We start from the raw sequence: 72,089 nt of genomic DNA on the forward strand, positions 1-72,089 counted from the left end.
CTACAATCAACATTGTGCGATGATCAGGATGAAGTGTCTTGGCAATCAAGAAGTATGTAGCTGATTCACAGTACACACGTGTGCGTGCTGATAAGGGCAAATTGAGGACTCTTTCCTACAGGCAATTACGTCGGGTTAAAAGAGCAGCGGCAAGAAAGTCTTGTCATAGCAGCAGACAAGTTTTTGAAGCTGCTGGTGCCTCCAACGTCCCCCGAACAACAAGATGCAGGGTCCTTCAGAGGTTTGCAGCTGTGCATACGCCATCCTGTCGACCTCCTCTATCCACTTCACACAAGCAGAAACGGCTCCAGTGGGCCAAACATTACATGAAGACTGATTTCAAAACTATTTTGTTCACGGATGAGTGCCGTGCAGCGCTCGATGGTCCAGATGGATGGAGTGGAGGATGGCTGGTTGATGGACACCCCACGCAAACACGGCTACAGCGCCAACAAGGAGGAGGTGGAGTAATGTTTTGGGCTGGAATCATGGGGAGAGAGATTGTCGGCCCCTTTAGGATCCCTGAAGGCGCTAAAGATGAACTCCATAATGTATGTGGATTTTCTCAAACAGCACTTCCTGCCATGGTTCAAGAAGAAGAACCGTGTATTTCACAGCAAGATCATTTTTCTGCATGATAATGCACCATCTCATGCTGCACATAAAACATCTGCATCTCTGGCTGATATGGGCATAAAAGGGGACAAACTTATGGTGTGACCCCCATGCTCACCTGACCTCTACCCCATTCAGAACCTTTGGAGCATCATTAAAAGGAGTGTCTATGATGGCGGGAGGCAGTTCACATCTAAGCAACAGCTCTGGGAGGGTATTCTGTCCTCATGCAAAACAATTGAAGCAGAAACCATCCAAAACCTGACAAATTCAATGGACGAGAGAGTTCAGAAGCTCCTTTCGAACAAGGGGTCCTATGTGAAAATATAACATCACCTACAATAAAGTTTTGAGTTGAAAACTGTTTGATTTCAGTTTCTAACAACCTGCTAATGCTTATAATTTAAAAAATGACCATTTTTTTGGTCTTTATTAAAATGAAAAGGTTGATCGAAAAGTTTGGGGGATCTAAGAGTGTGGCAACCCAGTAGTCATGATTACTTCGAATTCTGACAATATGAGGGTCATGCTGCAGGTAGTGCAGCAAGAAGGCACTTATGTGTCTTGCGCATCTTGGAGCCCCAAAATTATTTTCCGGGCTAGATGCAGCTAAAAATTATTTTTAATTTTAAATCTGGTGGAGCTTATTATAGATGGCCTAATAGGATCAGTGCTGCACACTGGTACAAAGCCCAAATTATTTTCCAGTCAAGATACAGATAAACATGATTAGTAATTTGAAAGCTTAAAACGGTTGGTAGGGTGATTTTAACCAATCATCAAGCTTTTACTCTCCCCAGGATGACACAGGGGTAGAAAAGTCGTTTCGGATCCATGATTTGTTCATCTTTATGAACGTGAGTCTGTCTACATTATCAGTGGAGAGCCGCGTGCGCTTATCTGTCAGCACACCACCAGCAGCGCTGAACACACGTTCAGACAGAACGCTGGCTGCGGGGCATGACAAGATCTCCAAGGCGTAAGTGGCTAGCTCCGGCCATTTATCCAGATTGGAAGCCCAAAAAGAGCAAGGGTCCAGTGACACAGTCGTGGCTTCAATGTTTACTTGGAGATACTCCTGTACCATCGTCTCTAGGCGTTGACTATGTGTCAGACTTCTTGTCTCCTGTGGCCTTGCAAAGGATGGGCTAAAAAAGTGGTGAAATGATTCCGCAAAATTGATGTTACCAGCAGATACTGTGGTTCTGTTACGGTTTGAGTGCTGAACACTTGACGGTCCCACGGTTGGCAAGTTGGAACTGTGAGATTCACTACGTGCACCACTGGTATTTTGTGGAAAAGCACATGTAAGATTCTGCAACAGTCTCTGCTGATACTCCTGCATGCGTGCATCCCTTTCTATGGCAGGAATAATTTCTGCAAATTTACTTTTGTACCGGGGATCTAACAGTGTGGCAACCCAGTAGTCAGGATTATTTCTAATTCTCACAATTCGAGGGTCATGTTGCAGGTAGTGCAGCAAGAAGGCACTCATGTGTGTTGCGCATCCAGGAGCACCAAGTCCCTGTTGTGTTGGTGGCGAGGTAACAATCATGCTTCCTTCCTCTGTCCTCTCCCCCCAACCTCGCACAACAGAAATGTGATCAAGGTCTCCCTCATCTGATGAGTCTTCCATCAGTTCGTCCTCCACTTCTTCCTGGGCTCCTGCACCTTCCTCACTAGTTTGGCTGCTACCATGCGCCCTGGTAAAACCATCTCCCCCACCCTCACATGCCTGCCAACTTGGTGCTGCCGACCGTCTGGACCTTGCAGATGTTAGCCCTTCCGCATACAACTCCTCCTCCTCTACTTCCTCCACCTCCTCTTGTGCCACCACCTGACTCCGAATTCTGTTTAACATGTGCTCCAGCATGTAAATCACCGGAATAGTCATGCTGATAATGGCATCGTCAGCACTAAACATCTTCGTCGCCATTTCAAAACTGTGCAGAAGGGTGCATAGGTACCTGATCTGAGACCACTCCTCCAGCGTGATTTGCCCCACCTCTGAATCTCGTTGGCCCAGGCTATACGTCAGAACGTATTGCACCAGGGCTTGTCGGTGCTGCCACAGTCGCTGCAACATGTGCAGAGTTGAATTCCACCGGGTAGGCACATCGCATTTTAGCCGGTGAAGTGGCAGGCCCAACGACTTCTGTAGAGATGTAAGTCGCTGAGCTGCGGGATGTGAACGGCGGAAGTGAGCACACAGCGACCGTGCCCTCTGCAGAAGGCCATCTAGTCTGGGATAGTGGGCTAAAAATTTGCTGGACAACCAGGTTCAACACGTGAGCCATACAAGGCACGTGTGTGACATTGCCCCGGCGAAGGGCCGCACCCAGGTTTGCAGCATTGTCGCACACGGCCTTCCCTGGTTTCAGGTCCAGTGGAGACAACCATTCATGAAATTGGTTCTCCAGAGCTGACCACAACTCCTCAGCTGTGTGACTCACATTTCCCAGAAATTTCAATGTAAAAACCGCCTGATGACGTTGAGCCCTACTGCCAGCATAGTAAGGAGGTGTGCAGGATCCCTTCTGCGCAGTTAGAAAGCTTGTGGCATGACCAGACAGGCTTTGGGTGCAGGTGGAAGACCGAGAGGAGGTTGAGGAGGCAGAAGCAGTGGAGGAACTTTGACATAAAGAGGATTGACGCACAACTCGTGGGGACGGCAAGACTTGGACAGCAGCCCCTTGTCCTGCTGTCACCATAGTTACCCAGTGCCCAGTCAGCGACATGTAACGCCCCTGTCCATGCCTACTCATCCAAGTGTCTGTGGTGAAATGCACCCTGTCACACACAGAGTTTCTCAAAGAAGCGGTGATGTTGTGTGCGACATGCTGGTGGAGCGCAGACACACCTTTCTTTGAGAAGTAGTGCCGACTGGGCATCTGGTACTGGGGCACTGCGACGGACATAAGGTCTCGAAAATCCTCTGTGTCCACCAGGCGGAAAGGCAGCATTTCTGTAGCCAAGAGCTTGCAGATGGTGAAATTCAACCTCTTAGCTTTCTCATGGCTAGGAGGAAATGGTCTTTTACTTGTCCACATCTGAGGGACCGAGGGCTGGCTATTGTGCTTAGACGGGGTTGATAAGGGTGTCCCCGGCAAACTGCCGGTCTGTGAGGAAGATGCAGGCGGACATGTTAGGTTGCCTTGATCCAAAGGTGGTGCTATCGATGTCGGACAGCGCTCAACACCAGCTGGTGTTACCACCTATAAAGAAAATGATGACCTGCCAATCACGCTGGCTGTTGCGGGTAAAGAGGTGGCAGGTCTGCGCCCCAAAACAGGTGTGACTGCTGTCCCCCCAGTCACAGAGGATGAAGAGGCCGCGGATGCACAAGATATGGCAAACGGTGGTTGGCCCGGCCGGCTAGGCCGCATTGTAGCACACTGAGCTTCCCACTGCAACTTATGCTTCATGTCCATGTGCCGGTTCATGCATGAAGTACTCAAACTATATATTTTTTGGCCTCTACTTAGCTTTTGCTGACAAATGTTACAGATAACACGAGTTGGGTCATCTTTATCGATCTGAAAAAATGCCCAGGCTATGCAAGGCTTAGCACCCATGCGACCTGAAGAGCCACCACGACTTGTGGTGAGAGGCAGAGTTGTGTTTGAGGATGCAGTTGTTGACGTGCTTCCAGTACTACGTCTCTGTCCAGGAAGGCGCAACCTGACCTCGTCGTCACTAGCATCTTCCTCCACCTCCTCTGCTGACCTCATCTCTTGGCTGACTGTGGGTTGACAGTAAGTGGGATCTCCAACCTCATCATCATCACCCTGTGTGTTATCACACCCGTCGTCCTCAGAGCCAACCTGTTCCTGCCCTGACAAAAAACTAAAGTTGTCGCTCCAATCAGGTATTTGTGTCTTATCATCGTCTTCCTCATTGTCTCCACCAACAGGAGTTACAGTTTGGGAATGAGGGTCTACATTATGGTCAGAACCTTCTGCGTCTGGTCCTGGATCCGACTCATAAAGATTCTGGGCATCAGTGCAGATCATTTCCTCGTCTGGATTCACAGAAGCGCTGGAGTCGACCTCTGATTCCCAGGCTATAGTATGAGTAAACAGCTCTGCAGACTCAACCATCTGTTCTACCTCATACTCAGACGGGCAGCTGGAGATTTGGGAGCTGTGAGGAAGCAAGTGCGATTTGGGTGACACCTTTGAGGACTGGAGTATTTGTGATGTTGAAGTTGATGTGGAGGAGAGCCCACTTAAAGGAGCACTTGATATCCGTTGAAGCACCTGCTGTTTTTGTGCCTCATCTGGAATTTGTAGTGATTGGCGTGGCCGTAAGAAAGGGATCTTATCACATTGTCCGCTAAAAGAAGTAGACATTTTAGTTTGGCTGGAAGATGGTCTTTCTTCTGCAGATGTTACTGTTGCTTTAACACCTACCCCACGGACACAACCTTTTTTCCCCTTCCCAACACGCCTATTCCCCTTTCCACCAGCAGCAGGCCTTTTTCCACTCATTTTGGTGGTTAACTAATTCACAACTCTGGAGTTGTTTGCACAAAAAAACAATGGATGGTAACCGAGCAGAGCTGAGTAGCCAAACTGTGGTATTAGGCCCAAACTATTGGCTGGGTTAGATGCAGAAAAAAATTATATTCAATTTGCAACCTGATGGAGGTCAGTATAGATGGACTAATACAACAAGTCCCACACACAGCTAGAAGCCCAATATTTTTTCAGAGGTAGATGCAGAAAAAAATATATTCAGTTTGCAACCTGATGGAGGTCAGTATAGATGGACTAATACAACAAGTCCCACACACAGCTAGAAGCCCAATATTTTTTCAGAGGTAGATGCAGAAAAAAATATATTCAGTTTGCAACCTGATGGAGGTCAATATAGATGGACTAATACAACAAGTCCCACACACAGCTAGAAGCCCAATATTTTTTCAGAGGTAGATGCAGAAAAAAATATATTCAGTTTGCAACCTGATGGAGGTCAGTATAGATGGACTAATACAACAAGTCCCACACACAGCTAGAAGCCCAAATATTTTTTCAGAGGTACTGTAGATGCAGATAAAAATTATTTTGAATTTGCAACCTTATGGAGGTCAGTATAGATGGACTAATAGAGAAAGTCCGACACACTGCTAGAAGGCCAAATATTTTTTCAGAGCTAGATGCAGAAAAAAATTATATTCAGTTTGCAACCTGATGGGGGTCAGTATAGATGGACTAATACAACAAGTCCCACACACAGCTAGAAGCCCAATATATTTTCAGAGGTAGATGCAGAAAAAAATATATTCAGTTTGCAACCTGATGGAGGTCAGTATAGATGGATTAATAGAACAAGACCCACACACAGCTAGAAGCCCAATATTTTTTCAGAGGTAGATGCAGAAAAAAATATATTCAGTTTGCAACCTGATGGAGGTCAGTATAGATGGACTAATACAACAAGTCCCACACACAGCTAGAAGGCCAAATATTTTTTCAGCGATACTGTAGATGCAGATAAAAATTATTTTGAATTTGCAACCTGATGGAGGTCAGTATAGATGGACTAATAGAGAAAGTCCGACACACTGCTAGAAGGCCAAATATTTTTTCAGAGGTACTGTAGATGCAGGTAAAAATTATTTTTAATTTGCAACCTGAAGGAGGTCAGTATAGATGGACTAATAGAGAAAGTCCGACACACTACTAGAAGGCCAAATATTTTTTCAGAGCTAGATGCAGAAAAAAATTATATTCAGTTTGCAACCTGATGGAGGTCAGTATAGATGGACTAATACAACAAGTCCCACACACAGCTAGAAGCCCAATATTTTTTCAGAGGTAGATGCAGAAAAAAATATATTCAGTTTGCAACCTGATGGAGGTCAGTATAGATGGACTAATACAACAAGTCCCACACACAGCTAGAAGCCCAAATATTTTTTCAGAGGTACTGTAGATGCAGATAAATATTATTTTGAATTTGCAACCTGATGGAGGTCAGTATAGATGGACTAATAGAGAAAGTCCGACACACTGCTAGAAGGCCAAATATTTTTTCAGAGCTAGATGCAAAAAAAAATTAGATTCAGTTTGCAACCTGATGGAGGTCAGTATAGATGGACTAATAGAATGATGCTATGCCCAAAAGATTTTACTTCACTAGGTGCAGTAAAAAAATTGGTATTCTATACACAGGTGGTATATCTTGCAACACAGATAGGCTACTCCACTGACTAACACACTCTGCAATAGGCCAAAAAGGATTAGCTTTGCTAGATTCAGCCAAATGCTGTGAAAAAAACTTGCACAGCACTGGCACAGACCTGCCTGGCAAAAACTGATAGGAACTGATGTAACCTAGTCCTGAAAAGGACTCCAATTACAATTAGTCTTTACTCCCACAACCTATCTATTTAAGAGCACAGACCTGCCTGATAAAAGTCGTAGGAAATGCTGTAACCTAGTCCTTAAAAGGACTGCAATCACAACTATTCCCTACTCCCAAGCTATCTGTATATTTGTGCGAAAATTGGCTTGAAATTAACAAGGTATAGCGCACACAGCAACAGCGGTGCCGTCTAACACGCAGCTGCAGCAGTGAGAAAATGGTGGCGACGGGGAAAATGGCTTGGTCTTATAGGGCAAGGACATGTGACATACACTGCCAATGACACATGCCCTTGCTTGTGTGAAAAAAAGCACTTCGCTCCGTGTGTGTGCGCTGCTGATAGGCTGACAGATTGCACCTCCCCCTGTAAATGCGGGAAAGAGAAAAAAAAATGGAGATCTTCATTGTTCCTGCAGAGATCCATCCCCTGCCCCTCCCCCCACCCCGCTGTACACTCAAACTGCGTATTAACATTAATTTTCATCATTACTGAGAAAAAATCCAGTTATGATTTTGGTGCACGAACAGTTATCGAACATAACCTCGAACAGCCGAATTTTTCTCAAATTGTTCGTGTTCGCCGAACGGCTCGAACACCGCCCAAAACAGCTCGAATTTGAGAATGGCGAACAGTTTGAGTAGAACAACGCTCATCTCTATTAGCTGCAGAAAAAAATTATATTCAATTTGCAACCTGATGGAGGTCAGTATAGATGGACTAATAGAACAAGTCCCACACACAGCTAGAAGCCCAAATATTTTTTCAGAGGTAGATGCAGAAAAAAAATATATTCAGTTTGCAACCTGATGGAGGTCAGTATAGATGGACTAATAGAACAAGTCCCACACACAGCTTGAAGCCTAAATATTTTTTCAGAGGTGGATGCATAAAAAATATATATTCAGTTTGCAACCTGATGGAGGTCAGTACAGATGGGCTAATAGAGAAAGTCCCACACACTGCTAGAAGGCCAAATATTTTTTCAGAGCTAGATGCAGGCAAAAAATGATTTTTAATTTGCAACCTGATGGAGGTCAGTATAGATAGACTAATAGAGAAAGTCCCACACACTGCTAGAAGGCCAAATATTTTTTCAGAGCTAGATGCAGATAAAAATTATTTTTAATTTGCAACCTGATGGAGGTCAGTATAGATGGACTAATAGAGAAAGTCCCACACACTGCTAGAAGGCCAAATATTTTTTCAGAGCTAGATGCAGAAAAAAATTATATTCAGTTTGCAACCTGATGGAGGTCAGTATAGATGGACTAATAGAACAAGTCCCACACACAGCTAGAAGCCCAAATATTTTTTCAGATGTAGATGCAGATAAAAATTATTTTTAATTTGCAACCTGATGGAGGTCAGTATAGATGGAATAATAGAGAAAGTCCCACACACTGCTAGAAGGCCAAATATTTTTTCAGAGCTAGATGCAGACAAAAAATTATTTTTAATTTGCAACTTGATGGAGGTCAGTATAGATGGACTAATAGAATAAGTCCCACACACTGCTAGTAGGCCAAATATTTTTTCAGAGCTAGATGCAGATAAAAATTATTTTTAATTTGCAACCTGATGGAGGTCAGTATAGATGGACTAATAGAGAAAGTCCCACACACTGCTAGAAGGCCAAATATTTTTTCAGAGCTAGATGCAGAAAAAAATTATATTCAGTTTGAAACCTGATGGAGGTCAGTATAGATGGACTAATAGAACAAGGACCACACACAGCTAGAAGCCCAAATATTTTTTCAGAGGTAGATGCTGAAAAAAAATATATTCAGTTTGCAACCTGATGGAGGTCAGTATAGATGGACTAATAGAGAAAGTCCCACACACTGCTAGAAGGCCAAATATTTTTTCAGAGCTAGATGCAGACAAAAAATTATTTTTAATTTGCAACCTGATGGAGGTCAGTATAGATGGACTAATAGAGAAAGTCCCACACATTGCTAGAAGGCCAAATATTTTTTCAGAGCTAGATGCAGAAAAAAATGATATTCAGTTTGCAACCTGATGGAGGTCAGTATAGATGGACTAATAGAACAAGTCCCACACACTGCTAGAAGCCCAAATATTTTTTCAGAGCTAGGTGCAGAAAATAATTATATTCAGTTTGCAACCTGATGGAGGTCAGTATACATGGACTAATAGAACAAGTCCCACACACAGCTAGGAGCCCAAATATTTTTTCAGAGGTATATGCAGATAAAAATTATTTTGAATTTGCAACGTGATGGAGGTCAGTATAGATGGACTAATAGAACAAGTCCCACACACTGCTAGAAGGCCAAATATTTTTTTAGAGCTAGATGCAGAAAAAAATTATATTCAGTTTGCAACCTGATGGAGGTCAGTATAGATGGACTAATAGAACAAGTCCCACACACAGCTTGAAGCCCAAACATTTTTTCAGAGGCAGATGCAGAAAAAAATTATATTCAGTTTGCCACCTGATGGAGGTCAGTATAGATGGACTAACAGAACAAGTCCCACACAGAGCTAGAAGCCCAAATATTTTTTCAGAGGTAGATGCAGAAAAAAAATATATTCAGTTTGCAACCTGATGGAGGTCAGTATAGATCGACTAATAGAGAAAGTCCCACACACTGCTAGAAGGCCAAATATTTTTTCAGAGCTAGATGCAGAAAAAAATTATATTCAGTTTGAAACCTGATGGAGGTCAGTATAGATGGACTAATAGAACAAGGACCACACACAGCTAGAAGCCCAAATATTTTTTCAGAGGTAGATGCTGAAAAAAAATATATTCAGTTTGCAACCTGATGGAGGTCAGTATAGATGGACTAATAGAGAAAGTCCCACACACTGCTAGAAGGCCAAATATTTTTTCAGAGCTAGATGCAGACAAAAAATTATTTTTAATTTGCAACCTGATGGAGGTCAGTATAGATGGACTAATAGAGAAAGTCCCACACATTGCTAGAAGGCCAAATATTTTTTCAGAGCTAGATGCAGAAAAAAATGATATTCAGTTTGCAACCTGATGGAGGTCAGTATAGATGGACTAATAGAACAAGTCCCACACACTGCTAGAAGCCCAAATATTTTTTCAGAGCTAGGTGCAGAAAATAATTATATTCAGTTTGCAACCTGATGGAGGTCAGTATAGATGGAATAATAGAACAAGTCCCACACACAGCTAGAAGTCCAAATATTTTTTCAGAGATAGATGCAGATAAAAAATATTTTTAATTTGCAACCTGATGGAGGTCAGTATAGATGGACTAATAGAGAAAGTCCCACACACTGCTAGAAGGCCAAATCTTTTTTCAGAGCTAGATGCAGAGAAAAAAATATTTTTAATTTGCAACTTGATGGCGGTCAGTATAGATGGACTAATAGAATAAGTCCCACACACTGCTGGTAGGCCAAATATTTTTTCAGAGCTAGATGCAGAAAAAAATTATTTTTAATTTGCAACCTGATGGAGGTCAGTATAGATGGACTAATAGAGAAAGTCCAACACACTGCTAGAAGGCCAAATATTTTTTCAGAGCTAGATGCAGAAAAAAATTATATTCAGTTTGCAACCTGATGGAGGTCAGTATAGATGGACTAATAGAACAAGTACCACACACAGCTAGAAGCCCAAATATTTTTTCCGAGGTAGATGCAGAAAAAAAATATATTCAGTTTGCAACCTGATGGAGGTCAGTATAGATGGACTAATAGAGAAAGTCCCACACACAGCTAGAAGCCCAAATATTTTTTCAGAGGTAGAGGCAGATAAAAATTATTTTTAATTTGCAACCTGATGGAGGTCAGTATAGATGGACTAATAGAACAAGTCCCACACACTGCTAGAAGGCCAAATATTTTTTCAGAGCTAGATGCAGACAAAAAATTATTTTGAATTTGCAACGTGATGGAGGTCAGTGTAGATGGACTAATAGAACAAGTCCCACACACTGCTAGAAGGCCAAATATTTTTTCAGAGCTAGATGCAGAAAAAAATTATATTCAGTTTGCAACCTGATGGAGGTCAGTATAGATGGACTAATAGAACAAGTCCCACACACAGCTAGAAGCCCAAATATTTTTTCAGAGGTAGATGCAGAAAAAAATTATATTTAGTTTGCCACCTGATGGAGGTCAGCATAGATGGACTAATAGAACAAGTCCCACACACAGCTAGAAGCCCAAATATTTTTTCAGAGGTAGATGCAGAAAAAAAATATATTCAGATTGCAACCTGATGGAGGTCAGTATAGATGGACTAATAGAGAAAGTCCCACACACTGCTAGAAGGCCAAATATTTTTTCAGAGCTAGATGCAGACCAAAAAATATTTTTAATTTGCAACCTGATGGAGGTCAGTATAGATGGACTAATAGAGAAAGTCCCACACACTGCTAGAAGGCCAAATATTTTTTCAGAGCTAGATGCAGATAAAAATTATTTTTAATTTGCAACCTGATGGAGGTCAGTATAGATGGACTAATAGAGAAAGTCCCAAACACTGCTAGAAGGTCAAATATTTTTTCAGAGCTAGATGCAGATAAAAATAATTTTTAATTTACAACCTGATGGAGGTCAGTATAGATGGACTAATAGAGAAAGTCACACACACTGCTAGAAGGCCAAATATTTTTTCAGAGCTAGATGCAGAAAAAAATTATATTCAGTTTGCAACCTGATGGAGGTCAGTATAGATGGACTAATAGAACAAGTCCCACACACTGCTAGAAGGCCAAATATTTTTTCAGAGCTAGATGCAGACAAAAAATTATTTTGAATTTGCAACCTGATGGAGGTCAGTATAGATGGACTAATAGAACAAGTCCCACACACTGCTAGAAGCCCAAATATTTTTTCAGAGCTAGATGCAGAAAAAAATTATATTTAATTTGCAACCTGATGGAGGTCAGTATAGATGGACTAATAGAATGGTGCTATGCCCAAAGGATTTTACTTCACTAGGTGCAGTAAAAAATTGGTATTCTATACACAGGTGGTATATCTTGCAACACAGATAGGCTACTCCACTGATTAACACACTCTGCAATAGGCCAAAAAGGATTAGCTTTGCTAGATTCAGCCAAATGCTGTGAAAAAAACTTGCACAGCACTGGCACAGACCTGCCTGGCAAAAACTGATAGGAACTGATGTAACCTAGTCCAGAAAAGGACTGCAATTACAATAAGTCTTTACTCCCACAACCTATCTATTTAAGAGCACAGACCTGCCTGATAAAAGTCATAGGAAATGCTGTAACCTAGTCCTTAAAAGGACTGCAATCACAACTATTCCCTACTCCCAAGCTATCTGTAGATTTGTGCGAATATTGGCTTGAAATTAACAAGGTATAGCGCACACAGCAACAGCGGTGCCGTCTAACACGCTGCTGCAGCAGTGAGAAAATGGTGGCGACGGAGAAAATGGCTTGGTCTTATAGGGCAAGGACATGTGACATACACTGCCAATGACACATGCCCTTGCTTGTGTGAAAAAAAGCACTTCGCTCCGTTTGTGCGCTGCTGATAGGCTGACAGATTGCACCTCCCCACTGTAAATGCGGGAAAGAGAAAAAAAAATGGAGATCTTCATTATTCCTGCAGAGATCCATCCCCTGCCCCTCCCCCCGCCCCGCTGTACACTCAAACTGCGTATTAACATTAATTTTCATCATGACTGAGAAAAAATCCAGTTATGATTTTGGTGCACGAACAGTTATCGAACATAACCTCGAACAGCCAAATTTTTCTCAAATCGTTCGTGTTCGCCGAACAGCTCGAACACCGCCCAAAACAGCTCGAATTTGAGATTGGCGAACAGTTCGAGTCGAACAACGCTCATCTCTAATCAGCGATTCACAGTGAAGCACAGTTTGTACGACAGAGTCGTTTTCCATCTACTGAGTCACTGGATAAGTCTCACTATTCTATAGAGTATAAGCTCTTATCATCAGCAATCTTCTCTTTCTCACATTTATTTTCCGAGCAATCACAAACTGTCCAGAACGACAAAAAATAAAAAGAAATGAAAAAGAAAAATTAAAAATATTGTCCGCACACCTTTACTATTAAATTAATGTACAGGTTCACAAATACGCTATGTGGTTAATATACAAACTTCTACACACACAATGCGTCAGCACATTACAGATTAATGAATGAAGCTTTCCAGTATTTAATTTCGCTTCAATTTATTAGCTGCAAATTACATTTTTGGGGGGAAATTAGGCAAAGCCAATGAATTTGAATTTCAAAAGATTGGCTTATCTGTATTGAGTGTAATTAAATGAATTAAAATGTAAGGGTCAATGTTACTCATTTTAATGCCCTTGGGTAGGTATGGAAGGTAATAGATCTATGCATTGCTTAATGTTTCTCTGCAGCATGTGTATTATACACACATAGCTTTATAGCATGCACATTACGTACACTTTCTGCAGTGCACACATCTTCACTAGACTGGTACATGCACAGAACATGGACACTCCGTGCTGTTGTATATACACACAGCTTTGCTACATATACATACAGCTCTAATACACACAAATAGCTCTGCTACACACAAATAGCTCAGCTACATGCTCGCCCACATACAGCTCTGCGATGCACAAATAGCACTGATACATGCTCGCACACATACAGCAAAAACAACATGCTCACTTTGCGGCACACTGCAAGTTAGGGCCTGTAGATTTCATGCAGCTTCAGTAATGTACAGTTCCTGGTGGCATTCTCTTCTTCCCAACACTGATCAGACTGATCAGTGTCATTAAGGAGGAGCGAGACCTGCATGCTTCTCTCAATGATCTGGAAGTACAATATGTGATCATAGGATGCTGCTTTCACACTACAAGATGCACACACATTGAATGGTAAAATGAATAGCGTCGTTCAAACCTACAACCAAGTCATCATATAGCCACGTGGATGAAAAACTAAAAAAGTTATGGCTCTTAGAAGGCGATGAAAAATAAAGCATAAAAAATTTGGCTGCAGGGGAAAAAGGGTTAAAGAGAACATATTAGGACATACTTTATGTAGGAATAAAAGAAGAAATAGAAGACCAAAATGAGAATAATAAAGTGCAACTAAATATTTGACATACATTTTTAATAGTTTTTTTTCATCTTCTTAATTTTAAGCAGATTGGTGGAGGGTGGGAGTTCTGAGACCCTCCAACGATCGCTCCAAAGACCCATGCGAAAACAGTAGCTTGGGAGACAAGTGAGCACAGCTCCTGCCTGAGCTCTCTTGTCTCCCACAGAATATGGATACAATAGAAAACATAGACTACAAAGCTTTTCTATTGAATCACTACTATGCTTTGTGTGTGTGCTCAGGCAGAAGCTGTGCGCTCTTTTACAAGTTATATGAGAGATCGGTGGGGGTCCCAGGACCCAGACTCCCTTACAATTAAGGATGGAAAAAAAATTGTATTTAAAGGTTTTGTTACCGTTTAAAATATGTAACTATTTCCGCTCTATTTTAGTCCTAAAAGCTCTTGCCCTTTAAGACCTTCAGCTCTTCACATACAGCAGTGATTAGTTTGACTCCTACTGGATTGTGGCTGCTCTATGAGACTAGCTGCTCCTGAGCCAGGAGAGCCCACTGTATAGGAGGAGGTTGTCAGTATGAAGCCTGTGCACAATGGGCTGATATTTGCTGCTAGGTGTATTTTTGGCTGCAATGTTAGATGTCCCTCCTGTGCATCATGGAGCAACAAGAGGTGGCAGTCTGTAGTTATACGGAAGATCATGCAGTCAGAAGCCACAGAGAGAAGGAAGGCGAATTCTACCACTCACATCTTGTTATTACTCCAGGGTGTGGCTGCTTGTGGCTCTCAGTGAATGTAGTCCGAGACGTAGATTAACTTTTTACAAGCAGCTGTCTCCACCTCTAGCTGGGGTGCATAATGCATTGGGAACTCTTATTTCAAGGCAGATAAATCGACAGTTTTCCTTCTAAAGTAAATTTCGAGCTACTTACTAGAGGTGAGACATTTTTTTTTTTGCTTCATTCACATTTTACTCACTCAACACCCAGAATACAGTAGGGAATTGACTTCTCAAGTTTTTGATTTGCGCACAGAATTCTTTGGAGAATTGATTTAACAAGTTTCAGATTCACCATCCAGAATGTATTAGGGAATTGATTTACAAAGTTTCAGATTTGCTTTCGGTGAATTTGTGAGAAAAATAGTTCAACTGATTCTTTCATGCACTCTCCATCCCTCAAGATTAGTAGAACTCTGTCTCTTAGTATTGGGAGAAATTCTGTGTTATGGTATTGATATACTGTACCTGTTGGGATACAACTGTTCATGCAATGGTTTTCCTTATTCTTATTGGAATGTACACATTGTAACTTCAAACTGTAGTCAGCAAAACTGCAAAGGAACACACATGGAAACAATGAGTAAATTGGGAACTCTATCCAGACTTTTAGAAAGCCATTCCAAGTGACTACCTGATGAAAGGTTTAACACATATTCTAGTTTGTTTCACATGTGTTTCTTTACCCTTTGTTTCCATATGTGTTTTGCTGCTTTCAGTCTGAATATACATATGTGCACATTCCAATAAGAGATAGAAAAGCCATTGCATGAATAGGTGTGTTCAAACTTTTGACTGTTACTGTATATTTGAAATAATTCTAAGAATTTAATCTACTATCAATTGCTGAGTTTTTCACACAATCTATAGGTACTATTTACAGTAAAAAAGTATTAAAACCCTGTGAACTTTTTCACATATTTTTCATGTTACACCTACAAACTTACATATTTTTTATTAGGATTTTATGTGATATACAAACGCAAAAAGCAAGTATGTGTTAAATCTAAGAGAAATGGTAAATTTTTTTTAAATAATTCAAAACATATTTAAAAATATAAACCTTAAAATTGTGATGTGCATTTATATTTAGCCCCACTCAGTCAAAACTTATTAGGACCACTTTTCACTGAAATGACTGCTACATGTCTTTACGAGTATGTCTCTACCAGCTTTGCACATATAGAGGCTGAAATTCTTGCCCACTCTTGTTTGCAAACTAGCTCTAGGTCAGTGAGATTGGAAGGAGAGCATCTGTGAACACAACTTTTCAAGTCTCGCCACAGATTCTCAATTGGATTTAGTGTAGGTCTGAACTTTGACTGGGCCATTCAAACACATGAATATGCTTTTATCTAAATCATTCCATTATAGTTCTGGTAGTATGTTTATGGTCGTTGTCCTGCAGGAAGGTTCCAAGTCAGCCTCAAACACGTTTTCCTCCAGGATTGCCCTGCATTTAACTCCATCCATCTTCATATCAAATCTGAAAAGCTTCCCTGTCCCTGCTGAAGAAAAGCATTTCCACATCATGATCCTGCCACCACCTTGTTTGACTGTGGGGATGGTGGTATCAGGGTGATGTGCAGTGTAATTTTTCCGCCACACATAGCATTTTGTATTTAGCCCAAACAGTTCTACTTTGGTTTCATCTGACCAGAGTACCTTTTTCCAAATACTAGCTGTGTCCCCTATATGGCTTTTTGCTATCTGCAAATGGAAATTCTTAGAATTCTTATGGCTTGCTCTCTTCTTACCAGAATTGCTCTCTTCTTACAACTCTTCCATAAAGGCCAGATTGGTGGAGCATTTGACTAATAGTTGTCCTGTGGACAGATTCTCCCACCTGAACTGTGGCTCTCTGAAACTCCTTCAGAACGACCATGGGCCTCTTGGCTGCTTCTCTAATTAGTGCTCTTCTTGCTTGAGATGTCAGTTTAAGTAGACGGACATTTCTTGGTAGGTTTGCAATTGTGCCACACTCCTTCCATTTCAAACAATGAATTGAACAGTGCTCCGTGAGAGGTTCAAAGTTTGGTTTATTTTTTATATCTGAATTAGATTCAGCATACCCTAGGAGATATCTTGGATATGTTCAGAGCCCAGAAACGCCACGTCAAGGCATGGAACAATCATGATTAAAGGTTGATGTCACATTCCATCTAGCTGTACTGCTGATCTTGTCCTCTGCTATTCTCTCTATGTGAATAAAAGCCTATTCATGGCTCATTGACCTGGAATATCATCATTCACTATTTTTTATAACCTAACCCTGCTTTACTCCATACTTTATCCCTGACATGTCTGATGTGTTCCTTGGTTTTCATGATGCTGTTTGATACTTAATGTTCTGAAACAAACCTCTGAGGCCTTCAACAGCTGTACTTACATTGAGAATAAATTGCACACAGATAGACTCAATTTACTAATGTGTGACTTCTGGAGGCAATTAGTCACTCAGAATTATATTTAGTGGTGTCATTCTACAGGATGTGGAACACAAATGTACAACACAGTTTTCAAATTTATATTTTTAAAATAATTAGGAAACCATTTGTCATTTCCTTTACACTTCACAAATACTTGCTACTTTGTGTTGCTATATTACATAAAGTCCCATTAAAACACAATTAAGTTTGTGATTGTAGTGTGAAAGATATGTGGAAAAGTTCACGGGGTGTGAATACTTTTTTAATCCACTGCAGAAGTATTACAGAGGGATGGCAAAACTCATTCATCCATTATGCAGGCTAAAGTGTGACACTGACTAAGGGTATGTGCCCACGTAGCGTTTTACAAGCTTATATGCTGCAGAATTTCCGCAGCGCAAACGCTTGTGAAATGCTTGTTAATCCGTCCCCCATGGTCCCAAATGAGAATCCGCAATTTCAATGCCCATGCTGCGGATTTTTCTGCAGCGTTTATGCTGCGCTCAAAAATCCGCAGCATGTCCATTAATTTTGCGTTTATGCATGCGGAATTGCCTTGTCAATGCAATAAAAAAGCAAGGCAATTCAGCATGTCCCAAACGCATCATAAACTCGCGAAAAACGCTTGACAAATTCCGCAAGCATTTTTCCAGGAGAGGACATGCGGAAATGAAGCAGAAACTTTCTGCTTCATTTCTACAACGTGGGCACATAGCCTTACAATTAACTTATCTTTTTTTTTTTTTATTTCTAATCACTTTCTAACATTCCCTTCAGATCGATGAGGCTTTCTGCGCTGACATAGGAGCAAGTAATTTTACTATTAGAATTTTAATCTTAAGAATAATTTCTAAAGACATACAAATGGTTCCTTTACAATCTATTGAGACTTTTAAGAAAACCAACATAAACTGGCATATTGTTGTAATCCAAGTGTGGCTTTACCTCCAATGTTCCATGAAAATAAGCAATTATTATATATTCCACATTCAGAAAAGCAGGTTTATGCAGAGATATCACACAACATTTCCAGGTTCTCCCAATAGACCAAATCCTGTATAAACTAGACATAACGATACCTTCTGAAAATCAATATAAAGTACATCACAACAATTTTTAAAGTTTTTGCCAGTTTCTACTACTGTGACACAACTGAATGCTAATGTAGTGAAAAATAGAAAGAAGTCTTAATGTTACTTATTGAGAAATGTACTTTTCTATTTGCTGCATTATTGTTCTCTTTATATATCTGTATTCAGTAAAGGGGAGATGTGTTAAGCAGGTGTGAAAAAAATTCTGCAATTAGGAATACTTTAAAAATAGAAGAGTTAATAGTTTATTTTTATCAATTACCAAAATGCAAAGTGATTGATGCAGAGAAATCTAAATGAAATCAATATTTAGTGTGACCACTCTTTGCCTTCAGAACAGCAACAATTCTCCTAGGTACACTTGCACACAGTTTTTGATGAAACCTGGTGGGGAGGTTGTTACAGACACCTCGGAGACCTAACCACAAATCTTCGGTAGGTGTACGCTTGTGCAAATCCTTCTGTCTCTTCATGTAATCCCTGGCAGACTCGATGATGTTGAGATCAGGGCCGTATCATTACTTCTAGTACCCCTTGTTCTTTATACTGAACAAAGTTCTTCATAACATTGGCTACAAATTTGGGGTCATTTTCCCACTGCAGAATAAATTTAAAGACAATCAGATGTCTTCTTGAAAGTATTGCTTGATAGACAAATCTGTCTGTATCTATCAGTATTGAGGACACCATTAATCCTGATCCAATCCCCAACTGAATTTACTGAAATGCAAGTATCCTCCACTATGCTTCACTGGTACCTTTAGACACTTATTATTGTACCCCTCTCCAGCAGTTTGAGGAATGAACTGCCTTCTGTTACAGCCAGATGTTTCAAATTTGATTAATCAGTATAGAGCACTTGCTGCAATTTTTATGCACTCCAATTCCTATTGTTTCATGCATAGTTGAGTTGCTCGGCCTTGTTTCTATGTCATAGGTATGGCTAGAGACTTAATATTACATTAGATGGTTGTAGCTTGATACAATTTGCTGCTGCCAGTTCTAAGTTGATGACACTACTTGGCATCTTTAGATTTTGAAAGGGAAGTAAGCATGATGTGGTTTTAGCTGTTGCCCTCAGTTTCCTTGGCCGAGTACTGTGTGTTTGGTCTTTAATGTCTCCCATTTTTGGGTGCTTCTTCAAAAGAACATGAACAGCACATAGAAGAATTGATAATGAAGTGAATAGTGTGCTCACACCAAATATTGATTTGATTTAGATTTCTCTTTTGTTCATTCACTTCGCATTTTAATTGATAAAAATGAACTATTAACAGTTCTATTTTTTAAGGATTTCTTACTTTGCCGAATTTTTCCACATCTATCTAAAACATTTGCCCACTTTGACTGTCTCGTGGTGGAATATATAAAATCATATTTTGAAATATTTGAGATTTAATTGGATGTGCTTTTTTATTACTTGTGTGCTCGTTCTTTTTGATATTTAAATGTAGTAAACATTGGTTGAAATGCACCCCATAATTCATATATAACTCTTCTTGGTGCCTGCCTATGTATTATTTTTGTGAAAAATGTCGGCGATTCGCCAAAGAGCTGGGTTTAATTATAATTCTTCTAACTTATATTATACCACTAAAACGAAATAAATGAAAACACAGTTTATGTAAAAAAAAGTATATTTTACTTTTAATTTGGCTGCAAATTTTTAAGCACCTAAAAAATGCTCAAAAATGCAGAAAAAAAATCTGTGAACAATATGACTAAACAATATGTATAAAACATACTAAAAATGTGACAGATAAGACAGTCTTCATTTTTCACTTTTTCAGAAAATGGACCTATACTAACCCTATATAGGTACATACAAGCTTTGAGCCACTCCCGAAGTGTTTGGGTTCGGTTCGGTTCGTCGAACACTGGGATGTTCGTGGAACTGTTCGTCGGACACCTTAGAACACTGTCAAACACCGTCGAACACCATAAAAACCAATGGCAGGCAAACAAAAACACATAGAAAACACCTTCAAATGAGTCCAAAAGCTGACAAACTGCTCAGAAGACACTCTGTTTAAAAAGCCGTCCGGGAATTCAGCATCGGTACCCGACAATTTAGAACAGAAAGAATAGAGCATCACACATAGATTAGATAGATAGAAACATGTCAGTCATATATATAAGAAATACAGTGACAGTGTTGATTGCTGTACTTGTCATTTAGTGTTAAAATAAAGGATTTATTAAAAAAAAATTGGCGTGGGGTTCCCCGTAATTTTAGTCTCTAGCGGAGGTTAAGACAGCTGGGGGCTGATATTAATAGCCCCGGAAGGGTGCCATGAATATTGGCCCCCTGCCAGGCTAGAAACACCAGCCGTCAACTGCCCCAGAAATGGCGCATCCATAGGATGCACCAATTCTGGCACTTAGCCTCGCTCTTCCCACTAGCCTGTAGCGGTGGCAGTGGGGTAATAGGGCTAGGGTTGATGTCAGCTTATAATGCCAGCTGACATCAAGCCCAGGTTAGTAATGGAGAGGCGTCTATAAGACACTGCCATTACTAACCCCATAGTCAAAGTAAAAAAAAAAAAAAACACCCAGAATAAAGTCCTTTAATTGAAATAAACACACAGTTCTTTAATGTTCTAAATTAAACCATACTTACCATCACACCCATTCCAGCTGAAGCCAACGATCTCCTGCAAAGAAAGTAAAATAATAAACCAACCTCATCCTTACTTTTCCATGGTTCCCAGTACGGCTCCAGCTCTGCTTCATTCACATGACAGGCTGGATCGCAGCAGAAAGCTGCCATCCAGCTTGCCATGCTGCAGACACTGAGAAGTGCAGGCATGCTTGCGCTCCTCAGTGTCTCGCTGAGACGGCATCCAGATGAGCCGAGTTCATGTCCAATGAACTCAGCTCACCTCATGCACGTCACTGACAGCGTGGGAGAATTTTCCTGCTCATGCGGTGAGCATGAGAGGATTCTCCTGCGCTCACTGCAATCGCAGGAGAATTTTCACTCCCTGTCAGTGACGTGCATGAGGTGAGCTGAGTTCATTGGACATGTCCAATGAACTCAGCTCACCTCATGCACATCACTGACAGCGTGGGAAAATTCTCCTGTGCTTGCAGTGAGCGCAGGAGAATTTTCCCACGCTGTCAGTGACGTGCATGAGGTGAGCTGAGTTCATTGGACATGAACTCGGCTCATCTGGATGCCGTCTCAGCGAGACACTGAGGAGCGCAAGCATGCCTGCACTTCTCAGTGTCTGAGGCATGGCAAGCTGGATGGCAGCTTTCTACTTCAATCCAACCTGTCATGTCAATGTAGCAGAGGTGAAGCGGTCCTGGGAACCATGGAAAGGTAAGGATGAGGTTGGTTTATTATTTTACTTTTATTGCAGAAGACATTGGCTTCAGCTGGAATGGGCGTGATGGTAAGTATGGTTTAATTAAGAACATTAAAGAATGGTGTGTTTATTTCAATTAAAGGACTTTATTCTGGGTGTTGTTTTTTTTTAAATACTTTACTAGAAATTCATGGTGGTCATGTCTAATATTGGCGTGACCCCATGAATTTCGGGCTTAAGGCCAGCTGATAATACCAAGCTGGCCCTAACCCCTTTATTAGCCAGTGAACCACCACACCAGGACCCTGGATGAGATGGGTACAGCGCCAAAAGATGGCGCTTCTACAAACGTGCCATTTTCTGGGGTGGCTGCGGACTGCAATTTGCACCGGGGCCCAGAAAGCGTGGGTCTCCCTGTGCTGCGGATTCCAGCCCCCAGCTGCTTAGTTGTACCTGTCTGGACACAAAAATAGGGCGAAGCCCCACATCAATTTTTTTTTAAATTATTTCATGAAATACATGAAATAATTAAAAAAAGGGCTTCCCTGTATTTTTGTTTCCAGCCAGGTACAAATAGGCATCTAGCGGTTGGGGGCAGCCCGTTTCTGCCTGCTGCACCTGGCTGGACACAAAAATAGGGCGAAGCCCCACGTCAATTTTTTTTTAATTATTTCATGAAATTCATGAAATAATTAAAAAAAGAGCTTCCCTGTATTTCTGTTTCCAGCCAGGTACAAATAGGCATCTGGGGTTTGGGGGCAGCCCATTCCTGCCTGCTGTACCTGGCTGGACACAAAAATAGGGCGAAGCCCCACGTCAATTTTTTTTAATTATTTCATGAAATTCATGAAATAATTAAAAAAAGGGCTTCCCTGTATTTTTGTTTCCAGCCAGGTACAAATAGGCATCCTGCGCTTGATGTGAGCGTGATAGAATTCTCCTGCGCTCACGGCCAGCGCAGGAGAATTTTCCCACGCTGTCAGTGACATGCATGAGGTGAGCTGAGTTCATTGGACATGAACTCGGCTCATCTGGATGCCGTCACAGCGAGACACTGAGGAGCGCTAGCATGCCTGCACGTCTCAGTGTCTGCGGCATGGCAATCTGGATGCCAGCTTTCTTCTGCGATCCAGCCTGTCATGTGAATGTAGCAGAGCTGGAGCCGTCCTGGGAACCATGGAAAAGTAAGGATGAGGTTGGTTTATTATTTTACTTTTATTGCAGGAGATCGTTGACTTTAGCTGAAATGGACGTGACGGTAAGTATGGTTTAATTTAGAACATTAAAGAATTGTGTGTTTATTTCAATTAAAGGACTTTATTCTGGGTGCTTGTGGTTTTTTTAACTTTGACTATGGGGTTTGTAATGGGGGTGTCTTATAGACGCCTCTCCATTACTAACCTGGGCTTGATGTCAGCTGGCATTATAAGCTGACATCAACCCCAGCCCTATTACCCCACTGCCACCGCTACAGGGCAGTGGGAAGAGCGAGGCTAAGTGCCAGAATTGGTACATCCTATGGATGCGCCATTTCTGTGGCGGCTGACGGCTGGTGTTTCTAGCCTGGGAGGGGGCCAATATTCATGGCACCCTTCCTGGGCTATTAATATCAGCCCCCAGCTGTCTGCCTAGCCTTTGCTAGCTATTAAAATAGGGGGGACCCCACATCATTTTTTTTTGGGGTCCCCCATTTTAATAGCTAGTAAAGGCTTGGTATTCAGCTGGGGGCTGATATTAGTAGCCTGGGAAGCTCCGTGGGTATTACCCCCTTCCCAGGCTTAAAACATCTGCCCCAACTGTCTGCTTAACCTCCGCTAGAGACTAAAATTACGGGGAACCCCACGCCAATTTTTTTTTAATAAATCCTTTATTTTAACACTAAATGACAAGTACAGTAATCAACACTATCACTTATTATATATGTGACTGATATGTTTCTATCTATCTAAACTATGTGTGATGCTCTATTCTTTCTGTTCTAAATTGTCGGGTACCGATGCTGAATTGACGGCCGGCTTTTTTAAAGAGACGGTGCATGAAAACACTATTATTTTTTTAATAAATCCTTTAACACTAAATGACAAGTACAGTAACCAACATTGTCACTGCACTTCTTATATATGTGACTGACATGTTTCTATCTATCTAATCTATGTGTGATGCTCTATTCTTTCTGTTCTGAATTGTCGGGTACCGTTGTATGCCGCTGCTGAATTGCCGGCTTTTCATGTTTCACTGTGAGCACTGTTCCCATCGATTTGGGCCACCACTGTAATGCCACAACCACCATGGCTGTGGCATTACAGTGAGTGGCAGACAATCCCTGCATGATGTGAAAAAATCCAGTTACGCTTTTGTGCACGAACAGTTATCGAACATAACCTCGAACAGCCAAATTTTTTGCAAATCACTCGCGTTCGTCGAACACCACCCAAAAAAGCTCGAATTTGAGATTGGCGAACAGTTCTAGTCGAACACCGCTCATCTCTAGTGCATACACAGTGTGGACATTTCTGTATTGCAGAGCCAAGGCACATTTGTATGGCTACTCCATACAGGTTAAATGACATGGTAAAATGGAATGGAAGTGAACCTTTCATAATGTTCTTCTCTATGAAATTTATGCTATATTTTTGAGCATATGTAGTAGTATGGATACATACCATGTGCATATGCTAAAATTTAGTATTATCCTATATATAGGGCCGATAAGCTATAAAATATAATTTATATGCTGACCACAAATAGCAAGTAGGTTGCAAAGCCAAAAATGTAGCTGATCAAATTGGATTTTTAAAATGACTAGCAGCACAAATCAATAAGAGCATGTTTCCTGGTAGTTATTGGCCAAATGTACGAATTTATTTATGATCCTATATAACTTCCCACTAGTATAGGCTAAATACTGTAGTATACTTTTTCATTCCAAACTGGTTAATAATCAGAATTTTCACATTATTGTATGTTCATACACATATTGACAAATTCAGATAGAAAAGTAATTGAACTTGTTTTTAGAAAAGATTTCAAAAATAAATAATGAAAGCAGTGGCCTAATGTGACCACAATATTAAGGCGAAGAATCTTAAAGTAGTAAGATGCTTTTATCTTTGGGGAGAAAAAAGCTTAAAATGTATTACAGGTTGATGCAATTTGACAACATCACTTTACAGCTTCTTGCAATTATACTAATCAAGAAACACGATCTTAAAAATCATCTTTCATCATCAGTCCCCAGTTTTCTCAGAATTATAACATTTAACTTGTATATCAACAGAGGTAACATGAATCTTTTACAAACATTCATTTGCAAATTCCCTGTCATTTCTAGCATTCTGCTTGCTTCAATCCCTGAGATTAAAGAGTTTTGGCTGCCAAAAATTAAAAAGACTTAAAAATACATAGAGCCACTTCATTCATCTTCTGGAAGAAAAATGACAACGGTAAAACCAAATGCATAAATTTTGCACATTTCATTGTCATTAAATGTAGATTATGTTATGTAGAACATTCTGTGGTTGCGCTAGAAAAAAATAACCTTTGTCATCCGAACTTCAGCTTTAGTCAATCACACATTCATTGGGGTTCGTTTTGATTCTATTTAGTCTTAATTGCTTTCTTGTAGCAGAAAACTTTTAACATGTTGTATTTTCTATATCAAAATGTGTTCTCCCTTCTGTTGGACAGGATTCATTAAAGTACACTAAGCTTTCTATACTTTGACTAAGCTAAGCAAAGGCTTAGCATTCTTTAATGAATCCTGGCCACTGCGGGTAATTATGCTCACTCTGTCAACGTCAAGGTTCAGTTAACAACCAGTATTTTCAATTAAGCATCTTCATAGCAGCAAAGGTACTGAAAACTATTAGAGGATTTTAGGATGTTTTCATACATGTTGTCTTCATGCAGTTTGTTTTATGCTGCTTTTGGCTTTAAAGTGGATCTATCATCAGATGTCACAATACAAACTGCATATATTATTAAAATGATGGCTTAGACCTAATGATTTTGGTGTACGTAGTTTGTAAATCGCTGTCAGAATGGTTGTATAATCCTAAAATTAAAATTGACATTTTATTATTCCAGCCAGAGTTATACTCATAAAATGCACATTTTAATACTAGAACAACCTACATAAATATGAGGAAAGAGTAAACAAAATACAAAAACCTGAAAAAGTCTTTTTTAAGGGAATCTGTTAGTAAGGTAAGCCCCACAAACTGTATGTATGGGCATGTGGATCTTTGAAAGCTAGATCCATCAACAACATATCTTCTACCTGTTGCTTTATTCCTGGGAAATCATTATTTTAATCCACATGCAAATGAGGTGTTAAGTGCTCTGGGAATGACAAAGCACTTCCTAAGCTTCCGCCTTCCAAGGCTTTTTCATTGCCCAGCACCAGCCTCTTTAGCTCGATTCACTATTTACTGGTTCACTATATGTTTAACCTCAGATGCCAGGCATGGAAATCAGATAGTGAGATATTAATCTGGCTAAAGAGGCATGTGCTAGGTAGAAAAAATGCCCATAGAGGCAGAAGCTTGGTAATGTCACGCCCGGTGTGGGAAAGACTTAGTGCAACACAAAGGGAAGAGGGAAATGGAGCCCAGACACTAAAGAAAGGGGGTAGTGGAGACCTCCTAGTCTGGTCTAGTGTCACCCTGTCTCAACAACTGTCCCTATATGGGCTCTTCACCAATCGCAGCACGCATGCCTCGCCCTGACTTTTCCTGGCATATGGCTAAGGCTAGAGAAGGAAGGAGATGAGCACTAGTCGATCTCCACTAAACTCTATAGACAACAAGGGTAGACAAACAGGGGGGATTGCTTAGCTTTAGATGACTCCAAACAAATGCGCACACGTCCTCAAGCTTCAGAGAGGACTAAGTACTGCTCTTGTTAAAAGCCTCACAAGTAGTAATGAATATCGCCAGCACCTCCCTCTCAGACACACCAGGTATTTATGCACCCAGGCCAGGGAGCTAATTAGCCAGAGGGAGGAAGCCGCTGGTTCCTAGAGACAGCCAGCCTCTAAGAAGATGTCTGTAATGCCAAACGTAGAGATTGCAGGACAACTGTCTGTCACCTCTGACATATAAATTTAATGCTAATTACTGAGGAATGCTGGCTAACATGCTGCTTAATTAAGACCTAATAACAATGGCTATCAAAAAGTGCATACATACCCGTAATGCTTGTCCCTCTGGAATGGTGTTAAATATGATCAGCATTGATGTCAGGGTCTGGCATCTGGTATTGGCAAAGTCAGAGCAGCATTATGGGTACATGTGCCCTTTTCTATGGCTTTTGTTACCATGTATTACTTAGCATCTTAACCAGAATTATGGATTTGTTATGCTCTAACATCAACTGATATATCTTTATTAGTGATGAGCGAGCATGCTTGCCACTGCTCGGTACTCGCCCGAGCATCTCAGTTCTCGAGATGCTCGGAGCTCGCCGAGTACTTTCGAGATGCTCGGGCGGGAGCTCGGGGCCTCGTCCTGCATGTTTGGCGCTATTTAGAGCACCAATCATGCAGGAATTGTCTGCCACTCACTGTACTGTCACAGCCATGGTGGTTGTGGCATTAAAGTGATTGCCCAAATCGATGGGAACAGCGCTCACAGTGAAACATAAAAAGCCGGCAATTCAGCAGCGGCATACACTGGTACCCGACAATTTAGAACAGAAAGAATAGACCATCACACATAGATTAGATGGATAGAAACATGTCAGTCACATATATAATAAGTATAGCGACAGTGTTGGTTACTGTACTTGTTATTTAGTGTTAAAATAAAGTGTTTATTAAAAAAAAAAATAATAGTGTTTTTGTCTCTTTAAAAAAGCCAGCAGGCAATTCATCAGCGGCAGATATCGGTACCCGACAATTTAAAACAGAAGGAAAGAGCATCACACATAGATTAGATCGATAGAAACATGTCAGTCACATATATAATAAGTACAGTGACAGTGTTGGTTACTGTACTTGTCATTTAGTGTTAAAATAAAGGATTTATTAAAAAAAAATTGGAGTGGGGTTCCCCGTAATTTTTGTCTCTAGCGGAGGTTAAGCAGACGGCTGGGGCAGATGTTTGAAGCCTGGGAAGGGGGTAATACCCACGGAGCTTCCCAGGCTACTAATATCAGCCCCCAGCTGAATACCAAGCCTTTACTAGCTATTAAAATGGGGGACCCAAAAAAAAATGACGTGGGGTCCCCCCTATTTTAATAGCTAGCAAAGGCTAGGCAGACAGCTGGGGGCTGATATTAATAGCCCAGGAAGGGTGCCGTGAATATTGGCCCCCTTCCAGGCTAGAAACATGAGCCGTCAGCCGCCCCAGAAATGGCGCATCCATAGGATGCGCCAATTCTGGCACTTAGCCTCGCTCTTCCCACTGCCCTGTAGCGGTGGCAGTGGGGTAATAGGGTTGGGGTTGATGTCAGCTTATAATGCCAGCTGACATCAAGCCCAGGTTAGTAATGGAGAGGCGTCTATAAGACACCCCCATTACTAACCCCATAGTCAAAGTTAAAAAAAAACCACAAACACCCAGAATAAAGTCCTTTAATTGAAATAAACACACAATTATTTATTGTTCTCAATTAAACCATACTTACCATCACGCCCATTTCAGCTGAAGCCAACGATCTCCTGCAATAAAAGAAAAATAATAATGCAACATCATCCTTACCTTTCGATGGTTCCCAGGATAGCTCCAGCTCTGCTACATCGAGATGACAGGCTGGACCGCAGCAGAACGCTGCCATCCAGCCTGTCATCCCGCAAACACTGAGAAGCACTGGCATGCTTGCGCTCCTCAGTGTCTGGCTGTGACGGCATCCAGATGAGCCGACAATGAACTCAGCTCACCTCATGCACGTCACGGATAGCGTGGGAGAATTCTCCTGCCCAAGCGGTGCTGGCAAATGATGTCATCGCTTGAGCAGGAAAATTCTCCCACGCTGGGACGGCATTGAGATGGCAGGCTGGATGGGAGCAGAACGCTGCCATCCAGCATGCCATCCTTCAGAGACACTGCGGAGCGCAGGCAATGTCTCTGAAGGATAACAAGCTGGATGGCAGCATTCTGCTACCATCCAGCCTGCCATCTCAATGCTGTCCCAGCGTGGGAGAATTCTCCTGCTCAAGCGGTGATGTCATTTGCCGGCACCGCATGCGCAAGGGAATTCTCCCACGCTGTCAGTGACGTGCATGAGGTGAGCTGAGTTCATTGGACATGAACTCGGCTCATCTGGATGCTGTCACAGCCAGACACTGAGGAGCTTCACTGAGGAGTAGTGTTGAGCCACCCCCGTAGTGTTCGAGTTCGGTTCGGTTCGTCGAACACCCGTGTGTTCGCCGAACTGTTCGTCGAACTGTTCGTCGAACACCTTCGAACACCGTTAAAACCAATGGCAGGCAAACAAAAACACATAGAAACACATAGAAAACACCTTCAAAGGTGTCCAAAAGCTGACAAACTGCTCAGAAGACATAACTAACACATGGAAAAGTGACAAGTACATATAGTCATGCGAAAATAAAAGAGGTGGAGGAGTAAAAGGAGGGGGAGACACAGATATAGGCATGTCATGCCCTTCTAAAATCCAAAAAGTGAGAAGCCGACACGGCCAGTCCGCTCCTGCCCGTGCCACCTCCGTGTCGCCGGGTTTGTGCCAGAGCCGCGGTGAACCCTGACGGCCAGCCCCCCTCTCCCAATACTGGTGCCTGTCCGCTGGTGGGTCGAGCGAGCCCCCCTGTGGTGGAGGCAGCTCTAAGCTTTTTAATTTAAATTGTCTCTCTAATTTGAATGAATACACTTTAAATCCATTTACAAGGATCTATTGGAGGGCAAGTCTCATGCCAGCAGCCGCGGTAATTCCAGCTCCAGTAGCGTCCACTAAAGCTGCTGCAGTTAAAAAGCTTTTATAAGGATCGAGCTCGGCTGTCCACCGCAAGGCATCCTACTGCCAGTCCCAGCCTCTATGCCTTGGGGTGCCTCCTGATGCTCTTCACTAAGTATCCCATGGTCCCGAAGCATTTCCTTCGAAAAAATTAAGTGTCTAAACTACAGGTGGTGTAGCTTGCTTAACAGCCGGGATAATCCGCTGACTAGCAGACACTGCTACTAGGCACAAAGTATTTCCTGGGCTAGATGCAGTTAAAAATTTGTAATTAGATACTCTCGTTGGATGCTGAGAAAGCATTGCATAGAGTCTCCTGGCATGCCATATGTGATTCTCTTAAAAAGCTTGGGGTAGGGGTCTAGGGGACCCTTTTATAGCCAAAATCACGGCCCTGTATCGCAATACGTCACCTAGGCTGAAGATAAATGGAACTGTAGCACCCTGAGGGCTCGGTTGCTACAGACGTATTGCACCTCACCCAGAGGTGTGATATCTCACTCTCAGGTAAGGATGGAGTGTGGATCAGGACCCGACACCTGCATGCATTACACCACATTGCCGTGGGGCAGGGCGACCAATATGCCCCTGAGATGGGCACGACAGTCCCTGTCCCTGGCTGGAGTGGGGGGAGGGAACACTGAGGAAGGGGAACCCTGTAGTGCAGGAGCAGAGAGGAAGCAGTTCCTGGGTGCATTGAGAAGGGAGTATAAAAGGTGGCACCATCTTAGTTCAGTGCAGAGAAGTCTGAGCAGAAGTGGCAGGGAGCAGGGGCTCTGCATGAGCTCTGCTCCGGAGGCGGGCCTAGTAACAGAGGCCCAGGCCTGGAAGAGGGAGAAGGAAGGAAGAGGAGCGGAGAAGGCTCCAGGAACGAGGAATGAAGGGATCCCAGGGGTGCGGATGGGCGAGTTGCCACCGCACGCCCGAATCCACCTGCGTGGAGGGGTCAGGCCAAAGGGGGAGACCGGTCCCCGAACTAGTGGAGGCAGGAAATGACCCTCAGCTAGAAACCGGAGGCTCTGACATTTTATGTGGCGCAGCCCCTCGCTACACCCGCTAGGAAGGCACCACATAGGGTCAGGGAAACTGGCGCCAAGTTTACCAAGAGGAGGCCCGAGGCAGCCGGACAGAAGTGTTGGTAAGAAAGGCCAGACAAAGGACACACAAAGGGGGTCCTGTGAAGTGCTTCAAAGTTATCTGGGAGTTGTCTGAGCCCCTCACCTGGTGAGCACAGTACGACGTGGGCAGCCGTTACCTGCAGACGTGGTCTGGATAATAAGAACTGTGAGTAAAGGCCCTGGACTGCATCACTGACTCCGTGTCGTTACTGCTGCTGCCCTGCACCATCACCCCCATCCTCCTCATACACTGCCCTGAGGCTATACTCCTCCCGTGGGGAGTTATGCTACGCTCTGCTGCACCCACAACACCAGCCTCAGCGGTCTGCCCTGTAGCGGCAGTTCACTCTGACCGCAATCCACGGGTGGCGTAGTCGGACATTTAAACATCAAAACCACATAAATAGTTCCGCCACTGGTTTGACCGCCCTGAGCCACGGAACCGGGTCGCCGCCACGAAGACTACAACCACCAGCATCCACCAAAAAGGGTCCGGCTCCGGGTGTCCCAAGGCCCAGGGGGTGCGTCAGAACATTTTCATCACCTTTCACAATCACCAATGGGACAAGGCAGGGATGTCCTCTGTCCCCTCTCTTATACATCCTAGTGACGGAGCACCTGCTCTCATCAATTCGCCATAACCCCAATATTAGGTGGATTGAGGTGGGAGGCACCGAGTACAAGTGCTCTCTATTTGCTGATGATGTCCTAGTATATATCACTCAATCACATATATCCATCCCTGCTGTTATGGCTGAAATAGATCACTTTGTTACATGGTAAAATTTTAAAATCAATGCAGCGAAGTCTGAGGCCCTCGATGTCTACCTCCCCAAATCCATATAGGATTCCATCCAGTCCAACTTTCCCTTTGCCTGGCCCTCACAGGGTATCAAATACTTAGGAATTCCTATTCATAGAGACCTCTCCCATCTATGTTATCTTAATTTTGGGCCCTTTATTGAACAATTCCATACAGACCACGGTTGGCAAGTTAGAACTGTAAGATTCACTACGTGAACCACTGGTGTTTTGTGGAAAAGCACATGTACACTGCGTTCCAAATTATTATGCAAAAAGTGTTTAGGAGTGATAAGGGAAGAATTTGTTTGTTTGTCAGTTAAACTCATTGATGGTGATGTGTGTCAGGGCTCTTTATATCACTGTAAGCAATTGCAGACACCTGTGCTAATTAGTTTGGCAGGTGTGTCCAATGAAATGCAAGACTACTTAAGAAGGCTCTCTCACATTATTAAGCAGCCTACATTTTCTGCCAAAATGGGAAAGAAAAAGGATGTGTCGGCTGCTGAGAAGCAACAAATTGTGGAGTGTTTAGGTCAAGGCATGACTACAATCAACATTGTGCGATGATCAGGATGAAGTGTCTTGGCAATCAAGAAGTATGTAGCTGATTCACAGTACACACGTGTGCGTGCTGATAAGGGCAAATTGAGGACTCTTTCCTACAGGCAACTACGTCAGGTTAAAAGAGCAGCGGCAAGAAAGCCTTGTCATAGCAGCAGACAAGTTTTTGAAGCTGCTGGTGCCTCCAACGTCCCCCGAACAACAAGATGCAGGGTCCTTCAGAGGTTTGCAGCTGTGCATACGCCATCCTGTCGACCTCCTCTATCCACTTCACACAAGCAGAAACGGCTCCAGTGGGCCAAACATTACATGAAGACTGATTTCAAAACTGTTTTGTTCATGGATGAGTGCCGTGCAGCACTCGATGGTCCAGATGGATGGAGTGGAGGATGGCTGGTTGATGGACACCCCACGCAAACACGGCTACAGCGCCAACAAGGAGGAGGTGGAGTAATGTTTTGGGCTGGAATCATGGGGAGAGAGATTGTCGGCCCCTTTAGGATCCCTGAAGGCGCTAAAGATGAACTCCATAATGTATGTGGATTTTCTCAAACAGCACTTCCTGCCATGGTTCAAGAAGAAGAACCGTGTATTTCACAGCAAGATCATTTTTCTGCATGATAATGCACCATCTCATGCTGCACATAAAACATCTGCATCTCTGGCTGATATGGGCATAAAAGGGGACAAACTTATGGTGTGACCCCCATGCTCCCCTGACCTCTACGCCATTCAGAACCTTTGGAGCATCATTAAAAGGAGTGTCTATGATGGCGGGAGGCAGTTCACATCTAAGCAACAGCTCTGGGAGGGTATTCTGTCCTCATGCAAAACAATTGAAGCAGAAACCATCCAAAACCTGACAAATTCAATGGACGAGAGAGTTCAGAAGCTCCTTTCGAACAAGGGGTCCTATGTGAAAATGTAACCTCACCTAGAATAAAGTTTTGAGTTGAAAACTGTTTGATTTCAGTTTCTAACAACCTGCTAATGCTTATAATTTCAAAAATGACCATTTTTTTGGTCTTTATTAAAATGAAAAGGTTGATCGAAAAGTTTGGGGGATCTAAGAGTGTGGCAACCCAGTGGTCATGATTACTTCGAATTCTGACAATATGAGGGTCATGCTGCAGGTAGTGCAGCAAGAAGGCACTTATGTGTCTTGCGCATCTCGGAGCCCCAAAATTATTTTCCGGGCTAGATGCAGCTAAAAATTATTTTTAATTTTAAATCTGGTGGAGCTTATTATAGATGGCCTAATAGGATCAGTGCTGCACACTGCTACAAAGCCCAAATTATTTTCCAGTCAAGATACAGATAAACATGATTAGTAATTTGAAAGCTTAAAACGGTTGGTAGGGTGATTTTAACCAATCATCAAGCTTTTACTCTCCCCAGGATGACACAGGGGTAGAAAAGTCGTTTCGGATCCATGATTTGTTCATCTTTATGAACGTGAGTCTGTCTACATTATCAGTGGAGAGCCGCGTGCGCTTATCTGTCAGCACACCACCAGCAGCGCTGAACACACGTTCAGACAGAACGCTGGCTGCGGGGCATGACAAGATCTCCAAGGCGTAAGTGGCTAGCTTCGGCCATTTATCCAGATTGGAAGCCCAAAAAGAGCAAGGGTCCAGTGACACAGTCGTGGCTTCAATGTTTACTTGGAGATACTCCTGTACCATCGTCTCTAGGCGTTGACTATGTGTCAGACTTCTTGTCTCCTGTGGCCTTGCAAAGGATGGGCTAAAAAAGTGGTGAAATGATTCCGCAAAATTGATGTTACCAGCAGATACTGTGGTTCTGTTACGGTTTGAGTGCTGAACACTTGACGGTCCCACGGTTGGCAAGTTGGAACTGTGAGATTCACTACGTGCACCACTGGTATTTTGTGGAAAAGCACATGTAAGATTCTGCAACAGTCTCTGCTGATACTCCTGCATGCGTGCATCCCTTTCTATGGCAGGAATAATTTCTGCAAATTTACTTTTGTACCGGGGATCTAACAGTGTGGCAACCCAGTAGTCAGGATTATTTCTAATTCTCACAATTCGAGGGTCATGTTGCAGGTAGTGCAGCAAGAAGGCACTCATGTGTGTTGCGCATCCAGGAGCAGCAAGTCCCTGTTGTGTTGGTGGCGAGGTAACAATCATGCTTCCTTCCTCTGTCCTCTCCCCCCAACCTCGCACAACAGAAATTTGATCAAGGTCTCCCTCATCTGATGAGTCTTCCATCAGTTCGTCCTCCATTTCTTCCTGGGCTCCTGCACCTTCCTCACTAGTTTGGCTGCTACCATGCGCCCTGGTTAAACCATCTCCCCCACCCTCACATGCCTGCCGCCTTGGTGCTGCCGACCGTCTGGACCTTGCAGATGTTAGCCCTTCCGCATACAACTCCTCCTCCTCTACTTCCTCCACCTCCTCTTGTGCCACCACCTGACTCCGAATTCTGTTTAACATGTGCTCCAGCATGTAAATCACCGGAATAGTCATGCTGATAATGGCATCGTCAGCACTAAACATCTTCGTCGCCATTTCAAAACTGTGCAGAAGGGTGCATAGGTCCCTGATCTGAGACCACTCCTCCAGCGTGATTTGCCCCACCTCTGAATCTCGTTGGCCCAGGCTATACGTCAGAACGTATTGCACCAGGGCTTGTCGGTGCTGCCACAGTCGCTGCAACATGTGCAGAGTTGAATTCCACCGGGTAGGCACATCGCATTTTAGCCGGTGAAGTGGCAGGCCCAACGACTTCTGTAGAGATGTAAGTCGCTGAGCTGCGGGATGCGAACGGCGGAAGTGAGCACACAGAGACCGTGCCCTCTGCAGAAGGCCATTTAGTCTGGGATAGTGGGCTAAAAATTGCTGGACAACCAGGTTCAACACGTGAGCCATACAAGGCACGTGTGTGACATTGCCCCGGCGAAGGGCCGCACCCAGGTTTGCAGCATTGTCGCACACGGCCTTCCCTGGTTTCAGGTCCAGTGGAGACAACCATTCATGAAATTGGTTCTCCAGAGCTGACCACAACTCCTCCGCTGTGTGACTCACATTTCCCAGACATTTCAAAGTAAAAACCGCCTGATGACGTTGAGCCCTACTGCCAGCATAGTAAGGAGGTGTGCAGGATCCCTTCTGCGCAGTTAGAAAGCTTGTGGCATGACCAGACAGGCTTTGGGTGCAGGTGGAAGACCGAGAGGAGGTTGAGGAGGCAGAAACAGTGGAGGAACTTTGACATAAAGAGGATTGACGCACAACTCGTGGGGACGGCAAGACTTGGACAGCAGCCCCTTGTCCTGCTGTCACCATAGTTACCCAGTGCCCAGTCAGCGACATGTAACGCCCCTGTCCATGCCTACTCGTCCAAGTGTCTGTGGTGAAATGCACCCTGTCACACACAGAGTTTCTCAAAGAAGCGGTGATGTTGTGTGCGACATGCTGGTGGAGCGCAGGCACACCTTTCTTTGAGAAGTAGTGCCGACTGGGCATCTGGTACTGGGGCACTGCGACGGACATAAGGTCTCGAAAATCCTCTGTGTCCACCAGGCAGAAAGGCAGCATTTCTGTAGCCAAGAGCTTGCAGATGGTGAAATTCAACCTCTTAGCTTTCTCATGGCTAGGAGGAAATGGTCTTTTACTTGTCCACATCTGAGGGACCGAGGGCTGGCTATTGTGCTTAGACGGGGTTGATAAGGGTGTCCCCGGCAAACTGCCGGTCTGTGAGGAAGATGCAGGTGGACATGTTAAGTTGCCTTGATCCAAAGGCGGTGCTATCGATGTCGGACAGCGCTCAACACCAGCTGGTGTTACCACCTCCAAAGAAAATGATGACCTGCCAATCACGCTGGCTGTTGCGGGTAAAGAGGTGGCAGGTCTGCGCCCCAAAACAGGTGTGACTGCTGTCCCCCCAGTCACAGAGGATGAAGAGGCCGCGGATACACAAGATATGGCAGACGGTGGTTGGCTCGGCCGGCTAGGCCGCATTGTAGCACACTGAGCTTCCCACTGCAACTTATGCTTCATGTCCATGTGCCGGTTCATGCATGAAGTACTCAAACTATGTATTTTTTGGCCTATACTTAGCTTTTGCTGACAAATGTTACAGATAACACGAGTTGGGTCATCTTTATCGATCTGAAAAAATGCCCAGGCTATGCAAGGCTTAGCACCCATGCGACCTGAAGAGCCACCACGACTTGTGGTGAGAGGCAGAGTTGTGTTTGAGGATGCAGTTGTTGATGTGCTTCCAGTACTACGTCTCTGTCCAGGAAGGCGCAACCTGACCTCGTCGTCACTAGCATCTTCCTCCACCTCCTCTGCTGACCTCATCTCTTGGCTGACTGTGGGTTGACAGTAAGTGGGATCTCCAACCTCATCATCATCACCCTGTGTGTTATCACACCCGTCGTCCTCAGAGCCAACCTGTTCCTGCCCTGACAAAAAACTAAAGTTGTCGCTCCAATAAGGTATTTGAGTCTTATCATCGTCTTCCTCATTGTCTCCACCAACAGGAGTTACAGTTTGGGAATGAGGGTCTACATTATGGTCAGAACCTTCTGCGTCTGGTCATGGATCCGACTCATAAAGATTCTGGGCATCAGTGCAGATCATTTCCTCGTCTGGATTCACAGAAGCGCTGGAGTCGACCTCTGATTCCCAGGCTATAGTATGAGTAAACAGCTCTGCAGACTCAACCATCTGTTCTACCTCATACTCAGATGGGCAGCTGGAGATTTGGGAGCTGTGAGGAAGCAAGTGCGATTTGGGTGACACCTTTGAGGACTGGAGTATTTGTGATGTTGAAGTTGATGTGGAGGAGAGCCCACTTAAAGGAGCACTTGATATCCGTTGAAGCACCTGCTGTTTTTGTGCCTCATCTGGAATTTGTAGCGATTGGCGTGGCCGTAAGAAAGGGATCTTATCACATTGTCCGCTAAAAGAAGTAGACATTTTAGTTTGGCTGGAAGATGGTCTTTCTTCTGCAGATGTTACTGTTGCTTTAACACCTACCCCACGGACACAACCTTTTTTCCTCTTCCCAACACGCCTATTCCCCTTTCCACCAGCAGCAGGCCTTTTTCCACTCATTTTGGTGGTTATCTAATTCACAACTCTGGAGTTGTTTGCACAAAAAAACAATGGATGGTAACCGAGCAGAGCTGAGTGGCCAAACTGTGGTATTAGGCCAAAACTATTGGCTGGGTTAGATGCAGAAAAAAATTATATTCAATTTGCAACCTGATGGAGGTCAGTATAGATGGACTAATACAACAAGTCCCACACACAGCTAGAAGCCCAATATTTTTTCAGAGGTAGATGCAGAAAAAAATGTATTCAGCTTGCAACCTGATGGAGGTCAGTATAGATGGACTAATACAACAAGTCCCACACACAGCTAGAAGCCCAATATTTTTTCAGAGGTAGATGCAGAAAAAAATATATTCAGTTTGCAACCTGATGGAGGTCAGTATAGATGGACTAATACAACAAGTCCCACACACAGCTAGAAGCCCAATATTTTTTCAGAGGTAGATGCAGAAAAAAAATATATTCAGTTTGCAACCTGATGGAGGTCAGTATAGATGGACTAATACAACAAGTCCCACACACAGCTAGAAGCCCAAATATTTTTTCAGAGGTACTGTAGATGCAGATAAAAATTATTTTGAATTTGCAACCTGATGGAGGTCAGTATAGATGGACTAATAGAGAAAGTCCGACACACTGCTAGAAGGCCAAATATTTTTTCAGAGGTACTGTAGATGCAGATAAAAATTATTTTTAATTTGCAACCTGATGGAGGTCAGTATAGATGGACTAATAGAGAAAGTCCGACACACTACTAGAAGGCCAAATATTTTTTCAGAGCTAGATGCAGAAAAAAATTATATTCAGTTTGCAACCTGATGGAGGTCAGTATAGATGGACTAATAAAACAAGTCCCACACACAGCTAGAAGCCCAATATTTTTTCAGAGGTAGATGCAGAAAAAAATATATTCAGTTTGCAACCTGATGGAGGTCAGTATAGATGGACTAATACAACAAGTCCCACACACAGCTAGAAGCCCAAATATTTTTTCAGAGGTACTGTAGATGCAGATAAAAATTATTTTGAATTTGCAACCTGATGGAGGTCAGTATAGATGGACTAATAGAGAAAGTCCGACACACTGCTAGAAGGCCAAATATTTTTTCAGAGCTAGATGCAGAAAAAAATTATATTCAGTTTGCAACCTGATGGAGGTCTGTATAGATGGATTAATAGAACAAGACCCACACACAGCTAGAAGCCCAATATTTTTTCAGAGGTAGATGCAGAAAAAAATATATTCAGTTTGCAACCTGATGGAGGTCAGTATAGATGGACTAATACAACAAGTCCCACACACAGCTAGAAGGCCAAATATTTTTTCAGAGGTAGTGTAGATGCAGATAAAAATTATTTTGAATTTTCAACCTGATGGAGGTCAGTATAGATGGACTAATAGAGAAAGTCCGACACACTGCTAGAAGGCCAAATATTTTTTCAGAGGTACTGTAGATGCAGATAAAAATTATTTTTAATTTGCAACCTGATGGAGGTCAGTATAGATGGACTAATAGAGAAAGTCCGACACTCTACTAGAAGGCCAAATATTTTTTCAGAGCTAGATGCAGAAAAAAATTATATTCAGTTTGCAACCTGATGGAGGTCAGTATAGATGGACTAATACAACAAGTCCCACACACAGCTAGAAGCCCAATATTTTTTCAGAGGTAGATGCAGAAAAAAATTATATTCAGTTTGCAACCTGATGGAGGTCAGTATAGATGGACTAATAGAATTATGCTATGCCCAAAAGATTTTACTTCACTAGGTGCAGTAAAAAAATTGGTATTCTATACACAGGTGGTATATCTTGCAACACAGATAGGCTACTCCACTGACTAACACACTCTGCAATAGGCCAAAAAGGCTTAGCTTTGCTAGATTCAGCCAAATGCTGTGAAAAAAACTTGCACAGCACTGGCACAGACCTGCCTGGCAAAAACTGATAGGAACTGATGTAACCTAGTCCTGAAAAGGACTCCAATTACAATTAGTCTTTACTCCCACAACCTATCTATTTAAGAGCACAGACCTGCCTGATAAAAGTCGTAGGAAATGCTGTAACCTAGTCCTTAAAAGGACTGCAATCACAACTATTCCCTACTCCCAAGCTATCTGTATATTTGTGCGAAAATTGGCTTGAAATTAACAAGGTATAGCGCACACAGCAACAGCGGTGCCGTCTAACACGCAGCTGCAGCAGTGAGAAAATGGTGGCGATGGGGAAAATGGCTTGGTCTTATAGGGCAAGGACATGTGACATACACTGCCAATGACACATGCCCTTGCTTGTGTGAAAAAAAGCACTTCGCTCCGTGTGTGCGCTGCTGATAGGCTGACAGATTGCACCTCCCCACTGTAAATGCGAGAAAGAGAAAAAAAAATGGAGATCTTCATTGTTCCTGCAGAGATCCATCCCCTGCCCCTCCCCCCACCCTGCTGTACACTCAAACTGCGTATTAACATTAATTTTCATCATTACTGAGAAAAAATCCAGTTATGATTTTGGTGCACGAACAGTTATCGAACATAACCTCGAACAGCCGAATTTTTCTCAATTTGTTCGTGTTCGCCGAACGGCTCGAACACCGCCCAAAACAGCTCGAATTTGAGATTGGCGAACAGTTCGAGTAGAACAACGCTCATCTCTACTGAGGAGCTTCTCAGTGTCTGTGGCATGGCAAGCTGGATGGCAGTGTTCTGCTGCGATCCAGCCTGTCATGTCAATGTAGCAGAGCTGAAGCCGTCCTGGGAACCATGGAAAGGTAAGGATGAGGTTGGTTTATTATTTTACTTTTATTGCAGGAGATCGTTGGCTTCAGCTGGAATGGGCGTAACGGTAAGTAGGGTTTAATTTAGAACATTAAAGAATTGTGTCTTTATTTCAACTAAAGGACTTTATTCTGGGTGTTTGTGTTTTTCTTAACTTTCACTATGGGGTTAGTAATGGGGGTGTCTTATAGACGCCTCTCCATTACTAACATGGGCTTGATGTCAGCTGGCATTATAAGCTGACATCAACCCCAACCCTATTACCCCACTGCCACCGCTACAGGTCAGTGGGAAGAGCGAGACTAAGTGACAGAATTGTCTCATCCTATGGATGCGCCATTCATGGGGCGACTGACAGCTGGTGTTTCTAGCCTGGTAGGGGGCCAATATTCATGACACCCTTCCTGGGCTATTAATATTAGCCCCCAACTGTCTTCCTAGCCTTTGCTAGCTATTAAAATAGGGGGAACCCCACGTCATTTTTTGGGGGTCCCCCATTTTATTTGCTAGTAAAGGCTAGGTATTCAGCTGGGGGCTGATATTAGTAGCCTGGGAAACTCCGTGGGTATTACCCCCTTCCCAGGCTTCAAACATGTGCCCCAGCCATCTTCTTAACCTCCACTAGAGAATAAAATTACGGGGAACCCCACGCCAATTTTTTTTTTTTAATAAATCCTTTATTTTAACACTAAATGACAAGTACAGTAACCAACACTGTCACTGTACTTATTATATATGTGACTGACATGTTTCTATGTATCTACTCTATGTGTGATTCTCTATTCTTTCTGTTCTAAATTGTCGGGTACCGGTGTATGCCGTTGATGAATTGCCGGCCCTCTTTTTTAAAGAGACAAAAACACTATTATTTTTTCTTTAATAAATCCTTTATTTTAACACTAAATAACAAGTACAGTAACCAACACTGTCACTGTACTTATTATACATGTGACTGACATGTTTCTATCTATCTAATCTATGTGTGATGCTCTATTCTTTCTGTTCTAAATTGTCGGGTACCGGTGTATGCCGCTGATTAATTGCCGGCCGGCTTTTTTAAAGTGATGGGTGCATGAAAATCGGAGGGCACTAGTGTGTTCCAAGTGCCCTGCTATGTCTTTCATGCACCCTCCTATATGCCCTGCCTGCCTGTCTGCCTATATATTCTGCCTGCCTGACGTTTAATTGAGCACTGTTCCCATTGATTTGGGCAGTTTTTGACCTTCTGCAGACCGCCGGGGGGGCCGTCAGAAAAATGCTCGAGTTTCCCATAGACTTACATTGGGCTCATTGCTTGGGTCGAGCACCCGAGTATTCCAATGTGCTCGACCCGAGCTTCGAGCACCCGAGCATTTTAGTGCTCGCTCATCACTAATCTTTATCTATCGACTCTAACATCAATTATACCTTTATGACTATGTGTCCGTTTTATCAAGGCCGACATTGTTTTACATTGGTCTTGATGAGGCGGTGTGATGAATTCAGACACTCCTAATTCATGAAGAAGAGCACACCTCTTTGTGAATCTAAAGCATTTGATGACTGGTGTGCGCCTCCGTGTGCCATGCCAGAAATCACACTCAAGTAAGATACCAGAGTGAGATTTCTGGCATAGCCAAACCGCATCTAATCATGAATTAGATAAGCTGTTGCATCACACCTCTTCCGTACCCTGTCCCACCAAGCTATGTCTATTTGATCGGCGCTTGGAGAAACTGATGTGAAAATGCCAAAACTCGGAAAATTTAAGTTCAACTCTGAGTTATGCCTATTTTCAAAGCTTTTGTTCTTGTTGAAAGTTTTGATGAGTAGGGCCTTTTGTGTATTCTCTTTCTGGTGATATCGGTTTTCCACCGCATTAGTGTAAAGTGCCGCAGAGCAGTAGTCGCGACCGAGCTGCTGTCCAGTTACACTCTGCCACTTTACAAACAGGGGATATCCCAGTCCTAGTTTGATGTAGGGTGTGGGGTGCATCACACTCACTTGTGGGCTGTAGGTCTCTGATTCCTCCAGGTTTCTGATTTCAGGAGCCACCGCACACAATGAATGGGACACCTGGTTCTTTTGAACATTCAAACTTTTACTTAACAGTCCAAGTTCATCAGGTGGGTACAGGTGGGATAGGGCATAGCAATACACAGTTTCTACCTCCTTAGCACAACTCCTCCTCTGTACTGTCACACGCTCATTCTGGACTAACCCCAAGCCCGCTGACTCCATCAGCCTCAGAGGTTTGCTGACCATTCTGGCAGTGCACCTGGGACCGACCATCTGTCCCCCAAGTAATTCCATGTTCACCAACCTCGAGATGTCAGAAGACCAGACCTGTTCCTTGATACCTGGCCAAGCCGTAGGCTCCAGACATTATAGGAATAACCACTATAGATCTCAGCTTGGCCTCTCACTGCCTCGCTCGATGGCCATATTCTGTTCTTAGCAGCCCACAGTATCTCCTCTTGGACCTCACACTAGTCACTACTCAACCTCTGACTGAACTGACTTCTGATAGGAAATGCTTTCTCTCTTATCTTAACTATGCCCCACCCAACTGGGAAATTCCCTAAACCCATGAACTAAGCCCCTCCCACACTGAAGCTTTTCGTAGAACTATTACCTGTGTCATCACTGTCACTTCACATTTCCTATCTCTATTATGCCCACAACTGCACTATTGTGCCCACAACTGTAAAGTTTTAGCTTATATCTAATATTAATGCAATACCTATATGTTAACTACTTATCCTTACACTATCCCTATCTAGTCATGTAATACCACGCCATAGCCTGTCAATGTCAATAAAATACATTTAAATCATTCACAACATTAATAACCATAAAACTTTTTACACATTACAGCAAGAGCGTACCTCTTTCAGAAGGAAGAGACGAAGGGCATGAATTGGCCTTAACACACCCTTAAACAGACATTTTCCTGTAGGCAAATGACACCATGTCCCTCACTTCTAAGCATCCTGCGGCATAGCTCTGCCTTGCTCTGGGTGAGGCTCCCTTCTGCTCACCATTCCGTTTCCTCCAGGTCTCCATCCATCCTCTGTGGTCACTCTGCAACGGACGGACCTTCTCTCTCCACTACGTCCTAGGGGGGCGGGCATTCCTTACTAAGTATTTACTCCTCCAGGCACTGAACTCTCTCCAGTAGGCATGACTGTTGGAGGAGTGGGCGAATCTTTGATGTTGGCTATCTTGCATGTGGCAACTCCCATTTTTCCACAAGTCCAACACTCAATTCTGATCCTGTCTGGTGGACGCCTCGGTTTGCATTGTTGTCCTCTGGAAGACGGATAACCCTCTATAAGTGTTCTTTATCCCAGAGTATAGGATTCGATTCTGGGTTAGCTGCATGCATTTTTTCTTTTGCTCCATAGCTCTCCTCTAATTTCTCACATTTCCTGCACTAAGTCACCCTGAGGTATGAGATTCGATTCTAGGGTAGTAGCAAGGGCCTCTTTTATGCTCAATAGTTTTCCTCTAATTTCTCACATTTCTTTTCATAATTCACGTGCACAGTCTGGTTCAGCATCGAGTGCCCCCGAGGTGGTTGCTTCTTGGCTTCGAGCTATACCCGCCACAGTCAGCTTTTGCTCCGACCTCAAGGAAGCTCATGTTGGGATTGTAACGAAAATGTTCTTTCAGTACCTGCCTCAGGTAAATAACTCTCAGGCCTGCAACCAACTGATCTCTCAATATTTCATCCAGGGCGCCTGGTCCTCCATATTTACCACCAATTTTCTTGGTGATGTGGGCCTGCAGAGCGTTCACATATTGGGTAACTGTCTCTCCCTCTCTCTTAACCCAATGAAAGAGACGAGTGCGTAAATTACCTAAATCAGTTGTGTCACCGTGCATGTCCTCTAAAATCTTGATCCTCTTATCTACTTTATCACGGTCTCGTGGTTGTCTGAACATAACCATCTGCCAGGCATTTCCGTCCAGAGTCAACACGGCTAACTCTGCCTGTAAGGCAGGTGTTATGGGGCACATACGTAACATACTTTTCAGACGTTCAACCCAGTCCCAAATAATTACATTGTCATCAGTAACACACATTAGCTGTATTTTTATCTTGAATGGTCTTAGGAAAATTTACTTTTTGTATTTATTTTAGTATTTTTATGTCCTCTTTGCCCTTATTTTTGTAGGTTCATTTGTTAACAAATGGAGCAGTGGCTGTATCTACAATGCAACCAACTGTAAGTTGTGAACACAGTTATATTTGACTAGCTATTCAACCAGTTTTATGCCCGGGTGGGAGGATTTTAATTGGTATATGGTCTCCCATCCGGGTATTTGTGCTGCCCCCATCCTGGAATTTGTGCTCCCCAATCTTGTTCCCCCATACTGTTTTGTGCTGCCCTCATCTCTATCCTGTTATGCATGGCACCCCTCATCCCTATCGTGGTATGCATGGCACCCCTCATCCCTATCCTGTATGCATGTCACCCCTCACCCCAATCCTGGTATGCATGGCATCCCTTAACCCCAACCCTAGTATGCATGGCACCCCTCACCCCCAATCCTGGTATGCATGATACCGCTCACCCCCAATCCTGGTATGCAAGGCACCCCTCACCTCTAATCCTGGTATGCATGGCACCCCTCACCCCCAATCCTGGAATGCATGGCACCTCTCACCCCCAATCCTGGTATGTATGGCACCCCTCATCCCCAATCCTGGTATGTATGGCACCCCTCATCCCCAATCCTGGTATGCATGGCACCCCTCATCCCAATCCTGGCATGCATGGCGCCCCTCATCTGGTATGCATGTCTCCCTCATACCAAATCCTGGTATGCATGGCCCCCTCAGCCTTATCCTGGCATGTATGGGCCCCTCACTTCCATCCTAGGATGCATGGCACCCCTCATCCCTATCCTTGCATGCTTGGTACCCAACCCTCATCCCTATTCTGGTATGTATGGTACCCCTCATACTGGTATGCACGGCACCCCTCATCCCTATCCTGGCATGCATGGCACCCCATCCCTCATCCTGGTATGCATGGTACCCCTCATCCCTATCCTGGTATGCATGGTACGCCTCATCCCTATCCTGGTAAGCATGGCCCCCACACATTCCTATCCTGGTATGCATGGCACCCCTCATCTCCAATCCTGGTATGCATGGCACCCCTCATCCCCAATTCTGTTATGCATGGCACCTCTCATCCCCAGTCCTGGTATGCATGGCACCCCTCATTCCCAATCCTGGTATGCATGGCACCCCTCATCCCCAATCCTGATACGCATGGCAACCCTCATTCCAAATCTGGTATATATGGTCCCCTCATCCCCAATCCGGGTATGCATGGCACCCCATCCCTTAAACTGGTATGCATAGCCCCCTCATCCCCAATTCTGGTATGTATGGTCCCCTCATCCCCAATCCTGGTATGTATGGCACCCCTCATCCTCATCCTGATGTGCATGGCACCCCTCATTCCCAATACTGGTATGCATGGCACCCCTCATCCCCAATCCTGGTATGCATGGCACTCTTCATCCCCAATCCTGGTATGCATGGCACAACTCATCCCCAATCCTGGTATGCATGGCACAACTCATCCCCAATCCTGGTATGCATGGCACTCCATTTCTCATCCTAGTATGCATGGCCCCCTCATCCCAATCCTGGCATGTATGGCACCCCTCATCCCCCAATCCTGGTATGTATGGTACCCAATCCCTCATCCTTGTAAGCATGGCTTCCTCATCCCCAATCCTGTTATGCATCGGAGCCCTCCCAATCCTGGTATGCATGGCATTCCTCATCCCAATCCTGGTATGTATGGTACCCCTCATCCTGGTATGCATGGCACCCCATCCCTCATCCTGGTATGCATGGTACCCCACATCCCTATACTGGTATGTATGGTGTCCGTCATCCTGGTATGCATGGCACCCCATCCCTCATCCTGGTATGCATGGTCTGGTATGTATGAACTCCTCATCCCTCAATCCTGGTATGTATGGTACCCAATCCCTCATCCTGACATGCACGGCTTCCTCATACCCAATCCTGGTATGCATGGTACCCCCTCATCCTCAATCCTGGTATGTATGGCACCCCTCATCCCCAATCCTGGTATGCATGGCACCCCTCATCCCCAATCCTGGTAGGCATGGCACCCCTCATCCCCAATCCTGGTATGCATGGCACTCCTCATCCCCAATCCTGGTATGAGTGACTCCCCTCATCCCCAATCCTGATATGCATGGCACCCCATTTCTCATCCTGGTATGCATAGCCCCCTCATCCCAAATTTGGTATACATGGCACCCCTCATCCCAATCCTGGTATGTATGGCACCCCTCATCCCCTAATCCTGGTATGTATGGCACCCCTCATCCTCATCCTGATGTGCATGGCACCCCTCATCCCCAATCCTGGTATGCATGGCACCCCTCATCCCCAATCCTGGTATGCATGGTACCCCTCATCCCCAATCCTGGTATGCATAGCACCCCATTTCTCATCCTGGTATGCATGGCCCCCTCATCCCAAATTTGGTATACATGGCACCCCTCATCCCAATCCTGGTATGTATGGCATCCCTTATCCCCAATCCTGGTATGTATCGTACCCAATCCCTCATCCTGGTGTGCATGGCTTCCTCATCCCCAATCCTGTTATGCGTCGTTCCCCTCTAGAGATGAGCGTTGTTCTACTCGAACTGTTCGCCAATCTCAAATTCGAGCTGTTTTGGGCGGTGTTCGAGCCGGTCGGCGAACACGAACAATTTGAGAAAAATTCGGCTGTTCGAGGTTATGTTCGATAACTGTTCGTGCACCAAAATCATAACTGGATTTTTTCTCAGTAATGATGAAAATTAATGTTAATACGCAGTTTGAGTGTACAGCGGGGCGGGGGGAGGGGCAGGGGATGGATCTCTGCAGGAACAATGAAGATCTCCATTTTTTTTCTCTTTCCCGCATTTGCAGTGGGGAGGTGCAATCTGTCAGCCTATCAGCAGCGCACACACGGAGCGAAGTGCTTTTTTTCACACAAGCAAGGGCATGTGTGATTGTCAGTGTATGTCACATGTCCTTGCCCTATAAGACCAAGCCATTTTCCCCGTCGCCACCATTTTCTCACTGCTGCAGCTGCGTGTTAGACGGCACCGCTGTTGCTGTGTGCGCTATACCTTGTTAATTTCAAGCCAATTTTCGCACAGATATACAGATAGCTTGGGAGTAGGGAATAGTTGTGATTGCAGTCCTTTTAAGGACTAGGTTACAGCATTTCCTACGACTTTTATCAAGCAGGTCTGTGCTCTTAAATAGATAGATTGTGGGAGTAAAGACTAATTGTAATTGGAGTCCTTTTCAGGACTAGGTTACATCAGTTCCTATCAGTTTTTGCCAGGCAGGTCTGTGCCAGTGCTGTGCAAGTTTTTTTCACAGCATTTGGCTGAATCTAGCAAAGCTAATCCTTTTTGGCCTATTGCAGAGTGTGTTATTCAGTGGAGTAGCCTATCTGTGTAGCAAGATATACCACCTGTGTATAGAATACCAATTTTTTTACTGCACCTAGTGAAGTAAAATCTTTTGGGCATAGCATCATTCTATTAGTCCATCTATACTGACCTCCATCAGGTTGCAAACTGAATATAATTTTTTTCTGCATCTAGCTCTGAAAAAATATTTGGGCTTCTAGCAGTGTGTGGGACTTGGTCTATTAGTCCATCTATACTGACCTCCATCAGGTTGCAAATTAAAAATAATTTTTTTCTTCATTTAGCTCTGAAAAAATATTTGGGCTTCTAGCAGTGTGTGGGACTTGTTCTATTAGTCCTTCTATACTGACCTCCAGCAGGTTGCAAATTGAATATAATTTTTTTCTGCATCTAGCTCTGAAAAAATATTTGGGCTTCTAGCGGTGTGTGGGACTTGGTCTATTAGTCCATCTATACTGACCTCCATCAGGTTGCAAATTAAAAATAATTTTTTTCTGCATCTAACTCTGAAAAAATATTTGGGCGTCTAGCAGTGTGTGGGACTTGGTCTATTAGTCCATCTATACTGACCTCCATCAGGTTGCAAATTAAAAATAATTTTTTTCTTCATTTAGCTCTGAAAAAATATTTGGGCTTCTAGCAGTGTGTGGGACTTGTTCTATTAGTCCTTCTATACTGACCTCCATCAGGTTGCAAATTGAATATAATTTTTTTCTGCATCTAGCTCTGAAAAAATATTTGGGCTTCTAGCGGTGTGTGGGACTTGGTCTATTAGTCCATCTATACTGACCTCCATCAGGTTGCAAATTAAAAATAATTTTTTTCTGCATCTAGCTCTGAAAAAATATTTGGGCTTCTAGCAGTGTGTGGGACTTGGTCTATTAGTCCATCTATACTGACCTCCATCAGGTTGCAAATTGAATAAAAAAAATTTCTGCATCTAGCTCTGAAAAAATATTTGGGCTTCTAGCGGTGTGTGGGACTTGGTCTATTAGTCCATCTATACTGACCTCCATCAGGTTGCAAATTAAAAATAATTTTTTTCTGCATCTAACCCAGCCAATAGTTTTGGCCTAATACCACAGTTTGGCCACTCAGCTCTGCTCGGTTACCATCCATTGTTTTTTTGTGCAAACAACTCCAGAGTTGTGAATTAGTTAACCACCAAAATGAGTGGAAAAAGGCCTGCTGCTGGTGGAAAGGGGAATAGGCGTGTTGGGAAGGGGATAAAAGGTTGTGCCCGTGGGGTAGGTGCAGAAGAAAGACCATCTTCCAGCCAAACTAAAATGTCTACTTCTTTTAGCGGACAATGTGATAAGATCCCTTTCTTACGGCCACGCCAATCGCTACAAATTCCAGATGAGGCACAAAAACAGCAGGTGCTTCAACGGATATCAAGTGCTATTTTAAGTGGGCTCTCCTCCACATCAACTTCAACATCACAAATACTCCAGTCCTCAAAGGTGTCACCCAAATCGCACTTGCTTCCTCACAGCTCCCAAATCTCCAGCTGCCCGTCTGAGTATGAGGTAGAACAGATGGTTGAGTCTGCAGAGCTGTTTACTCATACTATAGCCTGGGAATCAGAGGTCGACTCCAGCGCTTCTGTGAATCCAGACGAGGAAATGATCTGCACTGATGCCCAGAATCTTTATGAGTCGGATCCAGGACCAGACGCAGAAGGTTCTGACCATAATGTAGACCCTCATTATCAAACTGTAACTCCTGTTGGTGGAGACAATGAGGAAGACGATGATAAGACTCAAATACCTGATTGGAGCGACAACTTTAGTTTTTTGTCAGGGCAGGAACAGGTTGGCTCTGAGGACGACGGGTGTGATAACGCACAGGGTGATGATGATGAGGTCGGAGATCCCACTTACTGTCAACCCACAGTCAGCCAAGAGATGAGGTCAGCAGAGGAGGTGGAGGAAGATGCTAGTGACGACGAGGTCAGGTTGCGCCTTCCTGGACAGAGACGTAGTACTGGAAGCACGTCAACAACTGCATCCTCAAACACAACTCTGCCTCTCACCACAAGTCGTGGTGGCTCTTCAGGTCGCATGGGTGCTAAGCCTTGCATAGCCTGGGCATTTTTTCAGATCGATAAAGATGACCCAACTCGTGTTATCTGTAACATTTGTCAGCAAAAGCTAAGTAGAGGCCAAAAAATACATAGTTTGAGTACTTCATGCATGAACCGGCACATGGACATGAAGCATAAGTTGCAGTGGGAAGCTCAGTGTGCTACAATGCGGCCTAGCCGGCCGGGCCAAGCACCGTCTGCCATATCTTGTGCATCCGCGGCCTCTTCATCCTCTGTGACTGGGGGGACAGCAGTCACACCTGTTTTGGGGCGCAGACCTGCCACCTCTTTACCCGCAACAGCCAGCGTGATTGGCAGGTCATCATTTTCTTTGGAGGTGGTAACACCAGCTGGTCTTGAGCGCTGTCCGACATCGATAGCACCACCTTTGGATCAAGGCAACCTAACATGTCCGCCTGCATCTTCCTCACAGACCGGCAGTTTGCCGGGGACACCCTTATCAACCCCGTCTAAGCACAATAGCCAGCCCTCGGTCCCTCAGATGTGGACAAGTAAAAGACCATTTCCTCCTAGCCATGAGAAAGCTAAGAGGTTGAATTTCACCATCTGCAAGCTCTTGGCTACAGAAATGCTGCCTTTCCGCCTGGTGGACACAGAGGATTTTCGAGACCTTATGTCCGTCGCAGTGCCCCAGTACCAGATGCCCAGTCGGCACTACTTCTCAAAGAAAGGTGTGCCTGCGCTCCACCAGCATGTCGCACACAACATCACCGCTTCTTTGAGAAACTCTGTGTGTGACAGGGTGCATTTCACCACAGACACTTGGACGAGTAGGCATGGACAGGGGCGTTACATGTCGCTGACTGGGCACTGGGTAACTATGGTGACAGCAGGACAAGGGGCTGCTGTCCAAGTCTTGCCGTCCCCACGAGTTGTGCGTCAATCCTCTTTATGTCAAAGTTCCTCCACTGCTTCTGCCTCCTCAACCTCCTCTCGGTCTTCCACCTGCACCCAAAGCCTGTCTGGTCATGCCACAAGCTTTCTAACTGCGCAGAAGGGATCCTGCACACCTCCTTACTATGCTGGCAGTAGGGCTCAACGTCATCAGGCGGTTTTTACATTGAAATATCTGGGAAATGTGAGTCACACAGCTGAGGAGTTGTGGTCAGCTCTGGAGAACCAATTTCATGAATGGCTGTCTCCACTGGACCTGAAACCAGGGAAGGCCGTGTGCGACAATGCTGCAAACCTGGGTGCGGCCCTTCGCCGGGGCAATGTCACACACGTGCCTTGTATGGCTCACATGTTGAACCTGGTTGTCCAGCAATTTTTAGCCCACTATCCCAGACTAGATGGCCTTCTGCAGAGGGCACGGTCGCTGTGTGCTCACTTCCGCCGTTCGCATCCCGCAGCTCAGCGACTTACATTTCTACAGAAGTCGTTGGGCCTGCCACTTCACCGGCTAAAATGCGATGTGCCTACCCGGTGGAATTCAACTCTGCACATGTTGCAGCGACTGTGGCAGCACCGACAAGCCCTGGTGCAATACGTTCTGACGTATAGCCTGGGCCAACGAGATTCAGAGGTGGGGCAAATCACGCTGGAGGAGTGGTCTCAGATCAGGGACCTATGCACCCTTCTGCACAGTTTTGAAATGGCGACGAAGATGTTTAGTGCTGACGATGCCATTATCAGCATGACTATTCCGGTGATTTACATGCTGGAGCACATGTTAAACAGAATTCGGAGTCAGGTGGTGGCACAAGAGGAGGTGGAGGAAGTAGAGGAGGAGGAGTTGTATGCGGAAGGGCTAACATCTGCAAGGTCCAGACGGTCGGCAGCACCAAGGCGGCAGGCATGTGAGGGTGGGGGAGATGATTTTACCAGGGCGCATGGTAGCAGCCAAACTAGTGAGGAAGGTGCAGGAGCCCAGGAAGAAGTGGAGGACGAACTGATGGAAGACTCATCAGATGAGGGAGACCTTGATCACATTTCTGTTGTGCGAGGTTGGGGGGAGAGGACAGAGGAAGGAAGCATGATTGTTACCTCGCCACCAACACAACAGGGACTTGGTGCTCCTGGATGCGCAACACACATGAGTGCCTTCTTGCTGCACTACCTGCAACATGACCCTCGAATTGTGAGAATTAGAAATAATCCTGACTACTGGGTTGCCACACTGTTAGATCCCCGGTACAAAAGTAAATTTGCAGAAATTATTCCTGCCATAGAAAGGGATGCACGCATGCAGGAGTATCAGCAGAGACTGTTGCAGAATCTTACATGTGCTTTTCCACAAAATACCAGTGGTGCACGTAGTGAATCTCACAGTTCCAACTTGCCAACCGTGGGACCGTCAAGTGTTCAACACTCAAACCGTAACAGAACCACAGTATCTGCTGGTAACATCAATTTTGCGGAATCATTTCACCACTTTTTTAGCCCATCCTTAGCAAGGCCACAGGAGACAAGAAGTCTGACACATAGTCAACGCCTAGAGACGATGGTACAGGAGTATCTCCAAGTAAACATTGAAGCCACGACTGTGTCACTGGACCCTTGCTCTTTTTGGGCTTCCAATCTGGATAAATGGCCGGAGCTAGCCACTTACGCCTTGGAGATCTTGTCATGCCCCGCAGCCAGCGTTCTGTCTGAACGTGTGTTCAGCGCTGCTGGTGGTGTGCTGACAGATAAGCGCACGCGGCTCTCCACTCATAATGTAGACAGACTCACGTTCATAAAGATGAACAAATCATGGATCCGAAACGACTTTTCTACCCCTGTGTCATCCTGGGGAGAGTAAAAGCTTGATGATTGGTTAAAATCACCCTACCAACCGTTTTAAGCTTTCAAATTACTAATCATGTTTATCTGTATCTTGACTGGAAAATAATTTGGGCTTTGTAGCAGTGTGCAGCACTGATCCTATTAGGCCATCTATAATAAGCTTCACCAGATTTAAAATTAAAAATAATTTTTAGCTGCATCTAGCCCGGAAAATAATTTTGGGGCTCCGAGATGCGCAAGACACATAAGTGCCTTCTTGCTGCACTACCTGCAGCATGACCCTCATATTGTCAGAATTCGAAGTAATCATGACTACTGGGTTGCCACACTCTTAGATCCCCCAAACTTTTCGATCAACCTTTTCATTTTAATAAAGACCAAAAAAATGGTCATTTTTGAAATTATAAGCATTAGCAGGTTGTTAGAAACTGAAATCAAACAGTTTTCAACTCAAAACTTTATTGTAGGTGATGTTACATTTTCACATAGGACCCCTTGTTCGAAAGGAGCTTCTGAACTCTCTCGTCCATTGAATTTGTCAGGTTTTGGATGGTTTCTGCTTCAATTGTTTTGCATGAGGACAGAATACCCTCCCAGAGCTGTTGCTTAGATGTGAACTGCCTCCCGCCATCATAGACACTCCTTTTAATGATGCTCCAAAGGTTCTGAATGGGGTAGAGGTCAGGGGAGCATGGGGGTCACACCATAAGTTTGTCCCCTTTTATGCCCATATCAGCCAGAGATGCAGATGTTTTATGTGCAGCATGAGATGGTGCATTATCATGCAGAAAAATGATCTTGCTGTGAAATACACGGTTCTTCTTCTTGAACCATGGCAGGAAGTGCTGTTTGAGAAAATCCACATACATTATGGAGTTCATCTTTAGCGCCTTCAGGGATCCTAAAGGGGCCGACAATCTCTCTCCCCATGATTCCAGCCCAAAACATTACTCCACCTCCTACTTGTTGGCGCTGAAGCCGTGTTTGCGTGGGGTGTCCATCAACCAGCCATCCTCCACTCCATTCATCTGGACCATCGAGCGCTGCACGGCACTCATCCGTGAACAAAACAGTTTTGAAATCAGTCTTCATGTAATGTTTGGCCCACTGGAGCCGTTTCTGCTTGTGTGAAGTGGATAGAGGAGGTCGACAGGATGGCGTATGCACAGCTGCAAACCTCTGAAGGACCCTGCATCTTGTTGTTCGGGGGACGTTGGAGGCACAAGCAGCTTCAAAAACTTGTCTGCTGCTATGACAAGGCTTTTTTGCCGCTGCTCTTTCAACTTTTTGCATAATAATTTGGAACGCGGTGTACATGTGCTTTTCCACAAAACACCAGTGGTTCACGTAGTGAATCTTACAGTTCTAACTTGCCAACCGTGGTCTGTATGGAATTGTTCAATAAAGGGCCCAAAATTAAGATAACATAGATGGGAGAGGTCTCTATGAATAGGAATTCCTAAGTATTTGATACCCTGTGAGGGCCAGGCAAAGGGAAAGTTGGACTGGATGGAATCCTATATGGATTTAGGGAGGGAGACATCGAGGGCCTCAGACTTCGCTGCATTGATTTTAAAATTTTACCATGTAACAAAGTGATCTATTTCAGCCATAACAGCAGGGATGGATATATGTGATTGAATGATATATACTAGGACATCATCAGCAAATAGAGAGCACTTGTACTCGGTGCCTCCCACCTCAATCCACCTAATATTGGGGTTATGGCGAATTGATGAGAGCAGGTGCTCCGTCACTAGGATGTATAAGAGAGGGGACAGAGGACATCCCTGCCTTGTCCCATTGGTGATTGTGAAAGGTGATGAAAATGTTCTGACGCACCCCCTGGGCCTTGGGACACCCGGAGCCGGACCCTTTTTGGTGGATGCTGGTGGTTGTAGTCTTCGTGGCGGTGATCCGGTTCCGTGGCTCAGGGCGGTCAAACCAGTGGCGGAACTATTTATGTGGTTTTGATGTTTAAATGTCCGACTACGCCACCCGTGGATTGCGGTCAGAGTGAACCGCCGCTACAGGGCAGACCGCTAAGGCTGGTGTTGTGGGTGCAGCAGAGCGTAGCATAACTCCCCACGGGAGGAGTATAGCCTCAGGGCAGTGTATGCGGAGGATGGGGGTGATGGTGCAGGGCAGCAGCAGTAACGACACGGAGTCAGTGATGCAGTTCAGGGCCTTTACTCACAGTTCTTATTATCCAGACCATGTCTGCAGGTAACGGCTGCCCACGTCGTACTGTGCTCACCAGGTGAGGGGCTCAGACAACTCCCAGATAACTTTGGAGCGCTTCACAGGACCCCCTTTGTGTGTCCTTTGTCTGGCCTTTCTTACCAACACTTCTGTCCAGCTGCCTCGGGCCTCCTCTTGGTAAACTTGGCGCCAGTTTCCCTGACCCTATGTGGTGCCTTCCTAGCGGGTGGAGCAAGGGGCTGCGCCACATAAAATGTCAGAGCCTCCGGTTTCTAGCTGAGGGTCGTTTCCTGCCTCCACTAGTTCGGGGACCGGTCTCCCCCTTTGGCCTGACCCCTCCACGCAGGTGGATTCGGCCGTGCGGTGGCGACTCGCCCGTCCGCACCCCTGGGATCCCTTCATTCCTCGTTCCTGGAGCCTTCTCCGCTCCTCTTCCTTCCTTCTCCCTCTTCCAGGCCTGAGCCTCTGTTACTAGGCCCGCCTCCGGAGCAGAGCTCATGCAGAGCCCCTGCTCCCTGCCACTTCTGCTCAGACTTCTCTGTACTGAACTAAGATGGTGCCCACCTTTTATACTCCCTTCTCAATGCACCCAGGAACTGCTTCCTCCCTGCTCCTGCACTACAGGGTTCCCCTTCCTAAGTGTTCCCTCCCCCCACTCCAGCCAGGGACAGGGACTGTCGTGCCCATCTCAGGGGCATATTGGTCGCCCTGCCCCACGGCAATGTGGTGTAATGCATTCAGGTGTCGGGTCCTGATCCACACTCCATCCTTATCTGAGAGTGAGATATCACACCTCTGGGTGAGGTGCAATACGTCTGTAGCAACCGAGCCCTCGGTGCTACAGTTCCATTTATCTTCAGCCTAGGTGACGTATTGTGATACAGGGCCGTGATTTTGGCTATAAAAGGGTCCCCTAGACCCCTACCCCAAGCTTTTTAAGAGAATCATAAATGGCGTGCCAGGAGACTCTATGGAATGCTTTCTCAGCATCCAACGAGAGTATCTACTTACAAATTTTTAACTGCATCTAGCCCAGGAAATACTTTGTGCCTAGTAGCAGTGTCTGCTAGTCAGCGGATTATCCCGGCTGTTAAGCAAGCTACACCACCTGTAGTTTGGACACTTAATTTTTTCAAAGGAAATGCTTCGGGACCACGGGATACTCAGTGAAGAGCATCAGGAGGCACCCCAAGGCATAGGGGCTGGGACTGGCAGTAGGATGCCTTGCGGTGGACAGCCGAGCTCGATCCTTATAAAAGCTTTTTAACTGCAGCAGCTTTAGTGGACGCTACTGGAGCTGGAATTACGCGGCTGCTGGCATGAGACTTGCCCTCCAATAGATCCTTGTAAATGGATTTAAAGTGTATTCATTCAAATTAGAGGGACAATTTAAATTAAAAAGCTTAGAGCTGCCTCCACCACAGGGGGGCTCTCTCGACCCACCAGCGGACAGGCACCAGTATTGGGAGAGGGGGGCTGGCCGTCAGGGTTCACCGCGGCTCTGGCACAAACCCGGCGACACGGAGGTGGCACGGGCAGGAGCGGACTGGCCATCTCGGCTTCTCACTTTTTGGATTTTAGAAGGGCATGACATGCCTATATCTGTGTCTCCCCCTCCTTTTACTCCTCCACCTCTTTTCTTTTCGCATGACTATATGTACTTGTCACTTTTCCATGTGTTAGTTGTGTCTTCTGAGCAGTTTGTCAGCTTTTGGACACCTTTGAAGGTGTTTTCTATGTGTTTCTATGTGTTTTTGTTTGCCTGCCATTGGTTTTAACGGCGTTCGAAGGTGTTCGACGAACAGTTCGACGAACAGTTCGGCAAACACACGGGTGTTCGACGAACCGAACAGAACTCGAACACTACGGGGGTGGCTCAACACTATTCCCCTCATCCCAATCCTGATATGCATGGCATTCCTCATCCAAATCCTGGTTTGTATGGTACCCCTCATCCTGGTATGAATGGCACCCCATCCCTCATCCTGGTATGCATGGTACCCCACATCCCTATACTGGTATGTATGGTGTCCGTCATCCTGGTATGCATGGCACCCCATCCCTCATCCTGGTATGCATGGTCTGGTATGTATGAACTCCTCATCCCTCAATCCTGGTATGTATGGTACCCAATCCCTCATCCTGACATGCACGGCTTCCTCATACCCAATCCTGGTATGCATGGTACCCCCTCATCCCAATCCAGGTATGTATGGCCCCCTCATCCTCAATCCTGGTATGTATGGCACCCCTCATCCCCAATCCTGGTATGCATGGCACCCCTCATCCCCAATCCTGGTAGGCATGGCACCCCTCATCCCCAATCCTGGTATGCATGGCACTCCTCATCTCCAATCCTGGTATGCGTGACTCCCCTCATCCCCAATCCTGATATGCATGGCACCCCATTTCTCATCCTGGTATGCATAGTCCCCTCATCCCAAATTTGGTATACATGGCACCCCTCATCCCAATCCTGGTATGTATGGCACCCCTCATCCCCCAATCCTGGTATGTATGGCACCCCTCATCCCCAATCCTGGTATGCATGGCACCACTCATCCCCAATCCTGGTATGCATGGCACCCCTCATCCCCAATCCTGGTATGCATGGTACCCCTCATCCCCAATCCTGGTATGCATAGCACCCCATTTCTCATCCTGGTATGCATGGCCCCCTCATCCCAAATTTGGTATACATGGCACCCCTCATCCCAATCCTGGTATGTATGGCATCCCTTATCCCCCAATCCTGGTATGTATCGTACCCAATCCCTCATCCTGGTGTGCATGGCTTCCTCATCCCCAATCCTGTTATGCGTCGTTCCCCTCATCCCAATCCTGATATACATGGCATTCCTCATCCCAATCCTGGTTTGTATGGTAACCCTCATCCTGGTATGCATGGCACCCCATCCCTCATCCTGGTATGCATGGTACCCCGCATCCCAATACTGGTATGTATGGTATCCGTCATCCTGGTATGCATGGCACCCCATCCCTCATCCTGGTATGCATGGTCTGGTAAGTATGGCCTCCTCATCCCTCAATCCTGGTATGTTTGGTAACCAATCCCTCATCCTGGAATGCATGGCTTCTTCATCCCCAATCCTGGTATGCATGGTACCCCTCATCCCCAATCCTGGTATGTATGGCACCCCTCATCCCAAATCTTGGTACGCATGGCACCCCTCATTCCAAATCTGGTATATATGGCACCCATCATCCCCAATCCTGGTATGCATGGCACAACTCATCCCCAATCCTGGAAGGCAGGGCACAACTCATCCCCAATCCTGGTATGCATGGCACTCCATTTCTCAGCCTGGTATGCATGCCCCCCTCATCCCAAATTTTGTATACATGGCACCCCTCATCCCAATCCTGGTATGTATGGCATCCCTCATCCCCCAATCCTGGTATGTATGGTACCCAATCCCTCATCCTGGTATGCATGGCTTCCTCATCCCCAATCCTGTTATGCATCGTACCCCTCATCCCAATCCTGGTTTGCATGGCATTCCTAATCCCAATCCTGGTATGTATGGTTCTCCTCATCCTGGTATGCATGGCACCCCATCCCTCATCCTGGTATGCTTGGTACCCCGCATCCCTCAATCTTGGAATGTATGGTACCCAATCCCTCATCCTGGCATGCATAGCTTTCTCATCCCCAATACTAGTATGCATGGGACCCCCTCATCCCCAATCCTGGTATGTATGCCCCCCATCCTCAATCCTTTTATGTATGGCCCCGCTCATCCCAAATCCTGGTATGTATGGCCCCCTCATCCCCAATCCTGGTATATATGGCACCCCTCATCCTCATCCTGATGTGCATGGCACCCCTCATCCCCAATCCTGGTATGTATGGCACCCCTCATCCCCAATCCTGGTATGCATGACACCCCTCATCAACAATCCTGGTATGCATGGCACTCCTCATCCCCAATCCTGGTATACATGGCACCCCTCATCCCCAATCCCGGTATGCATGGCACCCCATTTATCATACTGGTATGCATGGCCCCCTCATCCCGAATTTGGTATACATGGCACCCCTCATCCCAATCCTGGTATGTAGGGCACCCCTCATCCTCCAATTCTGGTATGTATGGTACCCAATCCCTCATTCTGGTATGCATGGCTTCCTCATCCCCAATCCTGTTATGCATCATACCCCTCATCCCAATCCTGGTATGCATGGCACTTCTCATCCCTATCCTGGTATGTATGGTACACCTCCTTCTGGTATGCATGGTACCCCGCATCCCTATACTGGTATGTATGGTACCCCTCATCCTGGTATGCATGGTACCCCGCATCCCTATTCTGGTATGTATGGCCTCCTCATCCCTCAATCCTGGTATGCATGGCACTCCATCCCTCATCCTGGTATGTGTGGTACCCCGCATTCCTATCCTGGTATGCATGGTACCCCTCTTCCCTATTCTGGTATGCATGGTACCCCTCATCCCTATTCTGGTATGCATGGCACCTCATCCCTCATCCTGGTATGCATGGCACTCCATCCTTCATTCTGGTATGCATGGTACCCCAAATCCCTATTCTGGTATGTATCGTACCCCTAATTCTGGTATACCTTGCACCCCTCATACCAATCCTGGTATGTATGGCCTCCTCATCCCCCAATCCTGGTATGCATACCACCAATCCCTCATCCTGGTATGCATGGCTTCCTCATTTGAAATCCTGGTATGTATTGCCCCATTATCCGTATCCTGGTATGCATGGCACTCCTCATTCCCCAATCCTGGTATGTATGGCACCCCATATTCCTATTCTGGTATGCAGGGTACCCCTCATCCCTATTCTGGTATGCATGGTACCCCTCATCCTTGTATGCCTGGCACCCAATCAATCATCCTGGTATGCATGGTACCCCACATTCCTATCCTGGTAAGCATGGTACCCCTCATCCCTGTTCTGGTATGCATGGCACCCCTCAGCCCCCAATCCTGGTATGCATGCCCCCCCCTTACCCTTCAATCCTGGTATGCATGGTACCGCTCATCCCTATCCTGGTAGCATGGTCCCCTCACCTCCCAATCCTGGTATGCATGGTACCCTCTCATCCCTATCCTGGTATGCATGGTCCCCTCACTCCCCAATCCAGGTATGCATGGTACCCCCTCATCCCTATTCTGATATGCATGGCCCCCCCTCACCCTCCAATCCTGGTATGCATGGTACCCCTCATCCCTATCCTGGTATGCATGGCACCCCTCTCCCCCCAATCCTGATATGCATTGTCCCCTCACCCCCCAATCCTGGTATGCATGGCACCCCTCATCCGTATACTGGTATGCATGGTACCCCCTCATCCCTATCCTGGTAGCATGGTCCCCTCACCTTCCAATCCTGGTATGCATGGCACCCTCTCATCCCTATCCTGGTATGCATGGTCCCCTCACCCTCCAATCCTGGTATGCATCGTACCCCCTCATGCCTATTCTGGTATGTATGGTACCCCCTCACCTCCCAATCCTTGTCTGCATGGCAACCCTCACCACCCAATCCTGGTATGTATGGTACTCATCATCCTCAATGCTGGTATGCATGGTCCCCTCACCCCCCAATTCTGGCATGCATGGCACCCCTAAAACTCAATCCTGGTATGCATGGCACCCCTCATCCCCAATCCTGGTATGCATGGCACCCCTAATCCTCAATCGTGGTCTGCATGGTACCCCTCATCCCCAATCCTGGTACGCATGGCACTCCTCATCCCCAATCCTGGTATGCATGGCACCCCACATCTCCAATCCTGGTATGCATGGTCCCCTCACTTCCAATACTGGTATGCATGGTACCCCTTATCCCCCAATCCTGGTATGCATGGTACCCCTCATCCCTATTCTGGTATGCATGGTACCCTCATCCCCAATCCTGGTATGCATGGTACCTCTCATCCCTATTCTGGTATGCATGGTACCCCTCATCGCTATTCTGGTATGCATGGTACCCCTCATCCTGGTATGCATGCACCCCATTCCTCATCCTGGTATGCATGGTACCCCATATCCCCCAATCCAGGTATGCATGATACCTCTCATCCCTATTCTGGTATGCATGGTACCCCTCATGCCCCAATCCTGGTATGCATGGTGCCTCTCATCCCTATTCTGGTATGCATGGTACCCCTCATGCCCCAATCCTGGTATGCATGGTAACCCTCATCCCTATTCTGGTATGCATGGTACCCCTCATCCCTATTCTGGTATGCATGGTCCCCTCACCCCCAATTCTGGTATGCATGGCACCCCATATTCCTATTCTGGTATGCATAGTACCTCTCATCCCTATTCTGGTATGCATGGTACCCCTCATCCTGGTATGCCTGGCACCCCATCCATCATCCAGGTATGCATGGTACCCAGCATTCCTATCCTGGTAAGCATGGTACCCCTCATCCCTATTCTGGTTTGCATGGCACCCCTCAGCCCCCAATCCTGGTATGCATGGTCACCTCACCCTCCAATCCTGGTATGCATGGTCCCCCCCTCACCCACCCAATCCTGGTATGCATAGCCCCCCCTCACCCTCCAATCCTAGTATGCATGGTACCCCTCATCCCTATTCTGGTATGCATGGTACCCTCATCCCCCAATCCTGGTATGCATGGTACCTCTCATCCCTATTCTGGTTTGTATGGTACCCCTCATGCCCCAATCCTGGTATGCATGGTACCCCTCATCCCTATTCTGGTATGCATGGTACCCCTCATCGCTATTCTGGTATGCATGGTACCCCTCATCCTGGTATGCATGCACCCCATTCCTCATCCTGGTATGCATAGCCCCCCCTCACCCTCCAATCCTAGTATGCATGGTACCCCTCATCCCTATCCTGGCATGTATGGCACCCCTCTCCCCCCAATCCTGGTATGCATGGCACCCCTCACTCCCCAATCCTGGTATGCATGGTACCCCCTCATCCCTATTCTGGTATGTATGGTACCCCCTCACCTCCCAATCCTCGTATGCATGGCAACCCTCACCCCCCAATCCTGGTATGTATGGTACTCATCATCTTCAATGCTGGTATGCATGGTCCCCTCACCCCCCAATCCGGGTATGCATGGTCCCCTCACCCCCCAATTCTGGTATGCATGGCACCCCTCATCCCCTATCCTGGTATGCATGGCACCCCTAATCCTCAATCCTGGTCTGCATGATACCCCTCATCCCCAATCCTGGTACGCATGGCACCTCTCATCCTCAATCCTGGTATGCATGGTACCTCTCATCCCCAATCCTGGTATACATGGCACTCATCATCCCCAATCCTGGTGTGCATGGCACCCCTCATCTCCAATCCTGGTATGCATGGTCCCCTCACTCCCAATCCTGGTATGCATGGTCCCCTCACCTCCCAATCCTGGTATGCATGGTACCCCTTATCCCCCAATCCTGGTATGCATGGTACCTCTCATCCCTATTCTGGTATGCATGGTACCCCTCATCCCCCAATCCTGGTATGCATGGTACCTCTCATTCCCTATTCCGGTATGCATGGTACCCCTCATGCCCCAATCCTGGTATGCATGGTACCCCTCATCCCTATTCTAGTATGCATGGTACCCCTCATCGCTATTCTGGTATGCATGGTACCCCTCATCCTGGTATGCTTGCACCCCATTCCTCATCCTGGTATGCATGGTACTCCACATTCCTATCCTGGTATGCATGGTACCCCTCATCCCTATTCTGGTGTGCATGGTCCCTTCACCCCCAATTCTGGTATGCATGGTCCCCTCACTCCCAATCCTGGTATGCAAGGTACCTCTCACCCCTCAATCCTGGTATGTGTGGCCCCCTCACCACCCAATCCTGGTATGTATGGTACCCCTCATCCCCAAATCCTGGTATGTGTGGCCCCTTCATCACTCAATCCTGGCATGTGTGGCCCCCTCACTCCCCAATCCTGGTATGCATGGCACCCCTCATCCCTTTCACGCTGCACACATACAAAAAAAACAACACTTATACTCACCTTTATTCCCTGTGCTCTAGCGCTGCTGTGTCCTGTTTTGCCGGAGGCCAGGGGAGGAGTGCGGCGCCGGAATGCAAAATGTGTCTTCAGTAAAATGATGCTGAATAGCGCTATGCGCATGTGCCAATTCCGACGCCTTCACTCCTGCCCCTGTCTCCGGCGAGAAGAGAGGCGCCACGGCAATGCTCCTTCTGGTCAGGTAAGTATGTAAGTATGGCGCCGGAGATCGCGGTATGCATTCAGTGTGTATGCATACCGCGATCTCCGGCACCATACACACTCCTCTTACCTGTAACAGCTCCATGCGTGCTTCTGTCCGGAGCCAGACTGCACAGGCGTGTCGTGCTTGCGCAGTCTATAAAGGCTTCAGACAGAGGGACGCTTGTAGCGTTATATTATAGATTCTGAGATGTGGCATCCAGATTACAATATTGCTACAAAGTGGCGCTCTCTGTTTTTGGCATCTTGGTGTTTTCAATCTAGTAGGGCAGGAAACTTTAGAAAAGGACTACACAACCATGATATGGGTTTTGAATATTAGTACACAAGTTTCATTAGGTCTAAGAGATCTATAAAATTATGCATGTAGTTAGTATTGTGAGATTTGGTGACAGATCTGCTTTAAAAACTGTATAAAAAGTAGTTAAAATGTCATATGTAAAAGTGCTATTAAGAAACGAAAATACTTGGCTGTTATTTTGGATGGGAGATATTCTTAGCATTTTTAATCTAATTTAAGATTGATTGCAAAACTTCTAAAAACTGGAAAGTAATAGTAATGGAAAATAATGGTGAACATTATCTTTTCTCTATTTACTTTTATAAAGCAATTCTATCACTTTCAAATTCAGTATGTGTTTTAAATCATTTGCCAAACTGGAGTAAATGGCAAAGTATTAAACCATGATTGCCAATACCTGCTATAACGCTACAAGTGTGTATTGGTTGAAAAGGCTCCAGATGCTGTATTCAGTTTGTATTGCAAGTGTATACAAATAAAATAAGCAGTATTTAGATAAAATATTAAATTGTTGTTTATGCAAAAATCTTTCATAACCTTGTCTGATGATTAGGCCAGTACCAACACACGTGAAAACTGAGCTTGGCGGACCCATTGCGATTTGGTAAACCAGGGGAGGAGTCCTGAGGAGATAATTTGCATATTCCCACTGCATTTTGGGGTAAGTGAAGAAAGAGTCTCCGCGAGCTCAAAGAACACTGGATTTTGGCTGTTGGAGCTGAAAAGAGGACATCGGTAAAACCAGGGGAGGAGTCCTGAGGAGATAATTTGCATATTCCCACTGCATTTTGGGGTAAGTGAAGAGTCTCCGCGAGCTCAAAGAACACTGGATTTTGGCTGTTGGAGCTAAAAAGAGGACATCGGTAAACCAGGGGAGGAGTCCTGAGGAGATAATTTGCATATTCCCACTGCATTTTGGGGTAAGTGAAGAAAGAGTCTCCGCGAGCTCAAAGAACACTGGATTTTGGCTGTTGGAGCTGAAAAGAGGACATCGGTAAACCAGGGGAGGAGTCCTGAGGAGATAATTTGCATATTCCCACTGCATTTTAGGGTAAGTGAAGAGTCTCCGCGAGCTCAAAGAACACTGGATTTTGGCTGTTGGAGCTGAAAAGAGGACATCGGTAAACCATTTTTAAGCTTTTTTTTTAAGCTTTTTTCACTGTTTTCAGAACACTAACAATAAGAACATGGAAGAGTCCAGGAGCCATTTGGTGAGCTGCATATCCTGCTACATGTTCACAGACTTGCCAGTGGAAAAGCCAAACTTCACATGCCAGAAATGCAAGCTTGTGTCCCTGTTGGAGGAAAAGTTGCGAAATCTAGAAGAGAGGTTAACTACCTTGAAAATCATTAAGGAAGGTGAAGAGTTCTTAGACAGAGCAGAATTATCTCTTCATGATTCAGAAAGAGAAGAAATTCGAACTGCACCTGATGAAACAGAGGAATGGAAGCATGTGACCCACAGAAGCTGGAGGATCGAGAGGCAGTCAGCACCCATACTGCTCAGGAACCAGTACCAGGCGCTCACGCAGGAGAACCATGAAGAAATACAGCAAAATAAGACTTTGCCAGCAATGAATAACCTTGTAAGCCCTCAGAATCCTCCTGGATGGAGAAAGAAGAATGTTGTGAAGAAAAAACGGAGAGTGGTGGTCATGGGGGATTCCCTGTTAAGAGGAACAGAGGCCGCTATCTGCAGACCAGACATAACCTCAAGAGAAATGTGCTGTCTTCCAGGAGAAAAAATTAAAGATGTGTCTGACAGGATATCAAGACTCTTCAGACCTACAGATCACTACCCATTCCTGCTAATACATGTGGGGACAAATGACACCGCAAGAAAGGACCTGGTAACCATCTGCAGTGACTTTGAAGACTTAGGCAAGAAAGTGAAAGAATTGGGAGCGCAGGTGGTCTTCTCATCCATCCTCCCAGTGGATGGCCATGGAACAATGAGGTGGAATAAGATTCTACAGGTGAACAACTGGCTACGTCGATGGTGCCGTCAACAAGGATTTGGATTTCTGGATCACGGAATGAATTACCTATACGATGGACTACTTGCTAGAGATGGGGTGCACCTTACGAAGACTGGAAAACATGTATTTGGAAGTCGCCTTGCTACACTCATCAGAAGAGCTTTAAACTAGAACAATGTGGGAAGGGAAGCAAAAGGCCAGAAAAAGCCATACAGCTGACAAATACTATTGAGATCTCTGCTACTGGAAGTGGAAAGGAAGAACAAAGACAAAACAATTTAAATAATAAAAATATGGGAGGAAGAGAAACCAATCACAAACTAAAATGTTTTTATACAAATGCACAAAGCATGGGCAACAAACAAGGAGAATTGGAACTACTAATGCAGGAAAAGGAATATGATGTCATTGGAATCACTGAAACTTGGTGGGACGATACACATGATTGGAATAAAAGGCTAAAAGGATACAACTTATTTGCAAGAAACAGACTTGATAAACGAGGAGGAGGTGTTGCATTGTATGTTAGAAAAGCGTATATCTGCACAGAGATTGAAGCTTCAGAGACTGGGAGTTCTGTGGAAACTGTTTGGGTAAGAATACAAGGAGAGAACAACGGAAAGGACACCATTGTATGCATTTACTACAGGCCACCTGGGCAAGCTGAAGATATGGATGAACTCTTTATGTATCAAATGACCAAGTTCTCCAAAAAATATGACGTAGTGGTCATGGGAGATTTCAACTATCCAGACATTTGTTGGGAATCTCTCTCAAGTAAAACTAACAGGTCAAGCAAATTCTTATCCTCTCTTGCTGACAACTTTATCTTCCAAAAGGTAGGGGAGAAAACAAGGGGATCTGCTACTTTGGATCTAATCCTTATAAACAGGGAGGAAATGGTTGAGGAGGTAAAGGTGGCTGGGACTCTAGGAGGCAGCGATCATGCTATTATAGAATTTTGGATAACTAGAGGAGGAAGACATGTGAAGACTCAAACTTCAAGGTTAGATTTTAGAAAGGCAGATTTTAAGAGACTCAGAAAGAGAATAGGAGGGATCCAATGGCTGGATGTCCTTAAGGACAAAAATGTCCAGGAAGGATGGGAAATTTTTAAAAATGAAATTCTCAAAGCACAATCGTTAACAATCCCGAAAAGTAGGAAGAATGGGAAGCATTTAAGGAAACCAGGATGGATGAACACAGAACTTAAACACATGCTAAAAAGAAAGAAAGAAATGTTTATTAAATGGAAAGAGGGAGGCATATCTAAAGAAGATTATAATGCAGTCTGCAGATCCTGCAGGGCACGTATCAGGTTAGCTAAAGCTGACAATGAATTAAGGCTTGCAAGAGATGTCAAAAGCAATAAAAAAGGATTTTGGGGGTATGTCAAAAGTAAAAGAAAAGTCAAAGATGCTATAGGATTTTTACAGGATGAAAATGGAGAAATGGTAAGAGAGGATGTTGAGAAGGCCGAACTTTTTAATTCCTATTTTGCATCTGTTTTCTCTCAGAAAGAAAATGTAACATCAACTGATCTTCACTGTCCTTTTAAAGGAATAGAGGAATCCAAGTTATCTGTAAACAGAAAGATTGTGAGGGAATATTTAGCTAACATAAATGAGTTCAAGTCTCCAGGTCCAGATGAATTACACCCCAGAGTACTGAAGGAGATCGTAGAAGAAATTTTAGAACCACTCTCCATAATCTTTGAAAATTCTTGGAGAACAGGAGAAGTCCCAGAAGACTGGAGAAGAGCAAATGTTGTTCCTATCTTCAAAAAGGGGAAGAAGGTGGACCCAGGGAACTATAGGCCGGTGAGTCTGACTTCTATACCAGGAAAGATCTTTGAACAAATTATTAAACAACATGTATGTAAGTACATGGATAAGAATGAAGTGATTAACCAGAGTCAGCATGGGTTTGTAACTAACAAGTCATGTCAGACTAACTTAATTTCCTTCTATGACAGAATCACTGACAGGGTGGATCAGGGAAATGCTGTAGATATAGTATATCTTGACTTCAGCAAAGCATTTGACAAAGTATCTCACACCATCCTTATTGAAAAAATGACCAAGTATGCAATGGACCAGGCAACTGTTAGGTGGATTCATAACTGGCTTATTGATCGGACTCAAAGGGTGGTTGTAAATGGCTTCACATCCAGTTGGATGAACGTCTCAAGTGGGGTACCACAGGGCTCTGTCCTGGGACCTGTATTGTTCAACATCTTTATCAATGATTTAGATGAAGGAATTGAGGGTAAACTGATTAAATTTGCTGATGACACAAAGATAGGAGGGATAGCTAATACTAGGGAAGAGAGAGAGAGGATTCAAAAAGACCTAAATAAACTGGAGCAGTGGGCAGCAACCAACAGAATGGTTTTTAACAGGGAAAAATGCAAAGTACTACATCTGGGCAATAAAAATGAAAAAAGCATATACAGAATGGGAGGAATAGAGCTAAGCAACAGTACATGTGAAAAAGACTTAGGTATACTAATAGATCATAGACTGAACATGAGTCAACAGTGTGATGCAGCAGCAAAAAAGGCAAATACAATTCTGGGATGTATTAACAGAAGCATACAGTCTAGATCACGTGAAGTCATTATCGGTCTTTACTCCTCTTTGGTCAGACCTCATCTGGAATACTGTGTACAGTTTTGGGCACCACATTTTAAAAAAGACATAGACAAACTGGAGCAAGTTCAGAGAAGAGCGACCAGAATGGTGACTGGTCTGCAAACCATGTCCTATGAGGAACGGTTGCAGGATTTGGGAATGTTTAGCTTGCAAAAAAGAAGACTGAGAGGAGACTTAATAGCTGTCTACAAATATGTCAAGGGCTGTCACATTGTAGAAGGATCATCTTTATTCTCATTTGCACAAGGAAAGACTAGAAGCAATGGGATGAAACTAAATGGGAGGAGACACAGATTAGATATTAGAAAAAACTTTTTGACAGTTAGGGTGATTAATGAGTGGAACAGGCTGCCACGAGAGGTGGTGAGTTCCCCTTCAATGGACGTCTTCAAACAGAGGCTGGACAGACATCTGTCTGAGATGATCTAGTGAATCCTGCTTTGAGCAGGGGGTTGGACCAGATGACCCAGGAGGTCCCTTCCAACTCTACCATTCTATGATTCTATGATTCTATGATTCTAATTGTTACAGGCTTCTTCTTATAACACAGGCTCTAGTGGGAGTCTCTGGTTCTTCCTGCTAGGCTGCAAGTCCTCCTGACAAAGTCTAACAAGGCTCGCTGGGTGGCCTTTGCTTCAATAGGCCTCCGCCCTGTCTGATGTAACGAGCCCAGACCATCCCCTGTACTGTACGTCAGTGCTGGGAGCAATGACCCGGCTCACTCTCGCCTCCCATTCATCACCGTGGGCATCCACCCCTGAGTGGAGTCTTCTCCCGGATCTTCAGTGCTTGACTGATGGCGGATAACTCTTGTACATGGTGAGATGAGGGCTGGGCCTCGGCTCTTGATGGGCATAGTCTGGACTCCAGGTCTTGACCAGTGCAGTTTGGGTTTTTGGGCCTTGACTTGCATATTCTGGATTCCAAAACTTGCTTGGTTTGGATCGGATCTTTGGGTCTTGACCAGCATCATCTGGTCTCTGGTACTCACTTGGTACCGGCCGAGTTCTGCTTACAGGCGCGCCACTGCCTCGGGCCTTCTACTGCAGCCTGACACCCCAGCCTCAGCTTCTTCCTTGGTAAACTTCCTGCCCATTTCTTCACTTCAAATTCTTCCCATTTTGACACGCTCACCATTTATATTGGAGAACTGCATCATTAAGGTCACCTGACCTGGTTCTCCATTCAAACTCTTCCTCTCTGAATCTCTCCCTCTGCTGGTTGGTTCCACAGGGTCTCGTTTGGACAGTAGATGGCAGTCTTCTTGCATAAATGCTGCACAGCACTGGGGATTCTTGTCTCTTATTTGGCACCTTCTTACACATATCTTGATGCTGCTGTCTTATGTGTGGCAGTGCCCAATGTGGTACTTTGTGTTGGAAACCTGTAATGTGGTGTACTATTTTACATTGTACATATAACCATTCCATACAATGTCTAATACTAAGCTCCTACAATACAGAGCCTAAATAACATTGGCAATCCTTAACATAACAAAACTGATTTAGTTACCTTTAGTTACCTTAAGAGCAATGCTAAACAGGGTCGCCACATTATAAACTGCAAAAAATATATATACTTTACAGTGTGGTAGCAGTGCTTCCCTATGTAAATACAAACATACAGTGCATAAATAATACTAGCATACAGAGATAAAAAATAGCTCCATACTGAACAAAAAAATAGTCTAAAAAAGTACCATACAATGTATAAATAATACTATCATACAACTAATTGGATATTCTGGTTTACAAACGTTATCACCTATCTGAAGGTTGGGTGATACCTGCTAGATTGATGAGGCACTGCTATTTTATAACGGAGTGGCTTCTATATGTGTATGCTTGGTCATCATTCCCTGCATTCTTTATGGGACTGCCAGAGAAAGTCGAATACAGTGATCCAGTAGTCCCATAGTGAATTAATAATGAGCTGGTCAAGCATGTCCACAGCTGCTCCGTTTTAAGTGCCACATTCGGGAAATCGGTGAGGATCCCAGTGGTCTGACCCAACCTGATCTAGAAATTATCACTTATTCTATTGATATGCCTTTAATATTAAGAGTTGTGGTTGTCACAAGCTTTAGGTACTGGGCCACATGTGGTGACCCTTCAGCAGGGGATAGGTGGTTAGTCGCACAACCTCTGACTTGGAGATACCTATATTCATCTCTTTTCAATTTTGAAAACGTAATGAACATAATCCTAAGAGGTATTTAGTAGAATAAACTGCTCAAGGGCTCATTGACATGACACATACTTATGATAGTCTATGGGGCTGTTCACATGTCCCTTCTTTTTTGCTGACTGAGCAGTCTCTGCAAAATCTCAGAGACATGTCTGATATTGATAAGAGTGTCAGATCAAACTCAACAATGAAAGTCTATGGGTCCGTTAAAAAATCTGACAGCACTCTGCTGAAATCCATGTGATGTCTGTTTTTTACTGATTAATAGATAGGAGAAGGTGGAGAAACTTTTTTTTTCTCATCGGAGAAAAAAATTAATGAAACTCTGACCCAACACTGATGAAAATCACGGATGAAACTGATGAAACTCAAAAAACCTGACGTCTTAATAAGAATTAGGGTGGATGCCCGAGAATTGTTGCCTTTGCCTTGTTAATATGTGGATCGGGAGCAGTAAACATGTAACGCTATTGTTACAAAAGAACATATTCAAATATTCTTAACATAAAAATAACTAAGAAACTAGAGGGTTAATAATGATTTGACAATAATAAATGTTCTACTGCGCTTAACAGTTGTGATGATTAATTATTCAATATATAAGGCTATGTTTATCGCGGGCCTTGCCAAGGCTTTTTTAATATTTGAACACTATGTGTCAGAAAGAGATTCTGTGATCCCATAATGTAGTTATATTTTATAGTTTGTCACTGTTCAAAATATTTCATTGGCTGTTAAGATAAACCAGCTGCGTGGTAATGGATCAAAGTAAAAAGATCTGTCAGCACATCATTCCTTTTCCTTGCTGTTATCTGAAAAGAAAAATCTATACATATACTGTATTTAGGAGAACTGCTAGCCAATTGATTGTATTAAATTGGACACCCGAGGTCATAGGGTATGTGCACAAGGTGCCTTATAGACATCAGTGTACCCGCTGACTTTTTGAAGAAGAACATCCTTCAAGAAAACGCTGGCTTTTAAATGGAATCTGCCTGGAGAATGGTCAGCTCACTTCTTTTAGCTGTTTCACGGTTTTGGAAATTTGAAGTGGTTAAAAGGAGCTCAAAATTGCTCAACATATCAACAGCAAGTGGTTTTTGACATTCCAATGCATATGTTAATTTATTTCAGTATTTTTATGAGTTTTTTTAGGAGGATTTCAGGTGGAATTCACCAGGAAAAGATGTTGTGTGCACATGCCCTTTAAAAGACACTTTGGAACATAGCCTGATGACGTGTTTGCAAGGTTTCCAGACTATACATATCTCCCAAACCACACCCCTCAAGTCAAATGTAAAGTTAAATCAAAGTGATATTCTTATTTAAAGAAATGTTCACATATCCGCAGGACAGGTAATAAATACAAGATTGGTGGGGATCCGAGTGTCGAGATCTCTAACGGTTTCCAGGAAGAGGGGTTTTAGACCTCTGTTTGAATTGAACTGCAGATGAGTATTTGCAACTCCACTCCCTTTGTTTTCTATTGGACTGTCGAAGAAAGCTTAGCGCACAGCTTAGCTAATCGAAAGTCCCCTAAATAATGAGTGGAGTGGTGGTGAGTATCCTCACCAACTCATACCTTCAAAGGGAAGACTTAAGCCCCACCTTTCTGGGATTTGGTGGGGATCTCAGCACTTGACCCCCCATTGAACTAGTAGTTACCACCAATCTTATGGATAGGTGATGACTTCTTTTTACCATAAGACCCTTTTAATTGTTATTACACCTATGCCCAGTGAAAAAAAACCTTCAGGTGCTTATAATTAAAGTGGTTTTCCCACAAACAAAGTTCATTTTAATCAATTGTTTCTGACTAGTGATCAGCGAGCGTTGCTCGAGTAGAGCAAATTGGAATGCTCGACTGCTCGACCTGAGCAACGAGCCCAATGTAAGTCTTTGAGAAACTCAAGAATTTTTCCAGTGCCCCCCCCAAAGGTCTGCTGGGGGCCTAAAAATTGACCAAATCGATGGGAAAAGTGCTCAAATGACATGGAAACAGCATGAGGAAGACCTCTGGAAGCATCTCTGACTCCCAGGTCACTGCTGTGAACAATATTGTCAGAGTATTTTACGGGCTCACAATAAAACATACAAAAATGAAACCAAAATGGATTTTCCTGGGAAAAATGTTAAGGAACATCATTTCCAGGGTAATGACTTGTATATTAGGCAAAATAAATAAGCAAAACAAAATGATCCTCCACACTTTGGGCTATGTTTAGACACATCTTGTTTCATTTATGAAGGAGGCAATCTGAAAGTCACAAAACCTATTTTTATAGGGCCATTAGGGGACCCTTACAATTCTTAAAGGGCGAGCAGTTGGCCCT

This window comes from Phyllobates terribilis, unplaced genomic scaffold (genome assembly GCF_046119375.1).
Source record: "Phyllobates terribilis strain yellow unplaced genomic scaffold, ASM4611937v1 Scaffold_11__3_contigs__length_659146591, whole genome shotgun sequence".
In the NCBI taxonomy this organism is placed as follows: domain Eukaryota; kingdom Metazoa; phylum Chordata; class Amphibia; order Anura; family Dendrobatidae; genus Phyllobates; species Phyllobates terribilis.